Source organism: Etheostoma cragini, chromosome 20 (assembly GCF_013103735.1).
Source record: "Etheostoma cragini isolate CJK2018 chromosome 20, CSU_Ecrag_1.0, whole genome shotgun sequence".
Taxonomy (NCBI): Eukaryota; Metazoa; Chordata; class Actinopteri; order Perciformes; family Percidae; genus Etheostoma; species Etheostoma cragini.
In genome coordinates this window covers 22,416,018-22,488,106 of record NC_048426.1, presented here as the reverse complement: position 1 = coordinate 22,488,106, position 72,089 = coordinate 22,416,018, and the positions used below count along the sequence as shown (strand labels likewise).

Sequence of the window (72,089 nt, the reverse complement as noted above, 5' to 3'; positions counted from 1 at the left end):
GCATCTCTGTTGCACACCGCTTACTCTAACTTCCTCTGTGTCTTTTTCATCTTCAGCATCTCTCAAAGCTGATCTACTGCGTTCCCACACCACCTGAAACTATCTGTTCACATCAGGACTATAACGTTTTCTTCACTCTCAGTCTTGCAAGAACAGAGGTGCAATAAGATTGCTTACAACTAAACCATCAAGTCTGTGTCAAAATCTGCTACTGGGGTCCACACATTGAGCTGTCCGTAACATTGGAGTTGTTTTGGGTCTCTGTGGTCACTTGGTGTCTCTTTGTAGTCGGTTTGGGTCCCTCTGTGCTAGTTTGTGTCAGTTTGGACCATATCTGTCTAAAACGTTGGAAATAACACTCAAAAAGCTACACAACCTGCCAAAGAAGTCCAACTACAAACATTAGATCTGAGAGAAGTCTTTTAGTTACATTCATCAGGCCTATGTGCTGCACCTAAACCTTATCGTGGCAGTATTCACACACACACATTAATACAAATTATATATTCATTTAGAACTATCAACTTGCACTGCTCTTGAGCTTAGCATGTGTCACTAAGCCCTCCATGACCCTCATGTTGTCCTCAGGTCCAATGAACCTGTTGTCCTGTGTCAGTGTTCTTTTTAATTCCCCAAAATACCATGATTGCTTCCACACAACGCTCTTTTGCAAATCTCTACTTTCATTAATTTTGGGGTGTCTTCTTCCATTTTATAGCATTTGAAAACATATTGAAGTGGTTTTGAAATAGTATTGAGTAAAGGTTGATATTCCAGTCTGTGATTATCCATCAACACCCATTCCTTTAATTTTAGTCTAAATAATTCCTAATTTCTGCATAAATTCCAAAAAATAACTGTAAAACTGAAGTACATAAGTGAGTTTAAAAAAAGGGAAAACAGTTTTTTTTAAGTGAAAAAACTTTTTTAAAAAAAACATCAAGTGTTGAAAAAGGGACAAAAATGTAAGAAAAGGTTAAAAATGTCAAAAAACATCAAAAAAGTGTTGATTTTCAATTTTGACAGGAGACAACACAAGGGTTAATGACACTTTTAGAAATCACTCCTTGTTTTTCAGACACTCAATGATTTTAATTTGTCAGTGATGAAATTGCTCTTAATCAGTCTGTCGGTTGTCTGCTACTACGATGTGTTATGCCTTGCTTAATGTGTGTTTTAAAAAAAAAATCATGTGTTGTGTTTTGTCCCGCCAACTGCAGATCCAATTTCCCCTTCCCTCTGCACTCTTACCATCGTTTCCCCCCCTCCACTCTACCTTTATTTCATTTAAATGGAGTCCTTTACTCTTTAAAGCCATAGTGTGTAGTTCTGTCGCCCACATGAGGAATTCTTAGTCCAGACAACAATGTCGGAGCGTCAACATGATACAAGCCTTCCATGATCTTAAGTAGCTTTGGAGCAACTCGTTTGGCAACAGTTTAAAGGTCACGGGTGTTCATTAATATCAAAAAGTTGCAAACTAAAGCTTTAACCCTTGACATGAATAAATACGTACCCTTTATGAGACTTTGTTTTGGTTTCTGCCACTTTTCGTTTGAGTTTAGCTCAAGTGAATGCACCTTTAGTGAATCCCACCACTGACATCAACTGTTAACACTAGTTTTACACTTTTGGGGTTTATTTAATCAATAAACTTTGTTGACCAAATTTTTTCCTGTTTAAAAAATCTGAAATTATGAATTATATTGACAAATAGTTACGATTTAGTGGATAATCCCAGACTGCCAAAGTTTAGTCAGGATACTGCTTACAAACCATTTCATTGATTTGTTTTTAAATGCTACAAAATTGAAGGATACACCCAAAATTCAATGAAAGAAGTGAACTGATTGTATTTTTTTTGACCTGCGAAGATGTGTTTATATAACCATGCATGCTCTTTTTTGGCAATTTGGTTTAAAGAATGCCATATTTCTGAAGAAATATAGAGACTTTGAAAACTTGTCAAATTTGTCATGAGGACAACAAGAGGGTTACATGTCTTTTGTCGTTAATACACAGACATTTCCATAAGACACATACATGTTTATAGTACACCCAAGTTTCTATAATAAACATACATTTAGAAGCGTTCTTTTTTTGAGCCGCTTTTTTTGAAGTAAAACAAATGAGCTTGGTAATGTGAAGTTCAGCCTGCAGGGGATCCACCCAGAGTCTCCTGCATGTCTTGTGTGTCCCCCCCCCCCCCCCCCCCCCCCCCCCCCCTTTCTGCTTACATCAGCTGGAGTGGCATCCCGGCTCCACAGGGAACGCCGGGAATTTTCACCTCCTCCTGACAGGGTTGATTATCAGTGGAGACATCAGTGTGTGTGTGTGTGTGTGTGTGTGTGTGTGTGGCACATTTGTTGTTAATACCTCCCTTAAGGAATAATATTATGTATGTTGTGTGTACTGTATACATACTTAATACTTAAAAGTGTGTTTTTTTTGCCTCATCTTTCAAAAAAAATTATTAATTATTAATTGTGTTTATTGGCATTTAGAATGTGGTTTTCCAATAGATGCCATCCACATACGCATGTCAGGACACACAATGTAAGAATGTGGTAACAATCCATATAATGTGTGAACAGTGCATTGTTATGCATGACAAAAATAAATCTCTGTTTTCCCATGTTTATGTAATGGTTGTCTTAACTTGAAAAATATCACAAGACAAAAAAAAATGTGTATGAGGCGGTCAAAAGGGTATTTCATTGTTGTTTTAATGCTAAAGATGTACAATAATGTAACATATGCTTAGATGCTACACTTTTTGCAATTTTTCAAAATAAGTAGACCGTAAAGAAATTCCCTCTGAGGTCTGATGGCATTCTTAGATATTTTCTTGAATTCTCCTTTTAAGGGTATTTGCAGATGACTGATCCTGATGTGTTTCATGTCAAACTAATCAGAACAAAAACCCGTTTAAAAAAAAGTATCGGGTTCACAAACGAAGCGTAACATAGGAATAAAACAGCAAATAAATGTCTAAAATAAAAAATTTGTATTATTGCTTTTTGATTAGGAGTGTTGCTCGAACTTGCCGGTGAATCTTTTGTCCCCAGAGGGTTGTTAATACTTGTAAAAAGTGTTAAAATGACTGATATAGGATCACCCACTGAATGATGATTTCAACAAAACAAGATCAGTGAGTCTAAAACACTAAATTTACAACAAAGTGAAAAAGTAAGTGAGACCTCCCAGGGAGAGCCACAGACACACAGTTCGCAGAAGCAAACACGCAGCCTTGAGATGGATTTCAAGATCGTCACACTCTGCTTCTAATGTCGTGTTAGCTTACTCCTGGCCTCACACACATTTTCACTATGGTCTTTTTCCATTTACAGGTCCCTTCCCATGGACAGGAGCCGTCTATTAATAGTAGGAGAGGTGACCCGGTGAGATGAAGGCTCCAGCCGGGAGCCGCTCCGTCTCCTCAGGGTTTACGTCTAAATAAATCTAAAATGTTAGGCCTTAACAAGTCTTTAGTTCACTGAAGTATTGTGTTCTAGGTCATGAATGATTTCAAACGTCTAAAAATTTGTGGGGGAAATTCTGTTTCATTGTTCTTTCTTTTACTTGTCCAAATATAATTCATTGATTATGTCCAGATTATTATTACTCTGCGTCACTTTTATCCAATTTGAATGTTTTTTTTTACTTTGCAAGTACTTTTGTGATTCTCCATTTCGTTTTACTTTCATAATTTTGATATGGGTCTTAAATTTCATCCATAAAAGGTCTTAAAGTCTTTAATTGGACTCAATAAAACCTGCAGAAACCGTGCTGCTTCATCTAGTCTTTCTCCCATCTGGTCTCAGATTAGGGTCTCATACTTGATTAGGGTGCCAACATCCAGCCGGTGGATTCCCAACACCCAGAACCACTGAGGCACTAACATTAACTTTTTATATAATATCTTCAGTGCCATTTTGGTAACTCTTCAAACATGATCCCCTCCTTCATCCCCCATCCTAAAATTGGAGTCACAATTTCCTGTGTGAAGGCCTCCAAGTGCGAAGGGAAGCCACATAATGCTCAACAGCAGCTACGGTTACTCAAACCAAACAGTTTATACCCCTGGAAGAGTTCCTCTGAATGGTGCGAACAGCACGGCATAATTTTAAACCATCGGTGTAAAAGGGAAAGGCGAACGACCACAGCAAGAAATCCCCTTCCTATCTGACTTGAGAAGTATTTTTAGAATGGCATTGCAGGATGTGGGAAAACATTATGGAAAGTGAACCCCTTAGTTCCTTGGTTAGCCCCTCTCAGCATGTTTTGGGAAATGGAGTCGGATGTACTTTCTTTCCCAGCGCCGATATCGACAATGTGCGACTCTCAGTCCAAGGATTTGCTCTAAAATTCACTCTGTGCATTTATTTTGGCAAGTCAATCGTGTATGTCATATAATGCAAGTAGGGACATAAAGAGTGATTTGTGGCAGTTTTTGTTGGCTGGTAACTTGACTTCCAGTCCCCACATTCAACAGAGGCATAGACACAACTGAACGTTGTCAACGCCAACTAACACTTCTCTATGTCCTCCTTACGACGCCTTATTAGACCTCGTTGCCAGACACACTCCATTTCTCAGACGAGCGTTAATATGGGAGCTTGCATGCTACCACTCCTTTCTTCTCAAATGAGTTGACGTGGGTGTCGTTTGCACAATTTCACAAATAATCACTGGGAACGAAAAGGATATTTAAGTAGGGTATGGCTGCAGCCTGAAGACCTCCCGTCTCATGCTGTCCGTGAGCTTCAACTTTTTAAAACATGAACTTGCGTGTGGTCCGCTGTGTTTTTGAACGTTGGTGTTTTCGATGCCTTTGAACTAAATAGTATGGCAATCTTGCCACTGAATACAATATTTTTTTCAGCAGATGTCTTAGTTACAACACGATGGAACTAGCAAAGCGGTTTTGTGTTTATATGTGCAAGCGGGATTTATTCAGTTTGGGAAATCACACTTTCTCTGGTTGACTAAACAGGGAGGAACCCATCTGCTAGCAACGGGGGCCGAGACTGAATCCCACATGGAGCTATTTGGAAAAACATGCACCAAACAAGCCACTTTGAAATGTTGCTGTTTTTTTTTGGTGACCCTACCCGTAGACTAAAAGAAATTGCATGACCCTCAACAAAGAATAAAAAGACATGACCCCCCCCCTATTTTCCTGCGGTGGTCCATTCCACAAATACCTAACGGTCCCCTAGCTGTCTGGATTTACCCTACAGAGATCTGAGGAGCAGTTAACCATAGGCCTCAGAAATGCACCAGAGTTTAGAACACCAAACACAGAAAGCCCAGAGTAATGAACGTGAATAATCCTGGAATTGAAACATTGTCGATAAAGATTAATCAGGCGTTTTTCTTTTGATCCCTCAGCCTAAGTTCTCACTTCACAAACTACAAACTCGACCGCATTGCAAAGCCTTGTTCCTCTATTCATCCAGGCAAATTGGAGTCCATTGACCCTTGACTGCTGTAAAAGCTAGACAAACACAGGAACTAGCAAAGATAATGAGGAGGAACAGCAAAGGCCCTGTGAGCAGACAGACTGAGCGAACGTGTTGGCTCCGTGATAACCTCTTGAGAAAATAAGGTTTTATGAAGTAAATAGTCCACTAGACAATAAGCTAACCTTCGGTGGACATGGTCCACCTGTGGAGACCTCAGTTCTCGGGGATACAAGTTGTATAAGAGCAAATGGAGGTCAACTACCTGTAATGAGACCAGTTTCCACCAAAAGAATTAGGATTTAAAGGACTTCAGTTGAGTCAGGGGCACTTTGTCAAATTAGTTTCAGTATTCTGCAAATTTGTGTTTGACGGTCCGGCTCTGTTCTGGGGCCTCCCTACACTTCCACGTGCATACTGTATGTGGAATGCATGAGACAGGGGGACCACACCTCCCTGCCCAGCCTTAAGAGGGGAAAGCAGCAGTGCAGGACCCCCAGAGGGTACAGAACAGAGCAGCATCGTGGCCAGGTTGGCTCAGTTGGTGGAGCAGATGCACATATACATAGAGGTTTATGCCTCAAGGCAGAGGTCACGGTTTGAGTCCAACCTGTGACGATTTCTGCATGTCTTCCCCGTCTCACTCCCCTTTCGCACCTAGCTGCACTGTCCATAAAAGGCGGAAATGCAAACAAAAAATGAATAGAGCAGCATTAATGACAGAGACACGACATTGATTAAGTCAGACAACATGAATGTAAAACGAGGAGCTGGGGTGGAGGTGAGTTGCAAGCGCTAGCAGAGATGCAGCAAGGTAGGCTGGGAAAAGCTGTTTACATAGAGCGCGCTGTTTGGAAATCCAATCAAAAGAGGGAATCAGCTGAGCCATCAGCTGGTGTGCCGGCTTAGGAACTGTCAGCTCTAAGCTGAGATAATCGTAGAGCTTGACTGCGTGACCTGCTGGAAGTTTTTGCTATGCTTCATTTCTGTGAAAATTTCCCAAGAAGTAAGGAAAGAAGTTGATGTTAATGTTAATGAAAATGAAAATGATTTTCTTTGGCAGCCTACTCTCCTCGTCTCCCTTGTCATGGATAAAAGCCGGACTGTGTGAATCCTCACTAAAAATCCAACTCTCTATACAGTACTTCCACATTTGGTCTGACGATTCGGATTCAGTATTTGCATTTCAGTTTCTGTTTACTGGGACACGCATCCGGTTGTTAAGGAAAAGCAAGGGAGTTCAGATTCAAAGAACCCCCAATCCGTGTAGCCAAAGATGCTCCATAACAACCTTCGTATCTAGTCATAGATTATGCCTTCTTTTAAAGAGGACAAAAGCATTTTTGGACATATTTTGACTGTAGTTTGTTCACTTTTTTTCCCAAGCTAAGGGAACACATTACAGTTCAAATGTAATTCCGAACGCATACAATCGGGGTTCGATTTTTAGCGACCAAATGTTTTTATTTAAAGATTAAAAACAATAACAAACGATATGCTGAGACATGAGAACGTGTTCTAGGACCAATAAAAAAATAGTAATACACAGAGGAAAGACAGAAAGTAGAGAAACACAACAAAAACACAACAGTAAGAGCGGTGTCTGCAGCTTACAAACAACACACACAGACACAGATATGCACAAACGCACAAACAAGTGCACACACACAGACAGAAAAAAGAGGGACCCAACATGCGCAAGTAAAGGTAAGAAGGCTGGAGCACCAGTCTACAGCTTGGCTTTCAAGGAGTCACTAATGCTGTAAGTGTCCAAAGTTTTTTCTGGTGCTCCGTTCACACGAGCTGTAGAAAGTTCCACATATACAACATCCCAAAAAGAAAGGGTCCATGTCAAAATAGAAACTTCATGAGGCAGTTTCCAATGGTTTGCAATCGTTTTCTTAGCAGCCGTGAGTCCAGCAAATACAGCACGTTTTTTAGTTTTAGAGGGCTGAAGGGCTGACACATCATTCAAAATCAAAACATTGACAGAAACAAGTACAGTAACATTTATCAGGGAAGTTATTTTGGATTCATTATTGTTCCAGAACTGAACAACAGGAGTGCACTCCCAGAACATGTGAAGCGCATTCAGTGGGCAGAAAGTGCATGAAGGGCTGTCAATTATTTTCAGGTTCTGCATTTTCACAGGTGGGAAATATGTCCTATGAATGAAATTGTAGTGAATCTGCTGATGGTCTGGATTGTGTGGTTCTTCTGGGATGTTAGACCATATATCATGCCAGTCAAGATCATTGCTCAGGTCTGGACTATCGCATTCCCAGACCTTCTCAATAGGAAGAGCGGTGTGGCCAGATATTACCAAAAACTGATAAAGCCTGGATACCATACCTAAGGTTTTTGGCTGCATAGTGAATAATTTCCAAATATGATGGATGTGCAACCAACTCTGCCAGTGGACACTGTATGCCTTGAGTGCTGATTAAATTTATTAATTGAACGTAAAAGATAAAAGAGGAACGTGGTAAACTGACCACGCTTTGTAGGTTGGAAAACAAGCCAGTCTCGCTAAAGATGTCTTTTGGATGCTAAACCTGAATAGGCCTCCCACCAATCAAAAGTGCTGTATTGCTGAATAAAGGGCAAGATCGGTGCCAGTGACATATGGCAATATGTGTCAGCCAATCTCTGACTCTTGATGAGATGAGAGATGATGGGGCCAAAGCACAGCTGGCATTGTTTATTGGAGATATTGGAAAACAAAATGCCATGGGGTGACCAAGGCTCCACCATAGCAGGAACGCCAGCAGTCAGACATATCTGGGCTAAGCCAGGAAAGGTTGGGTCTTAACACAAAGGACCAAAAATATTGTTTAAAGTTTGGAACTGAGAGGCCACCATGTACACATCTTAATTCGCGCCTGTTTACCTTACCAGAGGAATTTAGACACTGCTGATTGTAATTTGTGTCAATAACCAGAAGGAGTGGAAAGAGGTAGCACAGAGCTCACAAAGTTAATCCTGGGTTAAACATTCATTTTAACCACTGAGATACGAGCTTAAATCGACATTGGGACACCCATTCATTTTTTCAAATCCTTCAAAATGTTGCTCAGAGCAACAGAATTGTCCTGCATGACAATCTGGTTTAAGCATGGGAAAACCTCAATAACTTAATATCTCAACTTTTTAACAATGGGGATGTTAGCTGTCTCCATGGGAACTCAGCTCCCACTGGCTCCTACGTAATTCAAACCCTGCGTACAACAGTAAGAAGACGCATCCGTACTCATGGCAGTGACACTCAGCGCTTTTTCTGTCTTCAATTCAGCAGCTGCTACTTTAAGGTCAAGAAATTATTTCTTACCCACAATGAATTTCCATCAATTTATCAATTTTGGCAAAAGGCCAATGCCATTAAGAGATACAGGGACAAGTTGTGATTTTTTTCCCACACAGTCCAATAAACTCACTGTATCTGCCCACCACATAAGCTGTGTGTGTGTGTGTGTGTGTGTGTGTGTGTGTGTGTGTGTGTGTGTGTGTGTGTGTGTGTGTGTGTGTGTGTGTGAGTGTGTGTGCGTGTGAATGTGTGTGCGTGTGAATGTGTGTGCGTGTGAATGTGTGTGTGTTTAGGGTGGTGGTTAGTCTCTGGTAAATGGTGGCCTTTGAGGTCTATGAGCTGCTCAGGACCTCGTTGGACAACCTGCCAGAGAGCAGACAAACACATCTTTTCATGACAAACTACTGAATGGAGACAGTGAATGTCTGGGGATTTATACGTACAGTTTAAAATCTAACTTATTGGGCGTATCTTTCATGCTTTATTCTCGTGGAAACAACTTCTTGCTCCTGACCTGAAAAGATATATTTGAAATATGTAAAGATAATTATGTCTCCCTGTTAATATGCCTTGCATGTGGACTTTTGGCCCTCACAGTGATATGGCAGTAAATCCCAAAATAAACACTGACGGCCACTCAGTGATCATCATAAGGCACACAGGCATATCCATTGGGACAGGGGATATACTGGAAATGGAAGCTCATGGATGTAGACTACCCTTTTATAGACCCTATAATCACAGTCTTTCATCCGTTCTTGCTTGCTGTGAAGCACATTCTTTTATTAAGATTTGCATGGGGAACACCAAATGCAGACAATGCAGTCAAATTAAGGATCCCATCGTTATGGGCTAAAACGAGTTCAGTGTTTCCCGCAGGCGGACTGGTTTGCCCTTGCAGATGGATTGATACATTTTAAAACGGCTTTTAAATATTTAGTTATTTTTCCAAATCCACACATAGAAATCAAGAGGCCTTGCTGTTTGCCAGGCCACCATTGTAAATAAAAATGTCTTCTTTATGACTTGACTGGGTAAATATTGCGTGAAAAACACATTTGACTGAACGAGTTTCAGTTTTTGAGCGAGTTTGAAAATAGGGCTTGATCTGACTCAAACCTGCTGCCGTAACAAGAACTGAGCCTTTGTACATGAAGCGCACGCTCCACCAGGTGAGCAAACCTGCCCCTCCCCCCCCCCACCCCCAAATAATCCACTAACTGAATGCACCACCCAGTGAGCACGCTAAGAAGCTGGTTCTGTCTAAAATACGAAATGCTAAAGTGCATCCTTCAGCAGTGATTTCTGCATTCCCTTAGCAACTTTTCCCCTCAGTGAAGTGTGTGAAGCTTTTCATAATCCCCAATGTGACTCAAGCTCAAAACATCTTGAATTTGAGGAGCCCAATGGGACAGACAGGCGGAGTAGACCGGTTGTAATATGCATTGAGAATGAATAAGCGGAGAGTTGAACCATGTTATTATGTGTGTGTAAACACTGTGCAGTCTCTTCTTTGCTATATTATGTGTGTTTGTGGGCTCCAGCCGCTGAGGAGTTTATGTTGTTTTTACAGCTCTGTGTTGTTGCCTTGGTGATATTTTATACAGGTTATTTAATTCATGTGGCTTGACAATGCGTGTTGCACCCACCAAGGTGTTCATAGACTTTTTATTATTCTTTCTGTTTCATTCTGAATTCTCAAACTCGTGTTGTCTTCCCGTTGACCATGCAACTTTAGATTTTCTGGCTCAACATTTCAAATTAAAACTTGTTTTTGTCGCTATTTCCAATGTTTTTGTCACTTTTTCCAAAGTTTTTTGTCACTTTTTTCATTCTCTTTGCTATAAAATTGTAATAAAGGATGAAAGTAATGAACTGATCATGTTTTTTACTGGTGAAGAGCGTTTTAGGGAACCATCCATGTTATTTATTTTTGACAATTTGGTTAAAAGAAACCCACATTTCTGGTATAAAAAACTTTTTGAAAATGGGTCAAATTTGATCCGAGGACAAGAGAAAGTTTAAGTTTTGTCTCACCCAGAGACAGCAGGGACTTTTAGCAGAATCTGCTAACTCTGCTGGCTGTAAGACACGGGCTTAACACACACTTACCCACAGGAAAACCAGAGCTTAGTGAGCTTACTCTGCAGACAAGGCCTGAGTACTACACACGTGCACACGTACCCTTGCACGTGTGTAGAAATCTTACCCGGCAACCTTTAGCCTGCCGATTCCCACATGCGACCTCCACCATTCTCCTACAGTACCAGTTTCATCCCATGTGTTAGATAGTTAGATAAACAATCAAAAAAAAAAAAAGATTTCACACAAGTGTATTTCTGAATGGTCAATTACAGTAATGTAACTCAGTGCCATGTCATTCAAGGGGGGAAAAACCTGGTCCACTTGTCCACAAAATTTCCCCGCTGCAATCAATCATGTCTCACTTTATTACATTAAAGTTTTAGTTCAGTAGAGTTTGAAGCCAAATGTTTGATGACAGCTCAGTAACTTTGTTAAAAAACAGATGTAAGGTTGAAGAAAACCAGAAATATGCCTGCATGTTCCAGCTGTTTTAACCCTCATGTTGTCCTCAGGTCAAATTGACCCGTTTTCCAACATGGATGTTCTTTTAAATTACCCAAAATAACATGATTGATTCCACACAACGCTCTCTGTTGGCAAGTACAAGTCTCTACTTTCATCAATTTTATAGCATTTGAAAAAACAATTGAAGTGGTTTTGAAATAGTATTGAGTAAAAGTTGACACAGTCTGTGATTATCCATCAACATCCATTCCCTAATTTCAGCTTTTCTAACTCAAACATTAGGTATAATATCCTATAAATGAGGTTCATTGACCATAAATTCATATTTTATAAGTTAGTGTTTCTTAGTGTTAAACATAAAAAAAGTGATAAACATTGAAAGAATTGACAAAAACATAAAAGTTAAAAACATTGATTACAAAGCGTCAACAAAAGTGTTGACTTTTAATTTTGACGGAAGACAACACAAGGGTCAAATCAATGACGCATTTTAAAGAAAAATCATGTAAGAGTAAGAGTTGATCTCTGTCTGTTTTTTTCAGTCGTAGGCTAGAGCTTTGCCAAATAAAAGGCTGAACTGGCCATCATGTAGTCTCACTGCTCCCAGCAGCACTGCTTCTATTTGCAGCGGCATGCAGCGGTGCTCAGTGGTAAAGATCTGATAAAGCCACGGTACACTGCATGTTCAGAACCAAAACATTTACAGGCTAGTACACAGTGGAGATTTAGCAGTTACAGAGACAGATGTTTTTCTCAGGAGTTGACTCGGCTTCCTGCTCTGTGTAAAGGCCTTTTACAGCCGCTGCAGTCGTCCTGGCGCGCGTCAAAATGACGTAGCTCTCGCTGGCGCGCCCGGATTTTAGTGCCTGACCGTGAGTTTGCGCACCACTCTTTGTTTTTTTCCTGCGGCACCAGACAAAGCGGAAACAGGGGGCATGGACAAGTTTGATGGTAACCGGATGCCAGGACTCCCAGAGTGACTGCAGGTCTCTCTCATGAACCTACTGGGTCAAGATGCATTCTTTTATGGTGAATGAAAGACTTGATCCGAAAAAGTAGGTCATCCAGTCGAATCAAACCATTGTACCTTTTTCTTCTTCTTCTTCTAGTCAGTAGAAATAGCAAAGTCAGTAGCCTTACTTGATTAGCGCCTCCTCTGTTCAGGAGAAGACTGCAACTAGCGTCGCGACCACCCCACGCAAGAACATAAACCGCGCACAATGTGTTTGCTAACACATCCGTCTTGATAAACGCAAAGATTATAATATTTCAATACTGTATTTACAGCTACTGCTCCTTGGAATTGTTGAAGCATGTCTAGCATGTATTGTGAAGAACAGAAGTACGTTCCTGGCTGTGTTAAGAGCGTTCATGTTAATTTGGGCAACTTGTTAATACGGTTAATGCCCCGAAAAACCAGAAGCGGCCAGTGAGTTTTCACAGCAAGGCGATAGGGGTGTCCAAGTATTACCAAGGGTAGCACATGGCTAGTTCACTGGTTTTGGCTTTTAGACAACGCTAAAGCAAATAGTGAGCTACACCTTGGGAAAGCTAAGAAATTATAGTTTAGTCTGACACCATTAAATTAACTGAAAACATTACATGGTGATTTATTTTCTTACTTATACCGAAAATTTGATAGAACGTCACAAAGTGAGTCAGAGTTTGGACACCGTTCGGTTCCATACATTTGTTCCTCCCTGCATCATGTGGATCAAATGTGGTCTACATGTGTTTGGCCATGCTTCCCCCCTCCTAACCCCCAATCGGACTGAGTCAATTATGAATTAATAATTGCTTCACCACGTCTGGCCATTAGGGTCTTGAGCTTTACATTCCAAGAGCTGTCATCCAGAGAGACAGATGGCAAGCGTCACGCTTAGACATTTGTCTTAAACTTATAGATGAGCCTCCAGGCTACATCAGTCATGAATTAGTGATTACGTCACATGCTCAGGATCTGTTCAACCCCTCAAAATGAAAAGCAGTTTGGTGATTTCATTTAATGTGATAACTAGCTCCAGAAATACTATTGAAAGTTTGTTTTTTTGATGAATTTCATGTCTATTTTAGAACAATCAGATAGACAATTCAGGCAGACAGTGCGTTGATTACGTCATCAAATAAGATTGGTTGTAGCCTGACGTCCAGAGGGTTAGGGTTAGGGTTAGGGGGTTAACCCTAACCCTAACCCTAACCCCACACTGCAAATGATTTAGTTCTTATAAAAAAAAAATTAGATTTAGAAGTGTTGGATAATTTTTCTTGTTTTTTAAGAGGGAATTTCCTATTTTAAGTATTCAACTTTACACTATAATGTTAAATCAAGCCAGCTTGTCAAGTTATTATTTATATGATATTCCACTTGTTTTGAGTACATTTTCCTTCTCATTTATTGTTTTTATCTTGTTTTTAGACACCCCTTTTTTGCAGTGCAGAAATATGACTGCACGTCGTGTCAACCACTAGGATTGGTCTGCCATGGATCGGTGAAGTGGCATTTCCCCCTACTCAGGGTGGATCGGTGGTTAGCACGGCTGCCTCACAGCAAGCGGGCCCTGCAGACAGTGACCCCCGGCCCGGGTAGGGCCTCTCAGAGAGGAGTTTGCATGTTCTCCCTGTGTTTGTGAGGTTTCCTTCTAGTGCTCCAGTGTCTTGCCAACATAAAGACATGCATGCTGGGTAACTAGGACTACAGTTGAAAATTCTGGCCAACACTGGCATTGACATTGATTAATGTGCATTGTCGAAATAAATCTTAAATCCATGAACATGAAATCAGGGAGAGGGTTAACTTTACCTGCAGATTTCGGCCTGTGGGGAGACTCTTTTTCTTTGTACGCTCCCTCTACCACCCACTCCCCACTACAGGCACAGGATCTAGTGTCACACCTCAGAATGTAAATGACAAGACATGCCCACAGATATTACCCGCATGACTACTTTTCAAGAATCTTCTTGTGCATTAAAAGTTTTTGATTAACCGTCCTGTTGTCCTCGGGTCATATTTGACCCATTTTCAAAAGATTTCTATATCAGAAGTTTGGGTTTCTTGCAACCAAATTGCCAAATGAAATAACCTGGATGGTTCACCACACCACAAGTCAATATAATGATCAAATCACTGCTTTCATTGAAGTTGGGTGTTGTAGTCAATGTCATAGCCTTTAAAAAAAAATATTGATAAAAGAACATTAGAAAAAGTGCAGAAAAAAATCAGCACAACATCGAAAAAAGTGACAAAAAACAGACTAAAACGTGAAAACATTTTAGATCATCAGGAAAAGCAACAAAAGTGTCAAAAAAGAGGACCAAAACATTGATAAAAGAGTACATTTTTACACAGAAAAGTGTTAGGGCAAGGGTTAGGGCCAAAGTGCATGGATTTAGTTTGAGTAGTTCTTTAAAGCAACACCGACAAATAGAGATAAATAGAGAGTAAGATTGGGTAAAACAGCTGTCAAAGAAAGGGTGTAGGACTTAATAGGGATACTAATTTCTTCATTATATTGTAAGAAACCAAAGTTTTTTTTAACAGAAGGCGGGTCTAGGGAATGCATGAAAGGACATTCTGAAAATTGAGAACTGAAAACATCTGTAAATCAACCTTGGCTCAGCATTTATACTATTAACGCACAGTTAATGTTAAGCTTCTCTGTTCACGTTCCCCATTTAATCCTGGACTAAATCTGGCCTTTACCGGTCTTCCGGCCGCTATCAGCTGACATTAATTAGCCAGTAATCGTACTGATCCGAGATACCCTTAGTGCAGTAAATGGCAGCCAACGTGACAGAGAAAACTGACTTCTCTGCTTGAGCCGTGCAAACTCTCTTCATTAACACCTTTACAAGGCCTTGCAAACACTCTAAATACCTTTAAAATATTTGCTTACAGAAATCCTTGACATCTGTCAAGCCTTCACGTCCGAGCCAATGACACAGGCGCAGTTTTGTTCCAGGGTCTGGTTTCATGCCCTGCCTGCATTTGCTTGAATTTGCTCGGGCCCGAGGATTTGGCAAGCTTGATAATACATTAGATAAGATCTGGGAAGTGGCTCAGGAGAAAACACGTCTCAGCCGCAGTAATTGCAAAGTTTGCACCCTGATCTGCACTTGAATGAGAGGCAGCTGTGGTAAGGATGAGCAGCAGTTATTGGCAGCGCACACACACACACACACACACACACACACACACACACACACACACACACACACACACACACACACACACACACACATGAACTGGCTCAATCAAGAAGCCACTGATAGTTGGTTGTGTTCTGTACATCTTTTTAATGAAACCTTTGAGAGAGGTGTGTGTGTGTGTGTGTGTGTGTGTGTGTGTGTGTGCGTGTGCGTGTGCCTGTGCGTGCGTGTTGTGAACTCAGACATCTGGTCTTAAGGTCTCTATGCTCTCCATCCACACAGCACAACAACCGCTATTTACTGCCCCTCCAACGGCCATAAAACACACATGCCTGAGTGTGTGTGTGTGTGTGTGTGTGTGTGTGTGTGTGTGTCTGTGTGTCATCATCTCTTCCTTCCCTGTCTTCTCTTACATTTCCCTCCCTTCTTTCTTCTTTTCCTCCAGAGCCAAAGTTCAAAAGATTCGATCGCTGGAGGAAAAGAGGAGAACTCCTGTTTGCCTCTTTCTCTCACTTTAATCACTTTTGTCTTCCTCCAACTTGTTTGCTCAGTCCCAGAGAATTCTCCGACAAAGACATGCTGCATGGAAAGTAAATCCATGAGAAATACAGTGGAGCTTATCAAAAGTAGGCTTTCAACTCACTTATAACAAGTGTGTGTTATCTTACATGTAGATGGATGAACATCACAGACACCCCTGTGCTGTCTCTAGTTATGCCAGAATCTGTTTATATTAGTTACTCTGATCAGTTTGTGAAATCCCTTTTGAAGATTAAGGATCACGTACCCTGCGTTGTTATTACAAAACACCTCTGTACGTCTTCACACAATTAAACACACACAAGTACTGAAAACATTTAAAAGAAATTCCACAACATTTCAGGCCACACTGTGTCTTTAGCTGCAGACTGTTGTACGGCCCGGTGTTGGAATCCTCTTGAGTGAAATACGGTCCCAGTTTAGACCATTAAGAGTTTTAAACGTGTTTAAGTCAGCTACTAGCAAACGTAGGCTAACTTTAGTGCAAGTGTAATGATAACTGGTGTCACATGATGATTCTGTTGACTGTAACGTGCGTTTCAGAGCCCTAGAGTGCAGCTCATGCATTTATGTGGCACCAAAATCCGTGTTCTCATTTGGTCCGGTAGAAGTCAGTCACTTTGGAATCGGTGCAAATGTTGGCACTAGGTTTCGGTACCCAACACGCGGGACACGCTCCCCGGTCTCCAGGCTGAAAGTCCTGTGTTGTTTGACCCATCCACCACCCCGACCAACCTCCCTCCATGGATTTATGGCTTTTTAATACTACTCGCTACCGTGGAGGTTCTGTGTTAAAGAAATAGGCTTCCCATTGAAATACATTGCTTTAAAATGAACGTGACCTGTACATGAATCAATAGATTAAATAGCGTGACCATTCCAAAAACTGCCGTGAGACTGGGCTATTACTTACAGTCCATTAAGATAACCATTTTTTTGTAATACAAGTTTTCTCAACTTTTATGTTTAATTATGCAAATGAGGCATAAATAATGGTGTCTCAGTATTTTTCATTAATTTCCATCTCTTGGATTTCCTAGGACACTGTGTTATATGTGATAGAGGAGACTTGAATGACACTTAAATTGTTGAAAGAGTTTCTGTTGCATTTTGTGTGGGGTCTTGTAGCATAATGCCTGTACTATAGTCACAGATCATTTTGCTCATGTGTTCTGAGCCTGCACCAGTGACCCTCAACACCAACACACAGTAATTAATCTACAGTGTATTAGAACACACACACAGCCACCAAGTTGGTTTCTAATGCCTTTGTTTTTCTGGTTTATGAGCAGATCTTGTTACTTAACCTTGTTGACCGACTCTTAACACTTTGTTCTCATCTTATCTCCCAGCAGGAAGTAAAGCAAACGCCTCAGGCCAAGCCCCGCTTGGGTTCCCACAATGCCTTGTTTTCAGTCCAAACAGATGCCTGTGTAGGTAGCATTATCTTTAACCTAAACCCACGTCCTCCCCACTGCAGCCTTTGAAGTAAACATTGAGATGTTGATCAGAGGTGTTAAACATTAACACTGTGGTTCTCCTCTTTGTGTTGATTTGTGAGAGAGCTGTAAGTTAGTAGAGTATAGTGTGTTGCTTTGGAGGGTGACCCCGTTGCTATGGGGATCAACAGTATTTGGCTTCACAAAAGAACTCCTAGAACTGAATACACGTTTCAAAGGATGCTTTCCTAACCCCAGGCACAGAACTGTTAGTGAGAATTATACAATGATGTGAAGCTATAAATCAAGGTAAAGATAAGGGAGTTAGGGGAGCATGCATGCATGAAATTCGGGGATGGGAGGAAAACGTGCTTGGGTTTAACGGCCTTTCTTCGGAATCATCAAGGGCAGAGCCGCTGTAGAATAGTCGGGCAAGAGAAAAGATAGTCAGATAGTTAGCTGTCTGGATTCACCTTGCAGAGATCTGAGGACCAGGTAACCATAGTCCTCAGAAATCCACCAAATTTAAAATTCTAACACAAAGAAAGGAAGGAAACAGAATCCGGTGCAATGCATCCGGTAGAATTCCTTGCAGCGCTGAAGCAATCCCGGAAGTGGATATAAGGATATAGACTAGGTAGTTACCTCCCATCCAATCCATGTACTTTGTGTATAAAAAATGAAAGCTAAGCAGATGCCACTGGTCTGCATATTCTATTGCGTATGTGTCATTTAGCTGTTTGTTTAAATCTTCTTTTAATTACCAGTCAAACACATTAAATCAAAGAAAATGGGGAAATCCAACAACCCTTATGTTGTCCCCTTCTGATTTGTCTGTAAAGTGTGAATTATCCCCCCATTCTGTGTTAAATCTTCTAAACCAGCTTCATTCCAACCTATTACAACTGGTCTTACGGTCATTTTTGGAATTCATGGTCAATAAATCTTATTACTATTAACTTATGCCCACTTTCTGAGTAAAAAAAAGCATACATTATGAATTATGTTGACAAAAAATTAAAATTAGAGGATGTGGAGTGGCTCACAGATTGATATCTGTCAACGTTTAGTCCGGAAACTGTTTTGAAACTATATCAGTTACTTTTCAAATATTACAAAGTTGAATATTACCCCCACAGTTCACTGCGAATAATGATCCAATCCTTCAATTTACTTGCAAAAAGCATCGTATGGAACCACCCATGTTATTTTTGAAGCAATCGGGGTTTAACCATTGTCTGGTCTTCCCATCAACATTGAAAGCAGACACTTTGTTGAGGCTTTTTTATCAATGTTTTTAACTTTTTCTTATGTTTTTGTCCCATTTTTCAACCCTTTTGACGCTTTTTTTTCAACGTTTCACTTTTTTTGACGTTTACAACACTACGTAATGTCAACTTATTAACTTTAGTTTTACAGTTAGTTTTTGGAATTTATGGTCAATAAACCTCATTTATAGGAAATTATACCTAATGTTTGAGTTAGAAAAGCAGAATTTAGGAATTAGACTAAAATTAAAGGAATGGATGTTGATGGATTATCACAGACTGGAATATGTCAACTTTTACTCAATACTATTTCAAAATCACTTCATTAGTTTTTTAAATGCTATTAAATTGAATAAGACACCCCAAAATTAATGAAAGTAGAGATTTGTACTTGCCAGAGAGCGTTGTGTGGAATCAATCATGTTCTTTTGGGGAATTAAAAAGAACACTGACATGGGGAAACAGGTCAATTTGACCCGAGGACAACATGAGGGTTAAGTAATCTATATTTCTGATACAGAAACTTTGAAAACGGGTCAAATTTGACCCGGGGACAACAAGGAAACCAAATCCAGAGAAGAAGTCTTAATTGTTCTGTTATTTAGTTTCGGGGCTGTTTATCCACTTTGCTTATTCCTGTCACGGTCCTGCTCTGTGGCCATTGGTTTATTGTGACACTTTGCCCTTTAATTTAGTGTTATATAGTGTTTCCAGGGATTTGGGGTTTTCTTTTCATGTTCCTTGTTGTTTTTCATTGTTATTGTGAGTTGTCTTTGCTTTTCCATTGTGGTCTTGTGTTTCTGTAGACCTGCGTGTCTTTCCCCTGGACAGCCTTTGTGTCTTGCCTCATCTGCCTGCCTTGTGTTGCCAAGCCTCGTTGTCTTCTCACTCAGTGTTTCCATCGTTATTTCTGTTCCCTGCCCACTCTAGCTGATCCTAGTCTTGTGATTTGCTCCATGCTTATTGGCTCCATGTGTATTTTTACCTGTCTGGTCTTTGTCGGGTTGTTAGTTGGGATTTGCTCCAGTTTCCCCAGGTTGTGTTCCTTGGACAATGAATAGTTGGAATATTAGTTCCTGTGTCCTGCGCGTTGCTGTCCTGCCTGCATTGTAAATAACGGCTGTGAAATCTACACGTTATTCACTTTAGATTTCACAGTAGCACTACTCTATAGGATTTTTACAGTAGAATGCTGTACATTTTACATTGCAATCTTGTCAACATAACAAAATCACAGTAGTCTAAGTATTACAGTTAAAATCACAGTAGTCAAAGCATTACTGTAAAAAAAATTCACAATACAGCCAATATAGTACTGTAAATACTAAACTACTCTATTTTTATTTTTTTATCTTATGTTGTGTTTAATTGTTTTCTATTTTACAATGAAAACATAAAATACTATAAATGGAAGTACGGTCCCTTTAATGTAAAACTAATTCACAGTAACTTGCTGAGATATTGTTGCCAGTAAGTTACAGTAAATTTTACGTAACATTTTTTTGTAACGTTACTTCTCTTTATTTGTATATTTATTTACTGTTTCGTTTCTACATTACGCTACTTTTGTGAACCCAAGACTTTTGTAAACTCATTTTAAGCACCAAACCAATTAATTGTAGGTACGTTTTCACAAGATGTTTGGGAAATATTTCCGCTTTAGGTCCAAATTAGAGCTTCTTTCCGTTTTGGGTGTCACTATACAGAACGTTGTATTTATTATGAACATTTTAATATGAAACACATTGGGTCAGGTTATATAGAAATACCCTTAGAAAGAGAATTTTAAGTAGATATTTAAAAATGGCCTCAGGCCTCAGAGGGATAATGTTTTGTTTAATAGGCCCTCCATCATGTTTTTAAATGTACTATACAATGCCGAAAACAAATGAAGGCATGCATACAGGACAGCATACTACACTACCCTTCACAATTTATTTTAAAAACAACACAGGCAACACTTTATAAGAAGGTTACAAAATATTTGCGTGAGTGATAAATGACTCGCGATATATATATATATATATATATATATATATATTTATATATAATATGCATATATATAATATGCATTGATTAATGCAGGATGCATCATGAATTCCTGTTGTTCACCATTAAGAAAAACAAATGTTTACTGACAATGGTCGCAACATGTTTCTCTACGTGTCACATTTGAAGTTTATAGACTGTACATTTTAAAGAATGTGTGTGTTTCACTGTAAAAATCCCCCAAACCCCCCCCCCCCCCATTTCTTCAATTACAAAATCAAGTGTTCCCGGGCTTCAAAGCTTTGAAAGGTAAATTTTCACAAAGCTTGTAACTGAGAAACGATACTGAAGTGAAGGCCAAGTTTAACTTGGCTATGAAACATGGTGCCAGCAGAGTAATGGAGAATGCATTCCTGTGCAAACATGTTAACTCCAAAACAGATGTGTTTTTTATGGACCACTGGTATCAGAGAAACAATAAATTTTGTTTGTATCATTTATATGTTTTGCTCTTTCTTTATATGCTTTGCCTTGGTTTTATGTCCCTTTTTGTACACAGATTGGATTACTCACACTCACTACTGGGCAAGTGAAAAGACCCATTCCTAGCTGTAGGCCCTGGGTACTGGCCTCTACAGCTCCCCACAGGTCCAAAGAGCCTTGGATGTACTCACCTACATGGCTGTGTGCACAATGCTAACTTCTTCCTCTGATTCTTGACTTCATCTTGACTTGGTAAAACTGAATGTTTATGTATTAACATTAACATAAAAGTATAACATGCAGGATTTTACAGCACATACATAGACTTAAACAAAAGTAATCCCTCTCAATCATCACTCATGACCCACTAGTAGTGTGTGGCGGTGCCTCTATCTGCAGAGACATTGGCCTCTCCCTGGATATTCTCTTTTCTTCTTATTTTTCTGTGTGCGGGACGTTTTATGGGCGTCAACAAAGAGCCTTTGGGCTTTGGTGTGTAACCACCAGCCAATAACAGGGCAGGATGTGCAGCCCTTTCTCAGTCCTAACCCCCACTTTGTCCCCTCATTGTCTCATACTGACGCACAAGACATCCGTGTGTACAGAGTGGGGAAGTTTGAAGACAAACGGGTTGTTAAGACGTTGCTTTGCGTGCGTGCGGGTAGACAGGCGGGTGTGTGTCTTTTTTGGTCGTCTACAACACACACGGGGAACACTCATTTTCGGACACAGCTTTTCAAGTCAGCCAGAAAGTGTGATTAGTTTTGCTTTCACTTCTGACATTTTACATGTATGAAAAAATGAATACTGTGGGCTACATGCAGTATGTAACCGGTTGTCAGACACCGCCTACCAAGAGCCTGGGTCTGACCGAGGTTTCTGCCTAAAAGGAAGTTTTTCCTCGCCACTGTCGCACTGTTGCTTGCTCTGGAGGAAACTACTGGAACTGTTGGGTCCTTGTGGATTCTGGAGTGTGGTCTAGACCTGCTCTATCTGTAAAGTGTCTTGAGATGACTCTTGTTGTGATTTGATACTATAAATAAATTTGAATTGAATTGAATTATGTTAGTGTAATTAAAACTATGTGTGAGTGAATAGTGGGAAACAAATTAGTTTTGATGTCCCGTCCATTGTCTCAATGCGCTGTACGGTCATCATGCGAAGGCAACCACTGGATTGCAGAGCAGAGTACCAACGTTAATCGATGCTGGTCCTGGCAACTGAAGGGGGTGTTTATGTAAAAACAAAAACAAAAACCTGTTCATTCCAAATGTTATTCTATCATTATGACAACATAGGAATATGCAGAATAGGTACGGTATTTAGGAATAGTCAGGCCAGGAGGAAAACATAACATACTCTTTGCATGAGCCAAACTTTCTTTAAAACTTAGCATGTAGCGTGCTACCTCGAAGTACAGTATGTCGTTTTTTGAAGCAAATAGAGTTTGATAACAGCAACACACACAGAGTGAAAGACGAGGAACATGTTCCTGGAAATGAACTGTCGTTGATCCACACCATGTTAACATAGATGAGATAGTTCGAGCACTTGTGAATACACATATATCTATCTATTTACACAGTGTGTCAGTTCAGAGCAGGGATGCTGCATGAAACCTGAGGCTGATTGGACTGTCCACTGGGTCCTGGACTTGCTAATGCATAGAAATCCCAGGGTTTATTCAGCTGGACCAGCTGGAAGATGACCTGCACTAACACAGGGATCCATTACGTTGGCCTTCACCCCCCTCGCCAATCTAACCTAATAAGATACAGACTGTTAGCAGTCAGCTGGTCATTGCAACAGGGTGCCAGCTTCTCACTGAGGTTAAAAGTCTAAGTATTAATTAAAAGCTGTGTGTTTTGATTCCTGGCACTGACAAGACGATGGTTTCCAGCTGCTAGTTGGCTGCTGGAGAAAGGCGGTTATTATAACTATGGTACTACACACTGCCAAACAGCAAGGCACTGAACCCGAAACTGTGGTTCAAATTAGTTTCATCCCTTTATTCCCCTGGTTTCTCATCTGCAAGATCGAATAAACATAGTTTGTTACAAGATAGGATAAAACTGTATTGATACCCAGGGAGTAATTTTGTTGTAGAAATAGCAGGAAGCAGTAGTAGAAGTAGACAACAAAAACTATACAGAGAAATAGAGAAAGTAAAAGAACAAATAATAGAAAATACATATACACAAGAACATTTGGAAACAAAAATTTGCAAAGTAAAGTGACAGTAATGGGACGGCCAGGTTAGCTCAGTCGGTAAAGCGAGCTCACATATACAGAGGTTTACTCCTCGACGCAGCAGCCATAGGTTTGACACCGACCCACGGCCCTTTGCTGCATATCATTTCCTCTCTCTCCCCTTTCAAGTCTTCATCTGGCCTAAAAAAGCCCCCAAAATGACCTTTAAAGTGACAGTAATAATGATAGCGGCATCTGTGGATTGCGCTGCCGTTGTACAGCAAATGTTGATATCAGCAGGTTCAAAGTAGGCTCTCCGTTTTGATCGGGTGGCTGAATGAGCGGATTTGTCCTTCATCCTCCTCTCCACCACTGCCGCCACACTCTCCAGTTCAAGCCTGACTGCCAAACAACTTGATAAGTCTGCTGGCCCCACCAGCCTTGGTGCAACCAGCCCATTATGTGAACTACCATCCTTATTAATTGAGCTCAGTCAAATACTGTTAGCTACAGAGTTGGTTTAACCCAGGGAAGTCTTGTGGACGTTTTGTTTCTAGGATTGTCCAGGTGGCCTGCTGTAAAACCCCGGATGTCCATCATTTTGGACCTATGTTCGTCACCCTCCACTTCCTTTGTGTTAGCGTTTTAAACTCTGGTGGATTTGAGAGGACTATGGTTACCTGCTCCTCAGATCTCTGCAGGGTAAACCCAGACAGCTAGCTAGAATGGCAGTGTGCCTTTGAGAGGTCTATCATGTATCTATTATAATCATGATGAAGCGTGTTCTTCATGTTGAGAATTATGAGACATGAGCCCTAATTGTGAGAATTAGAGCTGTCAAATTAAACGCGTGGTCATGGCATTAACACAAATTTGTTTTAACTGATTGATCATGAAGCCCAATGTAACTGTATGTCATATAATGAATCATGAGGAATGCTATCATGTCCTGATCCATGTTGTCTCTGGCGTGACTGGGCCAACACTATTTAGGCGTGACTGCCTTCTCCGAGCTGGGGACCTCTGGGACGCGATGGAGGAAGAGGGCCTGAGCCCAAAGATGCAGCTAGAATTTTTGTGTTCATTTAAAGTGCGAAAGCCGCAGACATGTTTCAAAACCTTTTCATTTAATTTTTTTATCTCTGCCTCTAATGTTAGTTATATTAGTGACCCCCACAAAGCTTAGACTGGGTAGAGCCAGCCCAATCTGTCGGAGATTTGACGTCGCCCTGCATCTCAGGCTGGAAACCTGTACATTTTTCTGTCCTGCTCGGGACACAAACCTCTGGGGACCAATCGCAAACTGGCTCATCCACCTGGCCCACTGTTGGTGGGTTTAACAAGAGAAGCGACGGTAAGCCGCTTTTTATTTACATTCAACATACCGGTCACTAAAGTGCAACAACCCATTGATGCCATACGTCAACCGGATCGTTGGCTCTGATTGGTTGAAGGATTATCCACTAAATCTTATAAGATTGAGCTTGGTCTGGTGATAGTAACAGATACAGATAGATAGTGACAGATTACACAAAATTCAGAATATAACTCAAACCTTACCCATATACATGCAAATACTCTCCACTACAACACCATAAAATGCCTCGCTCACCGGAACAACTTTGACCGTCAGCCCAGTAACATTTCTCTGTCGGGTAAATGTAAAAGTAGGTTACAATATTTTCCTCTGACGATTACACAACAGCTCAGAAGTAAACAGTTGGGTTGCATATTAAGTGCTCTGGCGGCCATCTGTAAGTTATTTTGATATAAATTCATCTGGAGAAACCTTCAAGCAGCAATTCTGTAAGAATGTAGGCGGCCAAGCCATTGGCCCCTGGGTGTTATCATGGGGAAACCTGAGCTCTAAAGCCTAAAAACATTATATCTGATAACAACAACAAAAAACATGATAGAGCGACTGCAAATTAGCCTATGGCTAGAAATCCCACATATATTGCATTGGTTGCACTTTAGATGTAACAATGCCTACATGGTTTGTCCCTGACAAATCCATGGTTTAATCTTCATACATTCAATATAACAAGAGCCATTTCCTTTTAATTCCCCCAAATTGTTTGACCTAGTTCTGTTTAAACAGGGTTAGGAGTGAAGTTGTTTTTCAGTATTGTTGAACCTTATTGTGTTATTGTGGTTGGCAACTGGAATCTCTGAAGTTCAATTTGCCTGTGTGTGTGTGTGTGTGTGTGTGTGTGTGTGTGTGTGTGTGTGTTTGCCTCAATGTACTGTGAGAAACGGAAACAACATATGTTTGAGTCAAATTTCATCATGTTTATGTGTGTGTGTGAGGGGGGCAATAGCATTTAATGTAATGTGTGATAATCAAAAACAGCCAAGAGGGAATTTCTGTGTCCTGTTCCTAAAACAACATGCTGTCAATGTCTTTACCCGACATAGTTGAGCAACAGGCCTCAGAACAGCAGGAGGGAAAGAGGGAGGAGGAGGAAACTTCAAAAGGCTGGCATGTTTACAGAGAGTCCCTGTTTCCCCTCGAGTGTCGACTACCCATAGACACACACACACACACACACACACACATGGGGACATGAGGAGGTATGGGAAGGCGTGGTTGTTGGGGGTCTATCTATCAACTTCCTGTGGCTCCTTCGGATGCATTCCTCTCTCCTTCTTCTATTTCATTTAGGTTTCCAATTACTGCTAAGCACAACATAAAACAGTGAAAATTAAAGGAAGATTGCATTTGTTTTGTGTCAACTTAACACTCCAGTTCAGTCTAAGTCTTTCACACACACAAACACATACACAGACACACACACACACTAATCAGCCTAATTTTCCTCCATCAACACTGTCTCACTTCTCACCTTTCCATTCACACCCCGGCCTTTCAGAGCGTCTATCCAAGCGTCAAAGAACACTCAAGGTTTGTGTTTGATGGAATGGAACGACCAAGGGGAAAGGACAATATTTCAACACGGGTCGGCACTTTAACGCAACAACTGATTCCAAACAAGCGCTAATACCAGAGGGGATGAGGATGAGTTTAAATCAACACGGTAACCTTATTAGGTCACCTAGAGCCAAGGGGCTCCCCGGATCACACACCGGAGACGACAGAGTGCAGATAATAGTTTCAAAGCTGATGCTAGACACTGTTAGCAAGTCAGTTGCTGAGTATGAAGGAGTGCCACGCTAGCAGCTAAGCGAGCAAAAATTCAAATGTTTTGGCCGATGACGCCCTGCCGATTTGACGAGCTCCCCCAGGGACTGAAGGTAGGATACATTCAGAATCCGTATCTCACCTAAACCGCAGGGATGGGTTTTTTCTTACAACTTTTCATGCGTGTGGAAGCACCAGACACATAAAATAACACCCCAGATCCCAGAAAAAAAGTGATTTTTCCTAAAATGGGCACTTTAAAATTTTCAACACAAACTAAGTGTAAGGTGACAGACATCCAAACCAAAAGAGTGATATCCAGTGGAAAATCCAGCACTATTGGAGTACCATTATGTCAGCCTTCACTGGCTTTCCACCCACAAACACTATGTTCAAGGCAGTAAAGAGATGTAAAAATATTTTATTTGTTTTGGCATGTCAGTATGAATGACAAACTTGAAAATGATTTCAAAATGGTATGTGAACCAAATCCCCTTTTAAAATATGCAAGTATACGTTCAAATGTCCTCAGCTTAGCATGAATGCTGTAGGAATGTTAAATCTTTCACTAAAGAAAATCTTATGGAATTTCTTAGGATAAATAACAAAAAAAAATGTTTTCCTGATAATTCATTATCTCAGAATTCTGAGATAAATTGTCATGTGAAAAGAAATTCTGCTCTGTTTTCCGAATGACATACTCCAAATCTTGCAGCAACTGACCTCTAAGCAGGTGAGATATTCCACAGGACTTTGAGGTATTTCTTTAAATCAGAAAAACACAGCAGAACAGAAACACCTTTTCCCAGAATTCTTAGATAATTGTATCGTTGAGTCCAAATGGGGCTTAATACGCCTGAAAGTTTTCCTCTGCGTTTCATGGAACATATGTATGTTTTCCATGAAACTGAAGATGTGGACAGGAAGAAACTCCCAGACATGCTCCGGCAATAAGTATGTCATAATATTTGTAAAGATTAGGAAATAAAGCATGTATAGTACAAAGGTCCATTTGACTTTATTTCCTGCTTACCAGCAAATCAGGAATCCCTTTCCTGGGAAACTAGATCGGATTAAAATAGTTCAGGGGCCAATAAATAAGCTCATCCTCTGTATGCACGCACACACACACACACACACACCAACACACACACACACACTCACGCACGCCACTGCCATCAGAGACATTCACCTCAGCTCATCCCAACAGAGTAGCAGCAACATACAGGAACAGGGATTAGCTGTTAACATGCTTTAAAACACAGATTTCATCATCATTGTCCTTCCAAGGGTTCCAACATCAGTGACAAAGTCTGATTAATACTACAAAAAATCGTCACCATTTTTGGTTGTCCATGCCTTCCATTCATGTTTTTATTCATTGTATTTTAAAGCCAAGGGGACCAAAGTGTCAATTGATGCTGGAGGCCAACAAAGCTTGCAAATACACCAAAACACTTCAGCTGGCGCCACAGAAATTCCGTATACATGTAGCTGTTTAGTTTTTCTGTGCTTGTGCAGAATGGAGAAAGTAAACAAGAGAAATGAGGATTTGAACAAGCAGCTACCATCATTGTGTCCATGTTGTCCTCCCTTCTTGTTATCACACTGTCAGTACTCCCTGGCCTCTTTAAGTTCCACCTGAAACACTTGTTCAGGGGGGTTGTCTGAACAGTCCAGCCCATTATTGGGCGGCCTTACCGAGTGAAACCTACTCCAGTCCCCCTTGCACAGAATCCAGGGCAATACATCCACCTTGTAATGCAGCTCTGGTGAGAACTCTGTACTGATTAAATTTGGCGCTCCTGCTCCTTTCCCTCGCGTGATCAGTCTTATCTGATCGTCGTAGCAGCAGTGCTGCGCCGCCAACGTTGTGCTTTCATACGACAGCATTGAGCGGATGCAGAACCTGGCTGAAGGTTTGTAGATGTCAAGGCGTTCTTTGGGTCCGCTCGCGTCCCTCCAGCGATAGGTCTTGCGCAGTTTTTCGTCCTGGATGTTGACGGCACTGTAAACCGCCTCAGAGGGGTAGGAACATGGGCAGCTGGGGAGCTCTGTGAGCACTTGGTGCAGGTACTTTTGGAGGAAGTCATTCTTGCAGCTCAGCCACTTCTCACAGCTGTCTACATCTAGGTTGGAGGGTTGAAAGATTGGAAAAAAGTTAGAATTAATTACAGAACGTCTTAAGATTCTTCAGTTATTTGAGAATGATATGAGCTTTGGTTGGTCTTACAGACACATCTCAAATGCTATACCCAGATGTGCGTTGATATGAATATGACATGATATGAAAGATCAATTATACAATGCACAATGCAACACAGCACTTAAAAATGTACAGTAGTACACCAATAAACAATTTCGCAAGCAGGACCTTTATAACATTAATCAACTGTGTTGAAGAGAAAAATGTAGTCCTAGTTATGATTACCACCTAAAACTATTTCTCTAAATTGTAGTCATGGTAAAAGGTTACTTCAGTGTAAAAGTTAGATGAAATAAAATCTCATTTTAATAGAGACAACCCATGGACGTGGACTGACATGCTGTCAAGTAACGGTTAAGCATTTAGAAAATGTTAGCATGCTATTCATATTCATGCAACAGTGTGGCCACCATACACTTCTCACTATTGCTCTGCTTCTAGGCTATCTCAAGAGTTTTACATTTACAGAAAAATGTGTTTGAAAAAAATGTAAATCCACAGTCCTGTAAATAATTAAAGGGTGGCTGGGAGAGGGGCTTATAAGAAAAACAAGTCTGAAACGTATTTTGCCCATGGTCAAATTTAAGGCTACTCTCTGTATCTGCTTCCTATGTTGTATGGGAAAATGTCAGACCTATCGCTGGATTGAGTTCTCCTCTCTTGCTGTATCCTTTGTTGTGTTTGCAGAATGAGAAGAACTATCGTGTTCCGTGGCCGGTGCTTAGCAGCAAGAGAGTAATAAATTGGGAACTAAAAAGCAATTCAAACATTTTGTAGGAGGCAGACTCTGTGTTTCATCGCGGCTTTGACAGACTCAGCGGAGCAGCTCTCAACATGCTGAGAGGGGAGATTTCTAAATATCAAAACCAGGCACTCCCAGTGTGATTGAGTTTTGTTACCCACCACTGAATGGAACATACTGTTTCATATAAAGGCCAACACCTCATTGGAAACATGGAGTGTTACTTGGTGACAATTGTGTGGATGCATAGAACAATAAGATAAGATTTGTATCATCCCAAAGTCAATTTATCTCGGACACATGATAGCAGCTGGTGGGAACTGTTGGTAAATAACAACAGTACGGTCTAGACGTGCTCTTTTATGAAAAGCGCTGTTAGATAACTTGTTGTGATTTGGTGCTATCTAAATAAAATGTTATTTATTTAATTGAGATGATTCAACCCAACAAAACAAGGAAGAACCATATATACATACATACATACATACATACATACATACATACATACGTAAATACATACATACGTCCATACATACATACGTACATACGTACATACATACATGCACTCCATACATACTTGTGTCCAGGGAGTCGGTGCTGTTGGTCGTCTGGATGGGTGTCAGTTCAGTCACTGAATTGGCAATGTCTACATGGCAGAGTGAAAGAAAGTGCCCACTTGTCTTAAGGTGGTTAATTCTTAAACAAACATGAACACACATACTGGAATTTGACATACACATTAAAATATTGGTAGACACAGTGGTGGAATGTAATTTGCTCAAGTCCTGTACTTAAGTAAAAAATGTAAGCTACTTTTACTTTACTTGAGTCTTTTTTCATGTCACTTTCTACTTCTACATCTCAGATGGCAACTCAATATCTTCATCAGCTCCTCCATCTGTGCTGATGTTGCTTCCAAGGTATACAAACTCAACCACATCTTCCAGGGATTGCTCCTCGACTGTAATAGGTTGGTGGGTTTTGTTGACCACAAACAAATAAACTCAAATAAAACTGGTGTCTACATTCAAGGTCCTGTTCACACCAGTTTCTTTCCACACTGCATGTAGAAACCTTTGTGAAAAGTGGTTAATAGCTGCCAAACAAGTCAGACTTTTAAAATGTTGCCACATCGCGGAGTTTCTAATCTTACCGGCACAGTTCTCCAAGTCACACGTGCGTGACTCAGTCGCCATGCACGCGTAGCCACATGAACGGGTGCGTTTCTGGGTGCCATGTCCACAGGTGATGCTGCAGGGAGCCCAGTCACCCCACTCCTCCTCATACTCTGAAAAAACACAGATAGATAGATAGATAGATAGATAGATAGATAGATAGATAGATAGATAGATAGATAGATAGATAGATAGATAGATAGATAGATAATTTATTGATCCCAAAAAATGGGAAATTATACATATACAGCAGCAAAATATCAGTCACAAAACACAGAATATAAATATAAATGAAATACTAGGATACAATAAAACATGTATATTGATATGATACAATATATACATACAGTACATACAATATTCATGAAATAATCTATCCATCTTCATCCACTTATCCGGTATTGGGTCGACATGAAATAATAATAGGATAAAATACAACAAATCTTCAAAATATATACAAGTTGGGAATACAAATTGTGCCACTGCTTAACTGGTACTGATAAATATTTCGATAAACCTATTGTTATTGTTGTGATGTCTCAGTGTCTTATCTAGCACCCAGTGATGAGGTGTTAAAAGGTTTATGGCCTGTGGTAGGAAAGATTTTCTGGAGCGGTCCGTGCAACATTGAAGCTGTCGGAGCCTCTTAGAGAAGGTGCTCCTCTGTTGGACCAGGGTGGGGGGGTGGAGGGGCGGTCGAAAAGATTGATGAAGAAAAGACAGCGCAGAGGGGAGGAAAAGTAAAACTATGGAGTAATATATTAAGAGCAGGCTTTGAAGTTGGGTTGTGAATTCCTCACCCAGCTGGTGTATGTGTGTTATGCAATTAAGGAGCGGCTGAAAAGAGCCGGGTAACGACAGCGTGGGACCTCAGAGACATGCTCCTCTGTATTTAAACAGCGCTTTCAAGAAGGGAGCGAGAGGGGGAGAACATCAAAAGACTGAACGGGGGGGGAGCCAGCAGGACTGAATGTCTTCTTGTAGTGAGAGTGATGACGGCTGTATGCTAGCAAAACTCCTCACTCTCACTTTGAGAATGGTACAACCAGAGTTAGGTGCCAACATTTTATCATCAAGTGGAGCTCAATGCAGAGGCTGAATGCATACGTACTTTTTTCCTTTCTGCAATTACAGGCTTAAAATAACTTTGTTAGATTATGTGATAATAGAAAATGACAAGAGGAGAAAAGACTTAAAAGAGTAAAAAGAAGCCTTTTACAACTGGTCAGTGACACAGTTTTTCTACCTTGATACTTAACCTGATCTTTGGGATGCAAAAAAAGAAAAAGTTTTTCCTAGCCTCAAAGATCTGGAAATATTCCCATTTAACTTGTTTCTACACAGAAAGTTACGACGCACTGTGACCAAACGAATATTGCATACTTTTGGGGAAAGTCATAAGCACACTAATGATGAGGCAGGAAATACAGCCAGCTGGCGTTTATGGATGACAATGAAAAGTCAGTCAGAGGGTGAAAATGTGTGCGTGTGTGATCACACTACAAAGTGCCACTCAGTCACTTGGAGAGCTGCGGTGTGCACCAAAACACCAGCGGTGGAATGTAACTAAGTACATTTACTTATGTGCTATAATCAAGCTCAAATTGAAGGCACTTGTACTTTATTTGAGTTCTTTCCTTTCATGCCACTTTCTACTTCTACACCGCTACAATTGCGAGAGAAATCTTGTCCTTTTTACTCGGCTACATTCACCTGACAGCTTTAGTTCCTAGTAACATTACAAATTAAGATTCTTGCACACAAAACAATGTCTTATTATAAATTACACCACCTAACAATATAACGGCCTACAAGTCCAGTACTTAAGGTACATTATCCTGATGATATTTACATACATTTAATTAAGCACACACACACACACACCTATTCATAGACTCTGCAGGACAGTGAAATGCCTCAGAAGTTGTCTGGATGAACAACAGTGACTTCACTCCTTCTCCAACATCCCCTGGCTGGGGTCATCCAAATATTAGTGGATAATTTCAGAGGTCATGTTACTGACGGGGGTGGCCAAGCTTGCACTGCAGCTAGAGAGCTATCCCGCTTGCAAGTTTACAGCCAGCTAGTCTCACTTTGCCAGACCATCCCCAAGGCCGTTTTACAGTCGACGCGTCCAAGCGTGCACGCGCCAGTGTGACATCAAAAGGATGTAGATCTCGCTGCCGCGCCAGGATTTGAGTGTATGTCCAGAGGGAGCGCACCACTCTATTTTTTTCAACAAAGCGGAAACAGAAAGTCTGAACAAGCTTGAGGGTAACCGGATGCCAGGACTCTCAGAGAGTGAACTTACTGGGTTAAGATGAGGTCATTTATGGTGAATGGAAGGATGGATCAGACAAAGTAGCTCATTAAATCAAATCGATGCATTGACGGTTATGCGGTTGCCAGTTCTGCCGTTGTGTACCTTTTTCTTCTTCTTCTAGTCCGTAGAAATAGCAAAGTCGATGGCCTTTGCTCATTAGCGCCACCTCTGTTCTGGAGAATACTGCAACTAGTGCCGCGACCACCACACGGGAGTATAAACAGTTACGCTGCTCTCATGACATCATATGGTAATAGCCATACAGAACGCACTGGGCAGAGCAGCATCTCTGTGGTGCTTTAACCCCGGATTTCCACCGGATTGGCTGCGGATCCCATCCGGAACGGCAGAGGAGTCATTAAGTTTCTATTAAAGTCAATATCTGTATTTTCACTGACTGCAGAGCGGCTGGGTTCCGACTCCGTCCCAGCTCCGGCGAGCCGCAGCCCGAAGTCAAACACAGGAAACAATAAAACATACGGTTAATTTTCAAAATAAAATACACATGCTCACTGCGGATCATACTTCCTTGTACTACACCTGGAAAATGTCATCATGGGCAGAGACAGGCCTGAAGTCAACAGGTCAGAGGTTTTATGGTTCTGTTCATAGAAACTTCATCCTGTTATATCACGCAATCATACGTGAATTTGCAAGATCTCGTGGGTCCTTGTGACTTCAGCTGTCAGTCAAGGTTGCAGCCGTTCCGCAACAAATCTGGACCTGGTGGAGGTTGGAGGATGACGGAGCAAGGAGCTAACACGCAATGGAGCCAATCCACAGCCGTTCCGCAGTTGGTGGAAATCCAGGGTAAGATGACGTAGTATTAAGAGCGATAATGGTAGTATGAAAGCCCAAAATGCCACGTAGGGAGGCTGGGGGTGGATGGCTCAAACAACACAGGACTTTCACCCACTGAAATGAAACTTACGTCCCGACCCAGAGCATCAAAAAGTGACGCCAAGGGTCCCAACCAAACGCGTTCAGATGTGACGTCTATAACAAACGCCAAAGGCACCTGCCCAGCGTCCGTATTTTACATGATGGGAGTGAGAATGCATTTTGAGGAGTGGGCTACAGAAGTCTGCTTTGATCACTTCTTTCTATCTCTAACTAACCTGCTTTATCCTCCTTTTTTTCAGCACTACTCCCCCAACACCTGGAGACATGCGCTGTGTTGTGTGAATGTGTGTACAATCGAGTTCCCCTTTAACATGGAGGAAGTGGCAATTGTCCCTGTGGAGACTTAGATTTAAAGTTGCTAATGAATCAAGCTTAAAAATTGCAGCTGCTTTAATTGTCTACCATGTTTGTTAGACTGTGCATTTTTACTGATATACATTACGCACCAGTCAGACTGACAAACATCTCAAACCACTGGCTCTAAAGAATCTTTTGTGAGTGTGTGGGGGTGTTTGTGTGTGTGTGTGTGTGTGTGTGTGTGTGTGTGTGTGTGTGTGTGTGTGTGTGTGTTTGTCATGTTTATGAAGGAGCAGACCCTCATATATCATGTCATGCCGGACAGACTGTCTGCACTGTGTGTGTGTGTGTGTGTGTGTGTGTGTGTGTGTGTGTTAGCCCTCTCACTCAGAAAGGTAGCAGGAAGAAAAACATCTTCAGACAGCTTGCTGCCAACATGCCCCTATTCGACCCCATCCTACACACACACACACACACAAACACATACACACAAACACAAACACACACACACACACACACACACACACACAGTAGTGATAATACAACAGCATCCAAACATTCAGACCTTTATATACAAGCAGAAAGCTTTGCAGTTGGCCAAACCGTCACCAAGGAACCTTATCTCTCTGTCTCTGCCCAGTCTTCATGTTTTGAAAGAGAACGTTACTTTGTAGCTTAATGTGTCCCTATGAACCGTGGTTCCATTTCAATTGTGAGGAATGTGTAACAACTCCAACTGTGGGAATTTCCACATTTCAAATTGAACCAGAGGTACACATATTTCTTACAACTATCTTTCGAAAATGACTACATTTTTAATCTAAAAACTTGTCAAAAGAGTATAACATCATGAACATACACATTATTATACTCACTACTAAACTTACAAAAGGTGGCGATGTGACAACTCATGGTTGCCAGGTGTAATGCTAACACAACATGCTTAGGTTTTTTAAGTTGACTTAAACACTGGACTTAGACACTGGCTTCAAATGTGTGGAATACTCTTATTCATTATACTGTTCACCATTACAACTCCTTAATTACCTAAATACTGTATCATAAAAACACCTTTAACTGTTTAAATACTGTACATATCCACACTCCTCATATTTCTTTATTTCTATTTCTACTCTGATATTTATATACTTTGTGCAACTGTAACAGTTTGCCAACCTCAGCCACATATTGGACATTACCACACTCAGTAACTAGGATAGGAAGTGAAATGAAGCGCAGCACACTGAGGTTGACAAAACAGTAGATTACAGTTAGAAAAATGATCAGATTTGGGCTTTACTTTAGCAGATACTGATCCACAAAATATGCCCAGGTCTGTCCCAATACCGATCCTTACGATTGGCTTGGGACATCTCTTATGTAGCAATGATGAAAACATTTATTTCACATTCATCAAGGTAATAGACTAAGCTTTACATAAGTTGAATCCTGTCTTAAATGTGATGGATAGCAGTTGTGTTGTTTTCAGAGAGCATTCTTACCATAGTTATCCTTTGTATCCCAGTCTTTGTTCCAGTGACCGCCCCAGTCTCCCCCGACTCCACTCAGAACGGGCTCCTCGGGGTCGTAGATGTGGTCCTCCGATGGTTCCTCCAAACTGGCTCTCTCCAGCCCGTTCTCCGGCTGCTCTGGGTACTCCCAGAACAGTGGCCAGAACAGCTTCTTGTGGCTATTGGCCCATTCTGAGGACGACAGCGACCAGTCGTTACGCTGGCCCTCCTTGACCAGGTCCATCTCCACCTCCGTCTCCGTCTGTTTGTCGTCTACCACCTCGATGGTCACCTGACAGAAACACAAAATACGTCTTCACCGTGAGCCAAGGACCCCTCAACTGTGTGTCAATGTATTTCATGGATTGTTAACAATCATGTTAATGTTTTAAAAAAAAACAAAAATTCAAAAAATGAACAGTTCATGATGGGTTTGGAGAAATGCCAATAAAGCAGAGCACGTTTTTCTCCCATCCCGGAAGGCTGTGCGGAGTAGCCGGACCTTCCTCCACAGCGCTGTGGAGGAAGGCCTGGCAATGCAAGACTACGAGGGTCCTACCCATAAAACAGATCTGACATACTGTCAGTTTATTAACTCGTTTTATCTTGCGTTCAGTCACCTCATCATAAAACTCAACTAAAATGTACAATACATGTCATAATATTCATTTTAATTCCTCGATATAATATATGTGCATTTAAAAAGAAAAGAACTCCTTTCTGGGGCGCTCTGGTAGCTCACCTGGTTCAACGTGTGCCCAGTGTACTAAGGCCTAGTCCTTACCGCAGCGACCCAGGTTGGAGTCCAACCTGCGGCCCGTGACTGCATGTCATTACCTCTCTCTCTCTCTCTCTCTCTCCACTTACCTGTATTTAACTGTCCTTTCAAATAAAGGGCAAAAAAACTCTTTTCTACAAAGATTTATGTTTTAACAACTTTACATGTTGGTGCAAGCTCTCAGACATGATGAGGGAAGTGATGTCACTGCTCCAGGAGAAGTGGGTTTACATGAAGATCAGATTAAAAGTGCCCTCTCCTTTTTATGAAAGAGGGTTATTGTGCAGTGGGGGAAGGGACTGAGAGAAATAAAAAATACAGTGGGATGGACCGATGGACTGATAACGGGTTCTGATTATCTCTGTTTCTCTGTCACACAGTCACACACATGCATGTTTGCATACACACACACACACACACACGCGCAGGTCTTGACAAAACCCAGGTTGCTTATGTTTCCAGCGGCAACGGTTTATAGAGACGACGCAGCAGCTGAGGACAGATGTCAACATGAGGCCGAATCAGGTATCAGAGAGGATGATAACAATAGTAATGATAATAACGTTATTTATATAGCACCTTTTAAAAACTGACAGAGTTTACAGACGACCAAGGCAGAAGAGGTGAATAAAAAAACAGACAGCCAGTGGGGAGACAGTGGGGCCAAAGATATGCAAATCTAAACTGGGCAAATAAAAAAAGAGGCAAAAGACGCAAAACAAAGTAATGAAAAGACAAAATAAGCACAGATATATAGAATAAAGAACAACAGCAATACAAGGTAAACAGATCAAAAGAAATAGTCAAATGGGAGACTAAAAAACTAGAATAGAGTGAAACGAGACATCACATAAAGCAAGACTACAAAAATGGGTTTTGAGAAGTGATTTAAACTGATTCTCCTTGAACGATTTGAACGCTTCCCTTTTTGTTCAAAACTGAGCAAAGAACAAAACTTGAAGCCTACATATCTAAAAAAGATGATGCAATCTTGACAACTGGATTGGTCTGATATATCAGAATACTTTATCTCCTTCATCACTCTGATTGGTTTTAGGTCTGTCCAATTGAGCCCAAATGCATTTGCATCCGTTGGTGAAGAAACCTTCCCCAGACTCACTCTCCGTTACTGAGAAGTGTCTGGTGTCAACCACGCTGGGTAGAAGCATGCGCACCTTTAGAGTTAAGACTCGACTTTGGAACAGGCGAGGAGATGAGGCTGCAATCTGGCTCATTGGGGGCGAACATCTGTTGCAAGGAGCCAGCCCGACCCATACAAGCGAGGATGGTCAGGACTATAATGGGCTGAAAGGATTTCTTTAATAACTCGGGTAATTCGATTACAAATAATCATTGACGTATAATCCAAATAACTATATACAGCCTCAGTGGTTTGCATTTATTACTGTCGCACAACGTACTTGCGGGCTGTGTAGAGTACATGTGACATGAAGAATACATTTTGCATAATGGAGGAAGAGAGCAAAAATAGTGAGCGGCAAAGAGAAGCAAAAACAAAAGTGTCCAAAGTTTAGGATCAATTAAAGCTGAAAAAAAAAACTTGGTGTGTCCATTGTAAAACACAACTATCTTACTTAAGTAGCATTATATTCCTCAAGCATGTCGTCATCATGTTAAATGGTTATTTAAAAAAAAAATTCAGTAAAATGTGGCACTTTGTAGTTTGGCTTTATGAAGCTAATGTACCTCTTGCTTTTCTGAGTTTGTACCCTTATGGTTGAATGCACGTTATGGAAGTCCCTTTGGATTTAGGTAAAAAAGGCTGCTAAATGTTATGTAATGTAATGTAATGTAAGCATCTCAGCAGAAAGCACCCAGTCTGTGGAATAGACCTACACAGTAACGTAAAGGTTATCTTTTTTTGGAGCAGTTGTGTTGCATTTTTTATGTGATACTACAGGTAGACGGTAAAGGGGGAAAAGCAAGGAGATGACATGAAGAAGAGCGCCACGGGTCGAATTCAAATCCAAATTGTTAAGGGTTTCTCACTCTGTTGACCAGGCAGGCAGTGAATTCCAGGGTCACGTCATCATCTCTGTAAATCAACTCCACAAGTCAGAACTCTTTTTTTTTGTAAGGCCAGTCCACCAGCAGTTGACTTCACAGTCACACTTAAAAAGAAACTTTTCACCTTTTATATTCGCCTCTCATGTGTTTCATATTTTCACTTTTCCCCCTTTTTTCTTTTATTTCACCAAAACCCTGTGTAGCTGTCTGAGGTTCATGGACAAGTTGGAGCGCCCCACTGTTAAAGGTCCTGCATAATGGTAACTTAAGACGCTGTCCTGACTCAAACCAGCTGTGTATAGAGATGGTGTGCATGGAGCGAGAGGGAGATACACGGTGTTGAGAACAGGAACTGAGTATAACGTGATGGAAGATGACTGTCACATCCCCACCTCCCGTGATCTCTGGTTTAATCCGGAACACCTGCACTTCACTGACTTCATTTACACGCACATTGCATTCTGTTTTTAACCTTTATGCCTAGAAAGACGATATTCTGACTAAGCTGTTTACATGGCTAATGAAGGTGAATATTCCACTAATATTATTGTTTAACAGCTGATGTGCAAAATACAATTCTTTTCAGAAGTTTACCACCGGTGGTGGACTTGTTGGACCGTGTGAACACCGTGCAAACCTCTTTCATTCCTTCAATCAGCTTCTTGTGAAAGGTCGGCGTGGCGCTTATCCATAAACCGGTTGATCCACAAGTCCTTGATAATGTTTAAAAGTTTCTGTGTTTCTCCTTCTTATCGGGTCTGCAGCCTTGCAAACGGTCGGCTGGTTGGTTTGTGTATGGCAACCATGGTAACGCACAGAGCTGACCGTAAGCAGTAAGCAGGCCACAGGCCGTAATATATATACCCTTTACCCTATATAACCCTGATTGACACGCATATTCTGATTGTGCTACATGTCCAAAGAATGCCTCTAAAACACAAATAATACCAGAATTTACCGGATGTGATTGTCAGAAAATGCTATGTTTGGAAAAAGACCTTATTCGTAATGTCCAGCTGGAATATTCTGATTACTTAACTTTTGGAATAATAGTGGACAATTTATAAAAGGTGGTACATAATCTTGGTAAGCAAGATAAGCAATTCAACAACATTGTTATAAATAATTTCAGCGCACTAAAAGCGTGGTTGTCAGGATACTAGCAGACATGCTAATCCAGCAGATATTATTGCATAAAAAGTTACCAAAATGAAGTATTTGAACATCATAATTAGACACTAAATGGGGGGGACTGCAAAAAGGTAGATTTTTTTGAAAAGAAAGGCCCCATTCTTCCATTAGGCTGGCTACAGGCGGAGATCACCTTAACCCAGGACAACAATGTTTTTTCTCGTTAACGCCACCGAGAATGAAGCACCGTGCTGAGAGCTCCCGTTTATCACCTTGCCACCTTTACCAGCATTCAGCAACTGCATGGCCTATTTCTCCTTAAAATGTTTTCAGAAACATGTTTCGTTGAACTATTTTAGTAAAACAGGAGACTGTATTCTGGACAAGCCGCCAGAGAAACCAGGCCCACATGACGAGTTCGTCCAATCAGCTGCCGGTTTTCATTTTTGGGCGAGAAAACAGACTAGCGCCATCTGCTGTTATGGAGACGTATCACGTCTTGTCGTGATATCACGACTTTGACCAACTCGGGGAGACTGTTCAGTCCAACTGTGTTTTTGCAGAGGGTCGGCCGTTTGGTTGGTGTGTCAGGGGCTTTAAAGAGATGAAATCTATAAAAATCTATATGCATACACATATTCTCCAACAGTATTTACTGTGTTAAACAATGTTTTTAACATTAAAGGTTTTTAACCTTCTTTAGAAAGACCAACATTTTGAACCCGTTGTTGATAGATCTTTTCTTTTATAATTAACCTTTCTGAATTTAACCTATTAACGAATTGATTTCATTACGATCTCTCGGTCTTTCACTCAGCAAATTTCAAAATTGTTAATGTATAAAATGTCGAATTGATAGCGAACTACTGCCCCAAGTGGCGGGAGGTTGAAACCAAACAAACAAAAACAGAAACCAAAAACCAAAAACGGCTCTTACAAAAACAATTTGACTTCTTCCGACATGCACATTGCATACCTGGATGTTGGGGTTCTGTGAGCTCATGTCTGCATTGGCCAGCTCTGGGAAGTTCCTCAGGTCCAGGACAAAACGATTAGTGTCCTCCTCAGGTTCAGGTGGTGGGAGGACACCTGGGTGAAGGTCCTGGGACCAGCGATGCCTGGGCCTATGGAGAGACGGACCAGAGGGAAGAGTCTGCAGCAGATTCTCCTGCTGGAGCTCCCGGAGAGTCTTGTGACTGTCGCCTTGGCTAGGCTCTGCTATCACCTGAGAAGGGGGAAAAGACGCTGATCATGATGGCTAAAATAAAACATCCTGGTGGACATATTGAGTGAATAGCATGTTTTTGTAGTTTAAAAAAAACATCAAATGGATTGTATTTATATAGCAATTGCAAGTTATAATGATTACTCAAAGTGCTTTTACATAGTTCAGGAACCATTTACCATAATTCACACTCATTCATTCACTGGTGACCAAGGCTGCCGTTCAAGGTGCCACCTGCTCATCAGCTACACATTCACACACATTTACACTCCGATGGCACAGCATTGGGATGTTTCCATATAGGATCTAGTATATGCACATTGCATATATGGCGACTTGTGTGTTTATGGGCTCAACACAAATTTGCTAAGTAAAAGCATTAGCTTATGTTCCTTCATTAAAAACCTGCAGAGGCGAAGAAGCCAGCACTTATACATGATCGCATAAAGCATGCATTCTGATACTTGGATTATGATATCCAGTTTCATTTACCTCAACTTGGCTGCAAGACATTTGAGAGCAGTCCATCCCACACAGCCTAGTCTACAATAAAGCACACAACTTGAACTGGCTCAAGAATTTGACGCCCTCCGCAAAATGTGGCATTGGCTTCAACATGCCTCTTGGGAGGGAGTGGAGAGAGATGACTGTCCATCCAGGATTATTATTGCAGCCAAAGCACCCTCATGACCCCTTTGATTATCCGATGAATGGGCTCCCTGCAAACCATACTCAATATCTCCCTGTTCACATTCCTTTTTCCAGAGTTTGGATACGTTAAGTGGCTGTTTGTGTGTAAAACGCCAAGTTCATACTGCAACCCTGGCCTGAGTCCGGCATCAAGGCTCCCTGTGAGCAACCTGAACCCAACCGCTCGCTTTAATAAAAACACAGAGCTCAGATTGAGGGAAGAGAGAGTGGAGCTCTGAGACCAGAGAGGAACAGCGGAGCCAGGAAAAGACCTATGAACCACACACACATGCACATGTATGCTCTGCCGTTCAAAAGTTACAAATAAGCTGTTGCTCTATATTTTGTTCTGCTCTCCTTCAATATTGTCTTTTGAACAGAGGTAAAACTATGTAATTCAAACACCAAATGTATTATTAACAATTGAAAATGTTTTAGAATCAAATGATTCAAACTTCTATTTAGTTGATGTCCCCACAGGAGAATACTGTTGGAACGCACATGTTGGATTTCCATTCCAGTTTGGTACACCTTAATGGTAGCCAGCTGCAGTGATTAAGGAAGTTTCTTGATTGATAGAGTGTTTATTTTTGTTAATGAAAAGAGAAAATACTACAGTGAAAGGCTTTATAAATTTATAGAAGGAGACCTTCCGTTTCTATTGTCAAGTTTGAAGAAGAGTTTTGCTAAAGCAGCACGCTGCCTGTTAATTCCAGCTTGTTATACTGTATGCTGCATTATTGTGCACTTGACACCGTAACAGGAGCCTGTTCCTATTTAAATCTGCACACAAGTTGAAGCTAAGGTTCCATTTTCTTTTACTAATGACTGCTAATTTCTTATTTTCTTATTCAACTGTTGCTCAGAGGGATCTTTGTCTTTTTCTGGCCTTTTTAATTGTAAGTCTGGTTATTTTTTTTATTTTACAGCGTTTTGTTGTCCATGTGCAAAACAAACAATACAAAATAAAATCTATTTGTGAGGAGACAATCTAAAAAAGCATCAAAGACCATTCAAACATGAGTAGTCCTTTCTGGACCCAATCAAGCTTTTGTGGCAGGAGAGAATTGCAAATTCTTTTACATAAACTTAACGACTGTGTGTGTGTGTGTGTGTGTCTGCATGCATTACTACAACTGCACAACTACTCCCATCACTTCAAGCAAGTGTAACACCAAGAAGAATTCCTTTGATAATAGACTGTTGAAAAGATTGCACAGTTGTCCCAGTGGTACGATTCATTACGTTGACTGTAGTTGATGTTGAGATTAAATAAATCTCACCAACGTGCTTTCACCTCTTCACAAACTGTGTCCAGCCGTGCTCTTTGCCAAGAGTCTAGCCAGCCATTTGTCCATTCATAAAACTTGACTGAGCCTCTCTGTCTGAGCATGTTAATGTGAAGGTTACTTCACCTGGTGGCTGCATGCAGGCTGAAACTGCAGTGTGGCTACTTCATAACACTAAATAAACTGGAATACTGCAGGTACGTACATTATACTGGTCTCCTGTTGCTTTAAAGTGTGCCATGGAAGCAACCGCTCACACAATGCAGCATGCAAACTTAATTATGAAAAAGGCAAAAATTTGAATTTTTATTTTCCCATAGCAAGATGAATCAGGAGCCAAATTCAGGTCACTTGGTGGTCAGTAGAGTCAGGGAGTAAATTCGTCCCTTAGCTCCTACTGAGTAATGCTCCTGCCCAGAGACAAAGGTTCCGGGTCTGAGTGAAGCCGATGTGGAAGTGCCTCAAACTTGCATTCCATCTAAATTCCAGCAGGGGCGACTCCACTGGTTGTAAAGAGAAGTCAGTTTCTATAGTAATCTATGAGAAAATGTCCCTGCTTCTCACTATTTATCATTGATTGACATCTTTTCAAATTGAAAACAATTATAGTCTTGGAATGTATATGAAGACAAACCACTATACAATTCTTCAGAATACATTTTCATAATGACTTTATGGCCTCAAGTGCTACTTTCAAGTCTTCTTCTATATAGCATGATGTTCATGTTGTACATTATGGTCCTATTTGTTTTAAAGCAGACAATGAGGCAGGGGACGCTTTAGGAGCATGGCTACAACTGACCTGTTAAGCATGACAGAGGTTTAGCGATGCTAACTACCATGGCACTGTGTACATTAAAATAGCCGTTGACTTGTTTTTTGTGTGTTGTCCATGTTTTCATCTAAAACTATGACCCTCACGCTGATTTCTTTCACTTCATTAAAATGAATAGGAACATTTTGGTTGTCTAAAATGTCTTGTTCAGTGTTCTGCCAACCAAGCAAGCTAGCTACAGCTAGCATTAGATGGTAACTTAAGGGAAGGTGTGCCAATTTTCTGCATTTTATGCAGATGAATGGCGCAAGTACCCAGTGGTCCGCGTTTACCCGCCGGTAAATCTCCGCTGGATGCCTCGCTTCAGAAGGCTTTAAAATCAGCAACTTTCCCTCATTAGCGTTTAGCTTAGCACAGCGCCATTGCAACCATAAACAACAATGGCTTAGCCGCGTCTTCCTCGTCACTGCTGCTACATCTATACTTTATGTTCCTGCCTTAAGTAAGCTGTGGCTTTATAAAGCTTCTCAGCCAAGTTTATCATTTAGCATGTTTTTTAGGTCAACTTTCTATCAACATCTCGTACATTCATGAGTGCAGGTGTACCAGCCTTATAAATGTCATGATGTCCATAAGTCGAAACTTGCATTGTAGATTGTTTGGGCAAATCCAATTTTACTTATACTATCAAATTATAAGGAGTTATTTCAAGACACTTAACAGATAGCGTCGGTGTAGACCACAATCTATAGGGCAGACAACTAGCTAGAAGTCCCATGTTTGACATATCACTGCCCTGTAAAGTTGATTTAACAGATAGGTTTATATAGCTATAGCAAACCAAAATAGTAAAGTTCATGCTAACAGAATGCTATCATTTTCTAAAACAATATTTTGTCTTTTTGTTGTAGACATCAGGTAAGAATGTGATGAACTTTTAAGACAGCTGATACCTTGAAACTGCAGCAACAGTTGATGCTTTGACGCTCTGTTGGATTGTGCATCTTCTGGACATCTTTGAATGTGTATTCATACAAACAGGGAATTATCCTGTTTACACTTCTACTTTCTCAAACTTTTAACACATTCAGGCTTAATTCTCAACTTGAATTGGGACATTGGGAGTACTTGAATTCCATCTTTCTCACTTCAAACAAGGATCTGTTCAAAGGACCAGTTTTTGTCTGCACTCCTCTTTATAGGCCTATGTTTGAATAAATAACAAAGTAAAGTCTACTAGTAGCCTAGTTCGGATTTTACCATCAAAGATTTAGAAATTAAAATCAATATGAGAAACACAATTTCTCAATAAGCAATTTCAACAGGTCATGCCAGAATAATTTCCCATGACATTTCAGTAGCCTATAAGGCACTAAAGGCATTTTTAAAGCACTGATCTTTTCTAGACTTTCCAACAACAACTGAGCTGTTGCATTTCAATGTCCTGCATCAGTCTGACATCAGTCTGTTTACTGGTTATTATTTAATCATCATTCTCAATTTCAGAGCTGTTCATATAGTAATATAATGCTAATATTATTACAGCACCCTTTGCATTATGCTCCATAATAACTATCATAATTATAATTTACTCCTGCATACTTTGCACTCATCATTTCACTATTGTCTCAACCTGTCTGTATCGTTTCTGTTTATAGTGTGTGTGTGAGAGTGTGTGTGTGTGTGTGTGTGTGCCATTTGTTTTGCATGTGTAAACGCATTGTCAGCAAAGAGATCCAAAGCAAAATTGCTCGTATGTGTCTCCATACCTGGCAAATAACTCTGATTGTGATTCTGAATAGTTTACCTCAGGAACAGACGCCGTGGTGTTTCTCCCTCTGGCTGAGGTCTTGCTGACCTGCGTGGGAAACCCACGGACGGACACCCACAGCACGGCGAGGACCAGCAGCCACAGATGCGACACTGCCCTCCGCTGCATCTTCACCACAGCTCTTCTCCAAATGCTCCAACACGCAGAATCCCCCCAGCCTGGATACTCAGATGGAAGAGGAGTGTTCAAACTATTTCAGTGCGCAGAGAGCCAAATAGAAACCAAAGCGGCACACGTGCGTGTTGTCCGTACGCGCGCCTCCTGCTCGCTGCCGCTCCGCTTTGAGTCGCTTGCTCCCCTAATTGTAATAATCCCCGATATCCGCTTTCTAATAGTGGTCTGTTCATTTCACGCATATGTAGGACACACAAACATCAAAACGATGATTCTCTAACAGCTGAAGTGCCCAATGAGTTGACTTGTAGCCCACGGAACGGAGAGCCGGCTAAACCATGTCCACGGGGTTTGGAGTTCCCTCCTCTGGTCCTTAGAGGTGACATCGAGACAGTCATCGGTTCCTCTGGTTGCAGACCAGCTTGTAGTATTGGCTTAAAAGGAGCAACCCCCCCCCCCCCTCGCCCCCCCGCCCAGGATGACGCAATGGAGGGAGGGTACAGACGAGCCCACCAGAGAAATCCAAATCAGAATCAGAAAAATTATTATTGTCACATTAGGAATACACTTAGGCCTTTACGTGGGATTCCAAACTCACATATTAAACATGAATATGAAATAATAATAATAATAGTAATATTAATAATAATAATAAATGTAATTTCCCCACAGGGGATCAATAAACAGTACACATTATAAAAATGTAAATTATTATAAACAGTAATAAAAACAAATACATACAAAATAACTTTTCCGGACCGAATCACAATCGGAAAAAGTTTTATTGTCACAATAAGCAAAATGATGTGGAATTTGCCTTGGGAAATGGTGCAAACATTAACAAACATAAACATTGATGGGAAATTAACAATGAATACTAATAAAATTCTTAGGCAACACAATGAAGCAAAAAGAGGCTGAACGGGTTGAGTGCAGAATGTGTGAAGAACAGGCATATCATAAGAATATATGGTCAAGAACCATGCCAACATTTGGGATCAAGCAACATAGCAACATTTAATTAAATATTTAAAAAAAAACGCCATTCAGACCTCTAAGTTAAATGATTAGGCTACAATGTGATGCACATGGTAACCAGTGGTAGAATGTAACTAAGTACATTTATTTATATGTATATATATATACAGTATATAATAGTAGCAATAAAGTTGGCCGTCCATAAGCCTTTGGCTTGAATGCAACAGACGTTCTTTAATATCCGAAAGCTTTGAACACACTGAAGCTTTGAGAGATGTTGACGACTTTGGGGCAGAAAGCCCAATCTTCACACCTTCTAAGATAACCTGTAAAGTTAAGTATTTCTGGGAGAGAGGTTGCTGTTTTCTGTGATAGTGTTTATGATCTCCCGTGTAGTCGCTGCTGTTGATGGCAGGTTCCTGTTACCCAGTCAAGTTCTATCTTGGATGTTGTGCATTTGAAGAGCAGCTGCTCAGCAGCAGGTCCACTCTAGAGGAAAGTCATGTGAATGTAGAGACGCACACATGTGTCGGCTATTTCCTCCTCGTTACACATCGCTGTGTGAGATTGCTCCTGATGTCGTGTAAACATTCTGATTTGGGCTACCTTATGGATACCTTCCTACAAGCCAGCAATCATATCATCAGTGTTGTATTCAAGTATTGATTGAAATTGATTTTTTTTAATAATATATTGGATTCATGTTTATGAATAACTTCAGACATATTTTGACTTTGGTGGGAAAAAGAGCTAAAAAAATAATCTGGTGTCCATCTGCAGCAACTCTGAGAACCCCCCCTCCCAGGTGTCCCAGACCCCCCGTTTAACCCTTGTTGTCTTCTCGTCAACAATGCAATTTCAACCTTTTTGTTGTTTTTTTTCAACACTTTTCTCAATATTTATGTAAATTTTGTTCAAATATTTTAGTCACTTTTTTGAGTTTTTTTTATTTTGTTTTTGTCCATTTTTTAAAAAAAAATTGTGTTTTTTTCCAAAGTTTTTGATGTTTTTTTGTCACTTTTTCAGTGTTTAAAAAAAAGTTTTTTGTTTTGTTTTTGCGTTTTCAGAGATTTTTTAACATTTGTCACTTTTTTCAACATTATTTTGTCATAGTTCTGACATCAGAAGTTTTTGTAAACGGGTCAAATTTGACCCGAGGACAACAGGAGGGTTAAGATCTTTGGTGTATGGGGACATTTTGAATGAAGGCTTCTGGGATAGGCATTTGATTTTAAAAGTGAGGCATAAATCTTAAAAAAAAATTTGTTTTTGAAAAATTTAATAAAATGTGTATTTGTCATAACAGCTAAACAAAACCATAGACTATTAACTATTGGGGGAGAAATAGTAAAAATACGGTAGCATATTATCTCATATGCTGTAAATGAAAACAAGTGAGTCACAGCATGTAAGCCATGTTACAATTCAACTTTGATTGTTAAAGCATGTTATATCTCTAGCCTACTTTATCCTCTTGTGGAAATTATTTATTTATAATAAAAATAACAAACCATTTCAATATCTAACCTTCCACACTGTATACTGAAGCTCAGATGTCCAGTCTTATTGTTGTAATAAATGTAACTTGACTAACAACTCCCCAGGGGTTAAGTAGGAAGGAAAGACTTTTAAAGTCTTTGGTGAAAATATACATTGGTGAAGGTATGACTTCATAATTTTGCATACGTTGTTAGGAAAACTCCACTGGGCACCTTTAAGTTGTGGTCGTACTCTTGTGGATGTGGTCTGGCAAAATGTGGCCTCAACTTGGCATGTGGTTGCCAGAGCCGGCTCACATTTTGCCCTTGGATGCCAGAACATGGCCTAGTACGTCAGCAATGTGACAATACTTCACATATATTATTATATACAGATATTGTCTCTTCAATTGAAAATTAACTTCAGAGATATGTTTGAATAGTACTGCACTGCCTCTTCTAACCGCTTTGTTTCAAAGTTTGAAGGTCCCATGCTATTCCCTGCCTGCCCGGCCACACACATACCAACATGCATCAGCACACATACATGCATGCTGGTATATGCACTTAACTCCTTCCAGACACAGGTCTAGAAGACCTGCAGTGAGGTGGAGAAGGCGTGGAAAAGGAATCGAGCGGGGGATGGGGTCAAGGGGTGAAAGAGCTTCCAGATGTTGAGATTGTTTCTCTTTCAAATTAAAGTTCCTCTTCACTTCCTTTTTTGACTGTGTGTGTGTGTGTGTGTGTGTGTGTGTGTGTTTTAAGTACACTTTTGACAGTTCCCATTTTGCATTCCACATCAGCACTTCGGACATGAGTTTTGAAACCACACAAAGTATAATCTGAAGAGTCATCCCAGTGCATACAGGCTCATTAACTTGTGTTATGCTGCACACCACTGCAAGTCGGAAGTCGATAGTTCTGAGTTGGTATTCCCAAACCTTCAATCCAACTGTGTCCCAGACAGACATGAACACATGCAACAGCCATGTACCCAGCAAGCTGATGTTTGTATTGCAAGTCTCTGAGCTTCACAAGCATCTACAGAGGACTTACACACATTACCACAGAGAAATGCCTTGCCCATCTTTCACCTGATGCGCCAGATGGTTCATGTGTAATGCATCGGGTGAAAGAAGCCGTCATTGGAAACTGGAAAATACCTCTGTTCAAATCAGTCACTTAATTATCCCACATGGAAAACCTGATCTGCAGTGCAAGATTCAAGAAACAAAAAAACACATGTACATATAAACAAAAAGTAAACAATACAAAAATGTTTACTGTAGCCAACAAACAATATACTGATATATATTTTTTTCTTTTACACAAAGCTCCTCACCGGACGCTGATTCGTTCGGTTAGCTTCTGTCAGGACACATTACTTTAGACTGGCAAGATACACTTCTAGATTTTCATGTGAGATGTGATCCCGCTATGATCTTTGATTTCAAGAGAAACCAGCTGCCGTGTAAAGTAAGCCCAACTTTGCAACAGGTCCATATTGTGTGAACGGGTGCAGAGCGTGATGCGTGAGGGACTGTGAACCTCAGCCAAGACAATAAATCTGTAGAACTTGTGTGTCTTGGAAAAGGTATTGAAAAGAGTTATATCAATCAAAAATCAACTGCATGGAAATGGAAATGGCAGCCACAACTTTGTGATGTCAGGTGTGTTTAGGGAGGCCAACTCTGTCTAGATGGATCTCCCTGTGTTTCTGAGTTCTGAGTAAAGTGTCCGGCAGCATCACTTTACCCCTGCTTACACACCAATGTAAACACAGACACTAATGTGTTGTACCTTGTTTCCTAATTCTTTATTTTTTAAGATTATTTTTTGGGCATGTTAGGCCTTTATTTGACAGGACAGATGAAGACATGAAAGGTGGGAGAGAGGGGGGAACAACACGTGGGGCAAAGTGGAACCCTGGCCCGCTGCGTCGAGGAGTAAACCTCTACACATGGGCGCCCGCTCCACCCGCTGACCCATCTGGGCGCCCCTTGTTTCCTTATTCAACATAAACCAGGAGAGTTGACCTATGTGTGAATAAAAACCACAGATTATTTTATATAGCACTGCTGCAACTTTTCCTCGCAGCTCTTGTATATAAAAGCTTTTTTGAGGCCTTGGTTGCATTTGGAGGCCGCACAATCAACAACAATACTGTATGTGTAGCTTTTGATTTGTGTAACAGTGAGGAGGAAGTATCAGAAGTTAAAGACAACACAGAACATGAACTAGACCAAGAGACAACCGGTGGAACCATCCTCTGAAGAGGAAGAGGCCCTTTTCAGGTTGTTGGGGGGTCAAAAGCAACACGCCTTAGTCGCCTCCTGTTTTTCTCACAAGGACGGACACAGGGATTGTTTTTCCTCTAAATTTGCCTTCACCGATTCACACACTTGTGTCCTACTCCCTGAACAAAAAGAAGAATGTTCTCCTTGTCACTGGAAATTCTGCCGGGTGCGGCCTTTTCAGCCGGATGTTCGCCTCATTCCGCTTTATTTGTGTTGGCGTTTTAACTGGTTGATTTCTGAGGACTATGGTTACCTGCTCCTCAGATCTCTGTAGGGTAAATCCAGACAGCTAGCTAGACTATCTGTCCAATCTGAGTTTTCAGTTTCACGTCTAAAACAACTTTTGAACATACACATGTTTCACAAAAACAAGTTCATCCCGAGGCAATTTTGCAAAGGCAACGTCACTCCGTCCGGAGCTTAGCGCCGTCCCTGACGATTGTGATTGGTTTATTGAAATGCCAATGAACCAGAGCCCCTTTTTCTACCAACCCAAAATGCTGTGTGGACTAGCCAGATCCTCCGCGGCACTGTGGAAGAAAGTATGGCAAAGTGAGACCACCAGGTCCCAAGTCTCTACGACCTACAACCTGCGCTGTTCCTGAGATACAGCCGCGGGTTGGAGACACTAAGCACTGTCTCACTGTAACGAAAGGTTGGATCGAATCAGAACCAACTTCAGTCAATAGGTTTTCTCCACATTGGGTTTCCGCTTTCCGTCAGCTGTACATAAACCAAAACTGGAAACACTTACGGCAAAACATACCACCGAACCTGCTAGATGTAAACAACACAACAAAAACAGCCAAAATAAAATGACTATTTGCACCAGCGCATTATTCATAGTTAACTCACTTGACGTCAGCCAGGACCCTCCACTTGGCCCCATTCAGATGTATTATAAATTAGCAATTTATTCAACCACATTAACTTATATGCATCTATCGCATTGATATATCTCTCAGTGTTTCCTATAGGGCTACATTAGTATCTTTAAACTAGAGCTGTGTGCTGCTCCAGATTGAATAATGCAGACCAGAAAACATCATGATTTAGAGCAGCCTTCAAAACAGGAAGCATCTTCAAAGAGGACCTATTATCCTCCTCTGCAGGTTCATACTTGAATTCTGTGTTTCTACTAGAATCATGCTTACATGCTTTCACGTTAAAATGTTATTTTTATTTTTCATTGTCTGAAACGCTCTGTATAAGCACCTATCGCTTTACTAGAAAAGGTCATTCAAATCTCAATCAGGGGTGTAGCACTCCGGAAGATGTAGATCACATCATCACGCATTTTTAATCAAGGGGGTAACTTTGGGTTTAACATGGGAGAGGGGGGGTTGAGATTGCCACTTTTGAACTAAATAAAAATGTTGAGCATATCAAAGATCATTTTCTGCATTTCTAGGGATTTCTTTATGCAAGAGCGTGTAATTTTCTGCATGAAGTTATGTTTCAAATGTCTTTATTAATGTGAAGGATATTATAAAAGGTTTTTGGGGTGGTTGCACTGGCCGGTTTTGATTATTGGGGTTGGGGGGGGGGGGTTGTAACCACCCCGACTACCCCTGTAAATTACGCCAATGATTGCTATCCATCCATCTATCTTTGTCCGATTATCCGGTATCGGGTCGTGGGGGCCACAGCTCCAGCAGGGGACCCCAAACATCCCTTTCCCGAGCAACATTAACCAGCTCTGAGAGGGAGATCCCAAGGCGTTCCCAGACCAGGTTGGAGTTATAATCCCTCCACCTAGTCCTGGGTCTTCCCAAAGGCCTCCTCCAATGATTTCAATAAATATAATTCAGAGAGGGAGGTATTAAGAAATATATATTTATGTCTGCTTTGTCTTGGAGCCTAAAGAGTTTTAGCAAGAAACATCCACTGTTTTTAAAGTTTGGCTCAAACTGGGGACTAAAAATCAGGAGAAAATCTCAGCCTCAGACACTGACTTCAACCACTGACCTTACAAGCCACAGGGTTTTCATCGGGAGAGCAAATGGAAGAGGATCCGGCTGCATCTGGGACAGTAGCAGACAAGTACTTGATTATTTCCTGCTGTTCTATTTGCTTAAACCTGATTTCTTATGAGTCTTCTTCTTCTTCTAACAGAAGCAGCAGGTGTGCCTGGATGCATATTTAGTGTGTTCTGTCTCGAATTCACCTCCTATAGCTGTGTGGTACTGTACACGTGACTGCCCCAGTGTTTCTGCATGTTGATGTAGACCTGCTGCCATCTAGTGTGTAAAAGATCCGTTGCAAACTTTTGCACATTACCACATTTGATAAGACTTCCGTCCCAAGGGCCCCCATATGCTCATTTGTTGCTTTTGAATGTTTGATTACAGAAAGTGCATAAAAGTAATGACCAACATATAATTTAGTCATTTTGTTACTTATGGGTGGATTTACAGTGAAAAGAAAATCCTGCCCCTTTTTGCTGGGGACCATAAAATCATGGCTTTTATAGTGGTGGGCAGGAAAACAACAAGTCCCAAAGCAATCAAGCCAGAAACGGGTTGAGTGCCGTTTCCTTCCTTTTTTTGCTACCTTGTTATTGTAATTTAACACGTGTTGCGAAAATTATCCCATTAAGATGACTTTATGAATTATGTAGACTGGTAACACTTTATTTTGAAAACCGGAAGTAGCTACATGAGCATCAATCAGCTAGAACAAGGGCAGCTCAGTTTTAGCCATAGACAGTTAACCTAGAGAGTTTTAACGTCGGCTGGTTAGCCAGCAGTTTGTAAGGTATGACCTTTCTTATACAGTCTATGGGGAAGACCCAGACTGTTAATATTAATATACAGATTATGGTAATACCTAGCTATAGCTAAGACAACAACGAGTCGTATAAGAACCAATAACAAGTCACGGTTTTAAGCATTTGCTCTATAACGTTATAGTTTACAAACTGCGTGTTGACTTTGTTAATGATAAATTTAGCTGAATATTGACTTATTTCTTCACCAGATATGTTATGTTTGCTTAACGTTACTAAAACGATAGGCTCAGTAATGTTAGCTAGTAAATGCAATACGTTTAGAATAGCTTTAGTTTAGAGTTCAACAGATGTTTCTGTACGCTGAGCTAACTCGGCTGTGTTTTCTATTGATTGTCGGCTCAGTAAATAACGTATCGTGCTAGCTAGCGTTAACGTTAGCTTACTTCCGTCATTAGTGAGTTAACGGCAGGTGCTCAGGGTTGTTGAGACTGGTTCAGATATGCAGCCCGCTGCAACAGCTCTGAAGTTAGAGTGTAAAGCCCAGACTTAATGTTGCGTTAAACTAGTTAGCTAGTTTGACTAAAGTCGTGTCGATGTTTGCACCACGGAGACGTAAGGTTAACCTTACACTGGTGTAACGTTAAAGTCCACACTAACAATAATATTGTCGCAGGAAATGGAACGGGCCAATCAGAGAAGCACAATTTATGCAGTGTTCATTACCGTGTTGTTGTCTTTCGAGCCCGGTTCAAAGTAACTCACTAAACAACATACGGTTGGTCTAACTACACCAACTACTAGGACAACCTTAACCCAACGTCACAGCTGTTGCAAAATAACAATTGACAACTTCTGGCACAGTTACATTTTTTATTTATATACTGTAGTGTATAGTAAAGAATATAAGATAAAAAAAAACACTGTTGTATTTGGTTGCACCTTACAGAGAGAAAGAATGAAAAATATTCCTAGCCAATTGATGAACGATAGGCCTATTTATTATATTTTATTGAATAGATTATTGTTATTTATTTGTTTATTTTCAAATTTCCAACATTAAAATAAATTAGCATTAGTATTATTAGGCTGCAGAGTTTTGTATACAAACACACCCTTCAGCAGCTTCTAATAACACAAACTAAACTAACTGAAAAACAACAACAAGACAACAAAGTAAGACAACCAGTAGTTTGGGTTCAACATGTGCTTGACCTTTTCTTCAGTTTCGTTTGGTTTCTGACCTTAAGCACGTTGTTTGTAGCCTGGAAATCCAAGCCCAAATCCGAAAGATTAAATGTGCTCTAAGCCATGTCACGCATGTTTTAGGCTACAACATTCATTGTCACATACAGCTAACATCTCCTGACTATCTGCTAGCTGCCTGTCCACAGAACACACTGTAAAAAACATCTCCTCATTATCTGCTAGCTGCCTGTCCCCTGAACACACTGTAAAAAACATCTCCTCATTATCTGCTAGCTGCCTGTCCCCAGAACACACTGTAAAAAACATCTCATTATCTGCTAGCTGCCTGTCCCCAGAACACACTGTAAAAAACATCTCATTATCCGCTAGCTGCCTGTCCCCTGAACACACTGTAAAAAACATCTCATTATCTGCTAGCTGCCTGCCTCCAGAACACACTGTAAAAAACATCTCATTATCTGCTAGCTGCCTGCCTCCAGAACACACTGTAAAAAACATCTCCTTACTATCTGCTAGCTGCCTGCCTCCAGAACACACTGTAAAAAACATCTCATTATCTGCTAGCTGCCGGTCCCCAGAACACACTGTAAAAAACATCTCATTATCTGCTAGCTGCCTGTCCCCAGAACACACTTTAAAAAACATCTCCTCACTCTCTGCTAGCTGCCTGCCTCCAGAGCACACTTTAAAAAACATCTCCTCACTATCTGCTAGCGGCCTGTCCCCAGAACACACTGTAAAAAAAGCATCTCCTCCTAATCTGCTAGCTGCCTGTCCCCTGAACACACTGTAAAAAACATCGCATTACTATCTGCTAGCTGCCTGCCTCCAGAACACACTGTAAAAAACATATCCTCACTATCTGCTTGCTGCCTGCCTCCAGAACACACTGTAAAAAAACATCTCCTCAATCTCTGCTAGCTGCCTGTCCCCAGAACACACTGTAAAAAAACTAAGCCCAGGGTCTACTCTCCCGTCTGTTTTCTATGTCTTTATGTTTTTGTGTTTTGCGTGTTATGTGGTGGTCTACAAAGTTTTAAGGATGTCCTGTCTCTTAAACTGTAATCCTAGTTTACTTACAGTACGGATACAAATAAAGTAACCTGAACCTGAACTTTCTTTTTAAATGTAAATAGAAATGTGTCTGGTAATGTAAATAGTGATATAAGAACAATATTAGGTTTTGAAAACAAATGATTTTGTGTGTGTGTGTGTGTGTGTGTGTGTGTGTGTGTGTGTGTGTGCGCTGATGTTTAGGTGAGGCATGCTGACTGCTGTCAGAGCCGCCAGACGTTCCCTCAGATTTTTCAGGAGTATCTTTAACTCCTCCATGGACTCAGGTAAAACACAAACACACAGACTACATTTGTATACCAGGGCTCAACATTAAGGCTTGTCCGGGACAAGTGGATTTCTTTGTAGGGCAAGTGGAAGAGAAATGTGCTTTCCCCACTGGATAAGTAAAAACAAAAACAAAATAAAACGGCAGCAGATCACTCTTTACAGGCATAAACTGTATGTTAAGGTCAGGTGAGGTTACAAAAATTATAAATGTAAGATTCTCCCCTAACAGATTTTGACATTGACATTTTTGTCGACCAAACTGTAAGTGAGAAGACTATGTGAGACATGCAATTACTACAGTCAAAGATATTTTACTTTTCTCATGACATTAAAGCAATAAACTCGGTCTGGCCCTCAATGTGATTCTCATTTTCTAGTGTGGCCCTTAGGGAAGATTTGACCAGAGACAACCCAAGAATATTCCGCAAATCCAGACAAAGTACTGAAGGAAAATGAAAATTGATAGTCCAGTATGTAGGAGGGCAGACACAGGTTACCTCCCTGCCCCCTCTTCACCTTGTATACCTCTTATCAAAGATTAACCACTTGCATAACTTCTTCCCTTGAACATTAACCCTGGATGAGACTAGTCTTTAATTTGCTGTTTGGCTCAATTACAACATGCCATCTATCTTCCCCCGCTGCAGTCACCAGTTCCTGTAGCTAGCGTAGCTGCCACTGCGGTGGCATTGACTGTGTCTATAGCTTTGATCTAGAGGCAAGGACCTGAGAGAAACCAGTTTGTCCATAGGATAAAAGAAGGTAGTTGCAGTAGACGTTAGAGTATCTAACAAACAGGGTGGCTCTGTAATGGAGCAGTCAAATTATTTACGTTTTTTGAGTCCTGCTGAGTTGAGGCTGTTGATCAGGCAGGGCGATCCCAGAATAAGCACCACGACTGGATTAGCTAAGGGTAAGAACCAGTTTATAACCTATAGTGCTGCATGTGACACGGAAACCATGAACTTGGAATTATTTATAATGTTCTGCCAGAAGGGCTCTGTTAATCAACACTTTAACAGAAGACTGACTCTTTGATGACTGGGAAGGAGAGTGTGATCATGGGAGTTGTTGTCTTCAACCACCATTGTCAATGAAAATCACCTTGACGTGAGTCATGCCGTGTTCACGGACGAGTTATTATGTTAGAGTGTTATTTACGTTACCTTAAGTATCTGTGCAGAGCCTTCAGTCTGCAGTGTTGATTGTACACTTCAGTGATAAACCAGAGACCTTTACAGTCAGGCTGAAACAATTCCTTTAGTAACTCGAATAATTTGATTACTAAAAGTCCTCACGGCAAAGGTTCTTTTAATCAATGTTACCAACGTTGCATCGCTCACGGTGTTTCCGCACGGAGGATTATTACTGTTGCACACCGGGTTGACACTGCTTGTCACTCGTGCCATGAAGACAAAATTGAGAAAGAGCGTAAGGGGCTAAGAGAAGAGACCGGCTGGTGAAAACAACAGAAAGTATCCAAAGTTCACATGTAATTAAAACTAAAACTATAGCGTGTAGTCAATGCTACAGCAACAGAAAACACTTATATGGACGATGAAACTACACCAAAACACAACAACTACCAGAAACAATAACAAGAAAACGTGGTGGTGGCCACAATGTGATCTAAAGGGTCGACTTGTTGACTATCCCTTCGGAAAAACTGCAATCATGTTCTCTGTTTTGGTGTCAGGATACCTGCAGGCTAATGTCGTCATCCTCCCCAATCATCTGGCCAATGACTTTGAAGCGTTCTGTCGCAAGAATCCCGCCCCCCTGCCACTCCTTTATCGCAGCCAATCAGGAGAGACTGCCTGTCCATCTCTTGCTAAACATGCTGACATAAGGTAGAACACATGTACATCACACACTGAGCACCATTTCCATTACTCTTTGACATTTTGTATCTGTATTTCTCTTTTTCTTGCGCCAATACGACAATGATTAATGGAATGGCTCACACCTGTATGAACAAATGTCAGCAGATTTCACATTAACCCTGGTTGATGTTTGTGGCTCTGTGTTACTGTAGCTCTCTTTTTAAGATTCTTTTATTTGTTTTTAAAGCTGTTCATGGTCAGGCTCCCCAGTATATTTTAGAACTCCTCCACCCCTACTCCAATTCCAGGCCTCTTAGATCCTTGAGTCAATTGTTTTGAACTATTCCTCGGGCAAGGTTAGTGGGTAAGGGAGATTTATGCCTTTTTTGTAGCAGTTCAAAAACGTTGGAATAATCATCCACTTTGTCTCAGTTGTTCTACCTCCGTTGATAGTTTTGAAACCCAACTCAAGACATATTTGTTCTCAATGACCTTTGGTTGCTGTTAAAGGTTTTTCAGCTTTCAAAAAAAATTTTTTAGTGCTGTCAATTAAATGTGTTTTTAACAGCAGTAATGCAAACCCATTTTAACAGCATTCATTTTTTTATCGGGAGATTAGCGTTCTTCTTGGCCTAGCAAATTTTGTAGTTTTGTTCACAACTAGTAACGTTTGAAAAACTACAACACCACATCAGATCAAGCTAGACCAGAAACAAAACAACAGGCACACCGCACACACGCCGGCCAAAGTGTAGTAGCGTTACGTTTTGAGTGGATAGCGAGCGCGAGACGCCTAAATGGACGCCAATAAGTTTCTGGATGGAAAATTGGACTATTTCAAAGTTGGCAACTGTTCCATTGACGAGACCAAAGTGATGTGTGTGTTTGGCCGTTGTGAACTGAGCTATCATCGCAGCACGGCCAGTCTGAAATACCAATTGATATTTGAGGGGCGGCCCTCATTTACAATATCATCAAGTAGTTACAAAGACAAAACCAAAACAACAACATAGAAAAGAAACAACACCATCGTAAGCAAAATTGAAGGAGACCAAAACTTTCTGAATGGGAACAATTATTTTATAAACCAATTAGGCTAATGGATGGATGGAGGATGCAAAAGAAAGAACAATTATGTAAAGCAATTACAAGTAAAAGTTTGCAGGTTTAAAACCAGAGTTCTAGTGAGTTGATTGTATGGAAATGCTGTAAAGGAGTCAGCCGCACCAACGTTAAAGGAAGGTTTTCCAAGTTTGGACCGAGCTTGTGGAACATGAAGCAAAAGCCAGACAGCAAAGCAAGTCTGAATCCGAATTGGATTTGAAAATGTTGGCAAAAGTTATTTTGGGGTAAATATACGTATATATGTATTTAGTTAAGGCATTAACAAGTCCTTTACATTGATCCTTCCACTTTATTCTTGCTGGCAGTGCAATTTGCAAATGTTAACATGGCAGATGTCAAATGTGTGTGTTTGTGTCTTTCTGTGTCTTCAGGACAGATATTTCTCAGTACTATGTGTATGAGGAGGGTTGCCTGGTGAATAGAGTCTCCAGTCTGCAGAGTCACTGTACTCACCCAAGGTATTTTAACAAAGTCAAACAGAGCACTGCTCTAAAAGCAGTTTGAGTTCAAACACGCAGAGAAAACTGACGTGGAGAATTTAATCCGGATTACTCAATGGAAAAAGTTGTAATATGTTGGTCTCCATCAGTGCATGAATAGGTCCTGAGCATGTGTGTATATTTCAGGCCGCTGTGTAGTGATTACTAACAAAACAGAGTTTAAATTGTAATTTCACCACTGGGGCTCAATAACAGTATAAATGATTAATTATTAAAATATAACTGACAGCATCAAATAATGTCACGTCTAGTCATAACTGGGTCCAAGTCCTTTTGGTTGACTCTGAGGAGAGATGGATATTCTCCATGATTTGGGAGGCAGGGAGGATATGGATGGTTTGTTCGACTCTCCACTCTCTCACTTCTCCTTTTTAATTATGCTCCCAGGATTGAATCAGAGCAGCAGGCTGAACATCATGGCCCGTGGGCAGACATGGTATGCTTCTATCTGGGCTGCAGTTTTGGCTTTGAAGGCCAACTGAAGAAAGTTGGAGTCCCTCTCAGAAACGTGGAGCAGGGCACAAATGTCAGCATGTATAGGGTATGTGCAAATATCTTAAAATATGCATATGTATGAGGAGAATACAGGTAAGCGATGTCATTGTTTTGTGGCTATGTTTTAAAATGGATATTCCGCTGACGTTTGCGTGCGAAAGCTTGAGTGATGCGTTATATTTCATCACTGATGAAGGACAACAGCTGCGCTTAGCTTTGGAGATGAGTCTATTAATTTGTAAATAATAAATAAATAAGATTTTAAAATTGTTTGTGTGTGTGTGTGTGTGTGTGTGTGTGTGTGTGTGTGTGTGTGTGTGTCTCCAGACTGCAGTTCCCTGTGTTCCTGCAGGAGTATTCAGCTGCCCTCTTGTGACCACTATGCGTCCGATTCCAGCTGGCATGCTGAATGCAGCAGTGGAGGCTACTTACCTCAATCCGCTAGCACATGGAGCTCCTGTACACATAGGAGACCCAGGTACACACACTCATACAGACACACACACACACACACACACTTTACACAGGATATTAACCTAAATTTACAAACACATAACTTCACATCACTTGTGTGTGTAGCTCTCCTAGGCATACAGGACCTGTCCAAACCAGACTATGGGGAGCCAGTAGAGCTGCAGCCTGGGGATGTCACAGTGTTCTGGGCCTGTGGAGTGACTGCTATAGAAGCAATACTCAGCAGCAGTGAGGAATATGATTGGCTAAAGGGCCATCCACACCAAGAAGGATAACTGTAATAACAATTTTGAATATATAGTTTTATAAATAGTTCTAATAGCATCTGTTGCCTGAAAAAGACAATGCTTTTGGCGTCCCCAGGGACAGCCTGTAGACTTTTTTTGGTTCATAAAATACACCCAAATCCACAAATATGTAGGATAATACTAAATACATTCCTATAATCTTACATTGCAACGTCCGCCGTATTCATGTATTATAATCAGCTGGAGCATGCAGTGCATGGTTGGTGCCACTGTTTACTGATCGTTATCGCCCATCAGTGTGGATGCTGATGTAATTATTTATAGTTATGATTATTGTAATCCTTCTTAGTGTAGACCCCTAAATGCTGCATTCACTCCATAACCTTCTCATAGTTTCTAAGAAGTGATCATGCATTCAGACGTCTGTCTCCCTCTAGAGCCTTCATTGGCATTCAGTCACGCGCCAGGCTGTATGTTCCTGACGGACGTCCCAGACTCCTCCCCGTCCTCCCTCATAACTCCACCTTCTGAGGGTGTAGACTCTCCTTCAGCGGATCACAATCTTGAGCTGATTCCCCTCTGCTTTCTGGTATCCCACAATCCCTTGTTGTACAGTTTGGCATCTCAGAGAGCCGTGGCAAAGATCAGACAGCTGGAGATGATTATTGGAGAGGACCCAGGTAAACATGTGCTTAGAGCAAGTTCATAGAATTTGGTAGAAATGGTACTAGGGGACTTGTCCCTACCAATATCCAGTGAGCATGGTTATTAATAAAACTGTGGAGATGATAGAAAGTCACGGAGTGCTCTGCTTAATCTTGATCAAGTTTGCTGGAGGTGTGTGTGAGTGTGTCCCCTTCTCTCACCAGGTCAACGAGGAATCAGAGCTTTATTTGTTCAGGATGAACTTCTGCGCTCCAGTCTGGCACTCTCCCATGCATTCTCTGTGGCCATAACAACTGGCTTTCCCACACACTACATGCACAGGTACCTACACAGATACACTTGACACAGACATATTGAAATGCTTTGTACACTACTTTTAGAAGTTCTACACACCGTCCTACAACACACTATATAGGGAATTACTCAGTTTGTGACTTGTTTGGTGCCACGGTTCTGTTTTGTGTCACGCGGGGGTTTAGGTGGCAGTGCGTGAGAAGAACGTTGCTGGCATGGGAAAAAATGTGTTATGGAATTGCTGACTGCACCTTTAAATGTTTCACCAGGTTGATTGTTAGTGTTTCCCCTTTAGCCCCCCTGATGAGACTGATGGCCCACCTGGAGCCATTGCCATGGCAACCATGCTTCTGTCGCTAGGGAAACAGGTAACATTGGTGACGGACCGGAGAGCCCTGGAGATGAACCAGGCCATCATTGATGAAGCTGTGAGGACAGGTGGGACAGAGATCTACCGTACCTGACACCAAACCCTCTGAACACCACCAAATAATGCCATTATCCTTCATCAATAAAGAACATCTAGCGTTTAATAACGCGGTTATACTGTGATACTCAGGTGTGCTGAAAACTGCAATCCCATTGGTCACATTTGAAGACAACGGTCCCGACTCTGCTCTACACTTCTTGTGTCACCATGGAGACCCCAGCAAGCCCAGGTTAGCTTACCTGCTGTGTGTTTGCAGTGAGGATGAGGACACGTAAACAACCTTTTAGCCCTATTCTGATTATTACATCAGATCTATTTTACAGCCTTTTTAGACTATGAGTTGGTTCAATTTGTGTCCTTGGTATAGATTAGGGTAACTGGACAGCCCGAAAGATTCAGGACAGTCCCAAAATCCAAGCAGTTGTCCCTAATCCCAAATCCTGCCCCAATTGTTCCAAAAATTAGAGCAAAGTCTCAAGAGCAGACTCTCAAGTAGTTATAGTCTGATAGAAAATTAAAAACTGTTCATGGTGGTTGAGTCATCCTGCAGCCAGCTCCCATTGGCTGCTCATTGGCTGATATTATAACAACACGCATTGCTATTTTTCATTCATTCATTGTAGACGTATCTGCTAGAGCAAATGAAACATGAGCACCGTAGATTTGTCTAGTTCCCATGCTAGATATTTGTTAGCGATGACACTGGACTTTGATGTCTTGCCATCAGGTGAGTCCTTCAGCTCCAAGAGCGTGGAAGTGATGTGATTGTAATTTGTAATACCAGGTACGACCACCTTGTGGCGATAGAGCGCAGTGGACGTGCTGGAGATGGAAATTACTACAACATGAGAGGAATAAACATCAAACATCTGGTGGATCCCATTGATAACCTGTTTATTGCTGCCAAGGATTTACCAGGAATTACCACTACGGGTAGGTAACACTTTATAATACCTTTTTAATGCATCATTGACCAACAAAAACCTGGTCTAAAGTCAATGGCGCAGTATTTCATTGTTATTTTATCAGCAAATTATTAGACTATGCCTAGACTCGTGCACACTATGCTTGTAATTTCTCTCTATAGCTTATCATATGTTTTTATCTCTGACCCTGTAGGAATCGGTGATGGGGGTAATGAGTTGGGGATGGGTAACCTAAAGGAAAAGGTGACGACTCTGATGCCCAATGGAGGTCTCATAGCCTGTGATGTTCCTGCTGACTATGCCATCACAGCTGGTATGGACTCACAATCATTATACCAGCTGTACAAAGTGAACACTGCAGATTATACTGCTACTGTTGTTATGGGTGCACACACACAGCGCAGAACTGCTTTTAACACACATTACAACTCTAACATCATATTCAGCATATTATACATATAACATAAACACTGAACACACTATAGAGAAGTGAAACTGGCTTCACCATAACTTCTCTATATGTATTCTGAGCCAAGTACCAAAAAGGGATATAAAGTTCCATAGTGGAGTAACTTTGTTATCTGTATATGCTAATCTGTTAATTGTTGGCTATTTTATCTGCATACATGCAGAAGTGAAACCAAAAAGTATTAGTAGTAGTAGTTATGAATAAACGCAGCCTTTTTGTCTCAGTTATGCATGCCTAGATAATCAGTACACACAGCAATGTGAGAATGGGACCATTCAAGTCCTTAACTGACCTGAGTGTGTCTTTAGAGGGCGATATGGCCCATTATCCAATATTGTTTTTCCCGCAACATTTCAGTTATCTTTTTACAATTGGGGAATTAAGACGAATGATGAATTAACAGCTGGGATTTTTTTGGCCACTATGCTAAATTTTCATCTCTTCCCAAACTGTCATTTGACATCCGTCCCTGCATTTCTTTTTACCTAAAAAATGTCATGCTTTTTATCCCAGTCATTTAAAAAATCACTCATTAAGAACCATCACTTAGGCTTTGAGAAAGCTGTAAAATACCTCTTACAGTACTTGGAGATTTCCTTGTCATGATTTGCCTTGTCCCACACTCACCACCGCCCCTCCCTCCTGCAGGGGTGTCTAACTGGGGAGGATATGCCGTGGCCTGTGGTCTCTACCTGCTCCACACCTGCCCCTCCCACCAGCGCTACAGAAAGAAAGGACTGGGTTTGGAAAACATGATCCCCCAAGAACAGCTCCAGGACTGGACTGCTAACCTGCCATCTGTGGAGAAGGTGACAAACACACACACACACACACACAAAGACACACACTTCATTTTTGCTTACAGAATATTGTAGATTCTCTATTTTTTGGATTTCCATCTGCTTTCTCACATTCTCTTAAAAGTCAGTTTTGTGGGTTTTTAAGATGTAAATCTTGGGTTAATGTCCTTCTATTTACATGGTATAACTTAATACTACTATAACTACAAACAGTCTCTGGATGCATACCAATTCCTGTTATTCTTTTTTTTATTTAGTGAGCGAGACAAAATAACACAAACATAAACAGACAGACCCAGAGTTGTTGTGCCAAGTGTCCAGGGTCTTTGATTCCTGTTATTCATATATCTTCCCTCTGTCTGTTCCCAATTTGAGATTAGATTATTAAGATGATGAAAGTTTTAAATGGCATACCAATGCACATGAATGTCCCTGGTCCACACGTTTATAAGACAGCATAAATTAATTTTAAAATTAGTTTTATAATCAGATTTTCAAGACCAAACTAAATTCATGTGTATCTTATATGGTTGTTACGTACAACAAAAAAGACTAAGACTAAATACACAACGCATTCTGTTCTTTGCTTTTGAAATATAATGTATTAACTTAAAGCTGCAATAAAAATGTGAAAAGTATTTCTCAAGTTACAAAACTTGGGAAAAAATGGCACCATAGGAGATACCCGTTCTGGAGAGGAGCTTACCCCCTTGGACGTCAACTGAAGCGCAGCAACCCGTTGATAAACTACGTCTCCCAGATCATTGGTCTGATTGGTTTAAGGACCATCCGATTGCATACAGGGTCATTTAAAATATGCCCGTTGATCACGCCTCTCCTGCAGTAGATATACAGAGCAGACTACCAAGACTAATAGTTCAATCTTAAAAGATTGATTTTGGTCTGGTGATAGCCAGACTACATCTACGGTACATGTTCACACTCTCTGTCTCTTTCTCCTCCAGGAAGAGTCTATCTTATCCACTCTGGTGCGTTTTGGGATAAGAAGTGGGAAAACTGGTAACCTGGCCATGGAGGTGGATGGTTTGACCTTTCACCCCACTCACTCTGACATCATCACCAGACTTCTGAAAGTCACACTAGGCCCCACCACTCCAAACCTTTGACCAACTCATCAGCTTTTGTTCTCAGCCGTCTGCTGTATCTCATCTATCTGTGAGATTGAGTGTTAACATAACCTTGATACAAATAGCAGCTAATGCTCGTTGAGACCAGAACCGCCGTAGCCCACACAGTTTAACGTTGATCAAAACAATTTGAATTATTCCATCATTGTTATTACTATGTTTCCCTATTGCACTGCCTTTTTTTCTAAATACCTTTTCTGCACATTCCTATATGGTTACAATGATAGAAACATGTTTAGAAAACCCTCCTACGTAGAGGAATTGACACATTTGCATCATGGCCGTACAGCGCATTTGAGACAATGAATAGGACGTAGAAACTCAATATGTACGACAATATTCTCCCACATACACTTATAATCACTCTAATGTATGTAGGCCTACCATATTAATCTTTTCATGTGTGTAAAATATCAGAAATGAAAGGGAAAGTGTCTCTCTCTCTCTCTCACACGTGTCTTGCCATGTATGCCAGGTAGACTGTTGAACTGAAAGATGAGCTGCTCAGCTGGAATTACTGGAATTGTTGGGTAAATTATAGTGTGTGGTCTAGAGCTACTCTATCTGTAAAGTGTCTTGAGATAACGCCTATGATCTGACACTATAAATGAAATACTAAATCATATTTGGCAAAATAGAAGATAAGCAGGGAAAATTTGATTTGATACCATAAATAATATTGAATTGAATTGCTCATGGGAGAGATGAAGAGACAAATATAAATGCTAAGGGGACTTTTTGTTTTTGTTTATTAGACATAGTGTGATAATTTAATCATTTGCACTGTGATTATATTTTATTCACCATTTAGTTAACTTGCCAAAATTAAAATGCTGAAGTTGATGACAATGTTTTTACATTTGTTTCATGCCTTTTATGTTTTACATTGCAGGTTATATGCTGCTTACAACTCAAAACAGATAGAACCAAATAGATGTTTTTCATCAAAAATGAGTAGATTGTTGACTGAACTGACGCGTGAATGGCCTATCAATGTTCGTTGGACAAAAGGATACAGACAATCGAGGGTGTCGAGTTTTGGCGGATGCAGTACCCCCAAAGAGTCCGGCGGTGCTGGTGTTGGAGCATGCATAGAGTGAAACGGTGTTCTGACAAGAGAAGTTCTGTTTCCTCTCTATTCAGATTGCCAAGAGAAAGTGAGAGAGAAAAGAGAGAGAATGAAAGGATGGCTGCTTGTGTGTGTGTGTGTGTGTGTGTGTGTATGTGTGTGTGTGTGTGTGTGTGTGTGTGTGTGTGTGTGTGTGTGTGTGTGTGTGTGTGCGTGCGTGAGCGTGTGTGTGTGTGTGTGTGTGTGTTTGAGAGCGTGTGTGGCTTTCAGCCCTCTTCCTTGGCTACCGGTGACAAAGCAAAGTAATCTCAAAGCAGCTTTCTTTGCTCTTTCTGTCTGGCTCATAAATACATGTAGAGCTCTGACACTATTTTGATGCCTTAAAGCACTTTTTTGTTTTTAAATACAATTGGTAAGGGTGTAAAAGATCCATTGTATTGACAGTAACTAGAAGGTGATTTGTAAAAGAAATGCAATGTTATGGAGCTTTAGCACGGATTAAGCAAGCACTAAATGTTTTGTCCCTTAAATGAGCTGTCGCTATGAACACACTGACTTTTTTCCTGAACGGTCCAAACACACATCAAGGCATTTTGTAGGTGCACTAATGATGTGTAGGTCCTTTGCGATGCAGAGATAGAAGAATTGAACACTTTCCACGTTGTGAATTCCACATGTGAATCTTTACTGGTCTCACGATTCAATTCAATTACGATTATTCTGTCAATGATTCGATATCACGATGCATCACCTCCTCGATATTAAGTTATATTGCTTCACATGGTTTTCATCGAAAATTTCAAGCAGTCCGATATATGCATGAACTCCCCTTTTTATTGTATATGCTCTTAGAAAAGACACTTCCTCAATGTAGCCTAGTCTGAATACAGCAGAGACAGGAGACAGGCAACAACAAAAAAGCAGCGACAATAATCAGTTGTCAATAATCGATTATGGTCAGTCACTGTATCCATAAAGAGTCGTCTGCATCCCGATGCAATGATTCATTTCAACAAACCTAATTTTAAGATTATGATTATTATGCCGAAGCCAATCGGGAGGCAAGCGAAGAAGAAAGGCCTTCAGTGCTATTCATGAGCTCGCTCAGTTGCGCTGGGTAAAGGATGCTGATGGCTAGGCTCGCATTGGCTAGCTGTTAGCCAATCAGAGTCAAGCAGCTTAGCTCATTGAATATTAATGAGAACAGGCACAAATCAATTCAATTTTATTTATAGTATCAATTCATAACAAGAGTTATCTCGAGACACTTTACAGATATAGTAAGTCTGGACCACACTATAATTTACAAGGACCCAACAGGTCTGGTAGTTCCCTCCAGAGCAAGCAACAGGCGAGGAAAATCTCCCTTTTAGGAAAAAACCTGGGACAGACCCAGGTTACTGTCAGGAAAAATCTGTTGTACATATTAAAGTGAATAAATATGATACTAATCTGCATTCTGTCTGTTTTTCTTTAGTTTTTTTACTTAGTTATGGTGGTCTCGTGCAAGTTTTATAGTTAAACTGGATTCTGGGGGGATAGAGATCTTGTTAACAAGGGGATATATTTTGGTCATGTTGTTAACAAGGGGGATGGTGTGTCCCCTGATATCGCCTTATGACTTTACTAATGTCTAAGAAAGAGACACAGCAGGGAGGACGCAGATGTAAACAGCGGGGGTTGGTTTCCCAGATGTAGTTTGAAGAGCCGCTTTCTTAAAAAACATCAAATTTGTCTAGATGGTATTTCTTGACTGCGGGTGTACAACTGCAGTTCACTGTAAATAATTTGATTCTGGTTGGCAGGCTAAATGGTCTTGAGTGTATGTAATTAGTGTTTGGTTAGAGAAGCTTGGTCAGACATGTCACTCCATCACCGTCTTTACATTCCTATTCTTACACAGGCTAGTCGCAGGCTGACTGTACCAGGAGACAATCAATAACCTTTATTTCAACTGATGCTGTCCTCATATAAAGTGACAACGAGCAAGAGACGGTAGGTATCATCTATCATCACAGCACAGACTCCCAGTCCTGCACAGTACTGGTCTGTGCCCTATGGGTGTGGTTTCCACTCCATTTAAATTTGGCCCACAAAAGCATGTGCCTTTTTATGTCAACTTGAATCAGCAGTTTACCGAAGAAAATGTGGAACAATAGCACAGCAAAGGATGACGAAACATGTTTGTTTTCTTATGGCTCCATCGTTATTGTCAAGTGATTCATTATCAAGTTCACCATGCTGGCAAGGACATGATGTTACAGTGGGGGGGGGGGGGGACGCATTTGATCCCCTGCTTATTTTGTATGTTTGCCCGCTGACAAAGAAATGATCACCCTATAATTTTAATGGTAGATTCATTTGAACAGTAAGACAGAATAACAAGAAAAATCCTGAAAAACGCATGTCACATGTTATAAATTGATTTGCATTTTTATGAGGGAAACAAGTATTTGACCCCCTCTCAATCAGAAAGATTTCTGGCTCCCAGGTGTCTATTATACAGGGAACGATCTGAGATTAGAAGCACACTCTTATAGGGAGTGCTGCTAATCTCAGTTTGTTACCTTTACCAATGTCCCCTTCACAAACATTGAATTAAATACACATACAGTTCCTACAAAACAAAAGCCTAAATGTTCAGACTTAAGCCTGCTCAGACCTGAATTTTCAGGTACATTACAAACTTCAATGTGCATCTTAGAAAACTAACATGGCAAAAATACATTTCTAATTTTTTATTTTCAAGCACACATTTCTCCCACAAAAAAAAAGGTATGAATAATTATATTGGGTGGTGATGGCGCAATGGATATGACACATGCCTTTGGTGTGACACATCTGGATTCAATTCCCACTGCGATACACCTGCCAATGTGTCCCTGAGCTAGAAACCTAACCCATAGTTGCTCCGGAGTCATGCAGCCTCTAGCATTTAGAGCATTTGTTAGGCATTTTGAACAAAAGTGTCAGATAAATGACATGTAATGTAAAATATAATAAACAATATAATGCACTATTGTGTCTGGAAATGGAGTCAGTTTGGTTGCTTTAATAATGACTCTTCTTTACGTGTGTTACACTATGATAAAGAATGAAATGTTAACCCCTCAGGAAACGTGTTGGTTGGTTCCTCTTTGTGGTCCAACGCCACTTCTCTATCACAGTCAGGTTGACTTATCCCTCATGTTGTCCTCGGGTCCAATTTTTTATTACAAAAAATGGGCCTTCAAAAGAAGCGCTAAAAAGTCCACATTAGAAATATTAAATAACTTTGGAAAAAACATTTTAAAAAGCAACCACGACAGTGACAGTTGAAAAAAAACTTTTCAACACTAAAAAACTTTCTTTCATGGTTGATGGGAAGACAACACAAGGGTCAACAAAACAAGCAAGGCAGTAGTTGAGTGTGTAGGGACCTGGCTCGGGGACCGGAGGATAGCTGGTAGAATCCCTAGAGGACCGGCAGGTGGAGAGTCAGTTCCTGGGCGCTGCAGAGCTGCACTGGCGAAGCACCCCCCCCCCACTGCTCGGGGCGCTGTGCTGCGGCGACCCATCATCCTGGCATCTCATTTGATGCATGAGTGTAATGTCAATCAAGAGAAAGGTAATGGAGTGAAAATATGAATTTCCCCAAGGGGACATATAAAAATATGCTATTATTCACCCAATACTTCCTCCTAAACCACCTATGTTTGACAGATGCAATGAAGGGAGAGCTGGCCTTTCTATTCTTTATATGTAGTTAAATGTTTCAACCCTGCCTGCTACTGTTTGCAAGGTTACATTTTGTTATTTGATATCTGTTATTGAACCCTGGTTCTGCTTCTGTGCATTCTAAAGACACTGAAAATATGAAATCATACTCAAAGCTTTCTTAAATGGATAAGGGATTTACTGAGTAGAAAAAGACATAAATCAAAGAATGGGGGCCAGTTTCAACACAGACACACACACACACACACACACACACACACACCCCTCTGCTTCTGATTCATTTTGCTGTTCTTCTCATCTCCTCCCACCTCCTTTTCCACTGTGACCTTTGATCGCAGCTCGACCCAGGTTTTTTGTGACTTCCTGTTTGACGACAACAGCGGCCAGAAGCAACTGATACTGCCAAGATTATTACACACACACACTTCCATGCCTCCCTCATAACACACTTATTCATCCACAAATGACACACAGATCTCGCAATACACACATTCAGCAATTTTCTCTCCCACACACACACATTTCTCTGTTGTGTTTGCACACTTTAAGTAGACACACACACTTACAACATCATAAGTGCCTCAGAGGAACAAGAACAAATACGATGACAGACCAAGAACACTTAGGTTTTCACACACAAGTCGTTTTCAGCTCCTGATTCACCTGACAAATGTGTTTATTGATCTTCCTAAACCAATAAACTCTATTACGTCACATGCAGCCAACCATTTCATCACATGGCTTTACCATTCACCAAAAGATTCCTCTCCCTTTAATCTGTGTGCATTCATGTCCCAGAAAGGCTTGTTACTGACTCAGCTCTGGGAGCTCATTCCCCCGGAGTCTTTCTGTTTTCTCGCCTCGCACCTTAATCACGGTTGCAGCTGCCGCCGGTCCTGCTCAGTGCCCTACTACACCCTCCTACACTCTGCTATGACCTGCTACACCATGCTACGCCCTGCTAGGCCCTGCTACGCCCTGCTATGACCTGCTACACCATGCTACGCCCTGCTAGGCCCTGCTACGCCCTACTATGACCTGCTACACCATGCTACGCCCTGCTTGGCCCTGCTACACCCTGCAATGACCTGCTACACCATGCTACGCCCTGCTAGGCCCTGCTAGGCCCTGCTACGCCCTGCTACACCATGCTACGCCCTGCTCGGCCCTGCTACGCCCTGCTACGCCCTGCTACACAATGCTACGCCCTGCTCGGCCCTGCTACGCCCTGCTATGAACTGCTACACCATGCTGCGTCCTGCTAGGCCCTGCTACACCATGCTACGCCCTGCTCTGCCCTGCTACGCCCTGCTATGACCTGCTACATCATGCTACGTCCTGCTAGGCCCTGCTACACCCTGCTATGCCCTGCTGTGCCCTGCAGTGCCCTGCTACGCCATCAACTACTGCAACTACTATTTCTAGTCATGGTTCCATTATGCTTATTATCTATAGTTGACGGTGTTCATCATACCCCCAACCAGCACCGTCAGATGCCCGCCCGCCCACCAAGAACCTGGGTATGTCCCAGGTTTATGCATGAAGGGAAGTTTTTCCTGGCCACTGTTGCACTGAATGCTTGCTCTTGAATGCTTGTATGTATTTCTTGTCTTTTTATATTCTACCTGTTGTACGTGTCCTATTTGCACCGGGCTCGGAGAGAAACATATTTTCAATTGCTCTGCATGTCTGACACAAAATTGACAATAAAGTTGTCTTGGCTTGACATGCCTTTTTTGGACATACTATACACTTGGTTGAGACTATACTTTGACTTTTTTTAAACTTATTTCGACATACTATACTATGAGTTTTTTACTTTTTTAGACATACTATACTATGACTTTTTTACTTTTTTAGACATACTATACTATGACTTTTTTTACGTTATTCGACTTACTATACTTTGACTTTTTTTTGACGTACTACAATGTGACTCTTTTCTGACATATTATACTATGACTTTTTAAAACTTTTTTAGACATCCTATACTATGACTTTTTTTACTTTATTCAACGTACTTTACTATGACTTTTTTTTTACTTTTTTCGACATAGTTTACTATGACTTTTGTCGACATGTTATACTTTGACTTTTTTGTTGATGTTTTTATCTACATCAACACTGTGCCCAGTGGTTAGTACTGTGTTCTCATAGTGCGAAGGTTCTGGGTTTGAAACCCGGTAATTCTCCCTTCTCTTTCTGAAGTTTGGATATTCTCCCCATTGTTGTTTCTTCCTGATATTCCAATTTCTTCCAGAATCTATAAAAGTGTGTCTTGACTTTATTTTACTTTTTTCAACATACTTTACTGTTTTCTTTTGTTACTTTTTTCAA

At 40.9% G+C, this 72,089-nt stretch overlaps 2 protein-coding genes across 4 annotated transcripts; one reads left to right on the top strand and one right to left on the bottom strand.

Moving 5' to 3' along the window:
* Positions 1-15,706: 15,706 nt before the first annotated feature.
* ism2a (isthmin 2a) lies at positions 15,707-45,954 on the bottom strand. 2 transcript variants are annotated; one of them, XR_004654766.1, is made up of 7 exons: positions 45,397-45,954; positions 40,587-40,835; positions 35,665-35,965; positions 30,618-30,752; positions 30,042-30,110; positions 26,821-28,645; positions 15,707-15,716 (listed from the first exon to the last, which is right to left on the bottom strand). XR_004654766.1 is itself a non-coding variant. In XM_034857684.1 (6 exons), exons 1-6 carry the CDS (start codon positions 45,526-45,528, stop codon positions 28,128-28,130), a joined length of 1,404 nt encoding a protein of 467 aa, XP_034713575.1. In that variant the 5' UTR covers positions 45,529-45,954; the 3' UTR covers positions 26,818-28,127. The 2 variants fall into 2 exon arrangements, 1 of the variants encoding a protein (XP_034713575.1); XM_034857684.1 differs by lacking the exon at positions 15,707-15,716 and having other exon boundaries at positions 26,818-28,645.
* A 6,977-nt stretch (positions 45,955-52,931) lies between these two features.
* Positions 52,932-65,353, top strand: dglucy (D-glutamate cyclase). Of its 2 annotated transcripts, XM_034857677.1 has the most exons (15): positions 52,932-53,044; positions 55,482-55,564; positions 57,265-57,418; positions 58,888-58,974; positions 59,404-59,557; positions 59,839-59,989; positions 60,091-60,213; positions 60,671-60,913; positions 61,103-61,220; positions 61,489-61,631; positions 61,753-61,852; positions 62,408-62,556; positions 62,743-62,862; positions 63,667-63,827; positions 64,784-65,353. In XM_034857677.1, exons 2-15 carry the CDS (start codon positions 55,489-55,491, stop codon positions 64,943-64,945), a joined length of 1,941 nt encoding a protein of 646 aa, XP_034713568.1. In that variant the 5' UTR covers positions 52,932-53,044; positions 55,482-55,488; the 3' UTR covers positions 64,946-65,353. The 2 variants fall into 2 exon arrangements, with proteins under 2 accessions (XP_034713568.1, XP_034713569.1); XM_034857678.1 differs by lacking the exon at positions 60,091-60,213.
* Positions 65,354-72,089: the final 6,736 nt, after the last annotated feature.

Bases quoted from the DNA above. Each gene is read 5' to 3' on its own strand.
- ism2a (XM_034857684.1), bottom strand. From the start codon at position 45,528: ATGCAGCGGAGGGCAGTGTCGCATCTGTGGCTGCTGGTCCTCGCCGTG. The intron at 40,836-45,396 runs GTAAACTATTCA...CCCCCTTCTCAG, and splicing joins CCACGGCGTCTGTTCCTGAG to GTGATAGCAGAGCCTAGCCA. The intron at 35,966-40,586 runs GTATGCAATGTG...TGTTTCTGTCAG, and splicing joins CACAGAACCCCAACATCCAG to GTGACCATCGAGGTGGTAGA.
- dglucy (XM_034857677.1), top strand. From the start codon at position 55,489: ATGCTGACTGCTGTCAGAGCCGCCAGACGTTCCCTCAGATTTTTCAGG. The intron at 60,914-61,102 runs GTAAACATGTGC...TTCTCTCACCAG, and splicing joins GATTATTGGAGAGGACCCAG to GTCAACGAGGAATCAGAGCT. The intron at 62,557-62,742 runs GTAGGTAACACT...CTGACCCTGTAG, and splicing joins ACCAGGAATTACCACTACGG to GAATCGGTGATGGGGGTAAT.